The sequence below is a fragment of the Schistocerca cancellata genome, chromosome 3 (assembly GCF_023864275.1).
Source record: "Schistocerca cancellata isolate TAMUIC-IGC-003103 chromosome 3, iqSchCanc2.1, whole genome shotgun sequence".
In the NCBI taxonomy this organism is placed as follows: Eukaryota; Metazoa; Arthropoda; class Insecta; order Orthoptera; family Acrididae; genus Schistocerca; species Schistocerca cancellata.
Genome location: NC_064628.1, coordinates 534,366,551 through 534,438,639, shown reverse-complemented (window position 1 = coordinate 534,438,639; position 72,089 = coordinate 534,366,551).

Below are 72,089 nucleotides of genomic sequence, written 5' to 3'. Positions count from 1 at the left end.
ACCTGCACCTCTAGTGCCTTGGTAATACTCGACACAGTGTTCTGGTATATTCGTGTTATCCACATTCTCAGTTAACCATTTAATCACAAAAGTACTAACTGACATATTACACTTTGTATGATGTGCTCCGACACACGTTTTCTGGTGGTTTTTCTGTCGTAGATTATACCATCCTTCCTCTTCCACTGCCTAAGGGCTACATGACATATACAGGTAGGCGCCTTTGGTTGTTCTGATTGCAGTGAACGTCTTTCTAATATACTGCGTATGTATCGCAGTACTTTTCTTTAGGCTTATTTCGTAGCATATGGTCTGGTATATCACCTAGCCAAACGCGTGCTTACCAGCAGACTTATCAATTTCGTGATAACGTTGGTTTTGCCTTTTCCGTCTACTTCGATACTTACTGCCTAGTAGGAATCCCTTACTGGTTATTACATTAGATTCATAGTTTGATTCACTAGAAATGTTTTATTAAATAAGTTGCTTCTTACGATTTTGTGATCTATAAATTGCACTGATATGTTTTTTATATTTTACTTTTATTAGTTTTTAGTAGTATGTAGAACACGATGATACAGGTAGTTATAGGGTTGACCTCCAGTAAGTGGTATATGTTTTACTAGTATATGACAGCATGTACTTAAATGTTTTACGTTTAGTCTGTGCTCGTCAGTATATGCCTGTATTCTATTACTCCAGTTATTTCACGGGCATTACATTATCATTACACCGTGATGATTGACCTCCGTTTAGTAGATCCCCTTTTTACGATTATATGACCAGTATACCTACCTCACTAGTTTTAGTTAATACGGTGCGGAACTGTTCTCTTATTTTATTCCTTAACTTATTTAAACTTTATGTAATTTCCTGTACTGGCTGATACTGTTATGTTATTACATATTATCATTGTACACAAGACTTGTACCTAGCCCAGTTTTTGGTTATTTATTTCTACTAGTACCATTTTTGTCTGTACACAGGGCTTGAAGATGGCGTTGTAAGTCGCCAAAACTGGTAACCAAATAAAATAAGTCTGGAAACTAGGATCAAATGGCTCTGAGCACTATGGGACAACATCTGATGTCATCAGTCCCCTAGAACTTAGAACTACTTAAACCTAACTAACCTAAGGACATCACATACATCCATTCCCGAGGCAGGATCAGAACCTGCCACCGTAGCGGTCGCGCGGTTCCAGACTGAAGCGCCTAGAACCGCTCGGTCACAAGGGTCGTCAGAAACTAGGCTTCTGAAAGATGTTTCATTTGACATCCTAGATCGAACAGCCGAGTCCCGCAACCACCGCTGAAAAGATGGACATACAGAAACACATCAAGCGAGATACGTACACTATATACCCAAATCTAATCAGTCTCCGTGATATTTCTGTAACGCGTGATTGGCTTTTAGTGTCTCACGGGCTTCAAATCTTGACACATTGCTTTATTCCGCCAAAAATTATCCAAAACAAAAACGTTGCATTGTAGGTCACGAGGTGGTTGCCAAGCATATGCCAGTTTCGTGGTTAGTAATACCGTCTTGAATGTGTCCGTTAGTGACACTGAGGTATGCTTTTACGTTACTAACTTGGCTCTTAGATTTCGATCCCAGTCACTGCTAAGAACTCAAAAACTCCTTCTCCTACTAGAAGAAAAAAGACAAAAGAAGAAATACGTTTTGCGACAGGCTCTTGGGCATTGTTGATTTTTCCCTCTTAAAAATGAGAAGAAGTTCCTGTCTTGAGGCATTACTACATCATACCAACCAAGCATAATGTGGTTTCTGGAAGTTAGCGTGAGTAGAGCTACGTTGAATGGCCCGCAAAGGTAAATTCTGCACTTGATTCTTAGCTGTATAATCAGGTGAAGACTTCTTTACCTCATATCTTCTAAAGCTGTCTCCATGTCCCCTTTGAATTTCATGTCTGTAAAGGCCACGGTTCCTAACATGTGATATGAAGACAGTGAATTTTGAAATGTCTGTCAGGGCTACTACAATGCTGCAATATAGTCTCGATACCTGAGAAGGCATATCATTTACTAATTCAGCCCAAACTGAGGAAAATGCATTTTTACAATCAATCATAAATGAGTGCCAGTCTGAACTCATTACAAACAGTGCCGATACTCTTACTTGTGATTACGTGCTCGCGCTCTGGATGGCAGAATTAGACCCGATACAAACGTTTACAGAGGGAAAGTTAGATTTTAACTCACTTTTAAATAACCACTCGGAATGCACGCATGTTTTCTATATAAAAGCTACCCTTCGACTCCCTTAGAGAATGCCTTACTATTTCGCGCCTGCCCGTACAGGGTACACTTTTATGACTGATCGGCTGCTTCCATATGTCATTCGTAACATGAAATTAATTCTTTTGTTAATCTTTGCAGGTCAGTTTTAATAAATGAAGTAATAGTTGGACAGATATCAGTGTGCGTAAAGTCTTTGCGCCAAACCAGATACGGGATTACCTGCTGTCTACCGTTGCTCAAGGACAGCTCTACTTACCCGCGTCGCTTTCCCACATTTCCAGTCCATACTACATGACGATCAGTCACTTGTGGAACCAGTAGCTTGTCTTTCCTAGCGGCTCAAACATCTACACTAGAGTATGCAGCTCGTTACGATAAAAGAAATCCTGATGTGCGTGGTCGCACAACCGTCTCAACACGATACAGGATGAACAGAGTGCAGAAATTATCAAATCAACGTCATACAATTAGGAGAAATGGACGTAAAGTCTTCTTTCTCTGATGTTGGCTTCTTCCCTTATGAGATACCCCAAATGCTGTGGCCTAAAGTGATTTCTGCAGTGATAGTTCTACTAGCAATAGCATTAGTAATAGCACTACCAGTAATTTTATTCAACCGTGGATCACTTTTACAAGAATGTTTGACAAGTCACGGTATTACAATTTAAGAATAGCAAAAGTAATGCAATTGATATATACAAGCATTTACATATTTACAGATGTAATTTAACAAGGACTGGAGAGGTAGTCGGCTATGGCTTTATGGTAGTTAATTATTTCAGTGAAGTAATTTAGGGAAACCAAGAAAAATCCAAACCAGGAGAGCTGCATGAAGACTGGAAATTCCATTCTCCAGAATAAAAGGCTAGCCTGCTTAAAGCAGTGCTTCCTCATTCTTTCTTGCAAATAATTTTGTATGTCGAGCCTTCTGATTGGAGGTTTGAGGGACTTCGGTCGTTCACTTATGTAATAAAATGGAACACCTACAGCCGTCATCACAATGTTATTTATTATACGGCTACCAGTTTCGGTTCTTCAGTGCACCGTCTTCAGACCTTACCTAACGCTGAGGAGGCTAACTCCAATAGCGTATACATGTGAAGTAGCCCATGGTTGGAGACACAACACTGTTGTTACAAGTAGTCTGCGAAACCCAGTTCATAGATGTTGGCCACTGATGGAATCGTGTATACGATTGGAGTTAACCTCCTCAGCGTCAGTTAAGTCCTGAAGATGGTGTACTGAAGTACCGAAGCTGGTAGCCACATAATAAATAATCTACTAAGCACGGCCGTAGGTATTCCATTTTATTACACTTTTGCAAGCAAGTTATTTAGTAATGTGAAGGTTAGTCCTGCTTTGTTCATGTCTCACTCCCAGTCCTGAACGCATTACACGCACTATGCGCATATTACTCCAAAACTTAACAGTACACACGCCGCCAGGTGACGATTTTTGGCCTCCATGGTGTATACAGTAACTTCCCATTTGCTATCCTGAAGAACTGAATCAGCATCCCTCTATAATAAGTGGGATTTTGAGCTCAGAAAGAGAATAAATGAAGTTTTAGTACTGTGCAATGCGTAGCTTTGGGAGTAAGGTTTTACAGAAAAGAAACGATGGATAGAAGACAATAAATATAGAGCGAATTTGTTTTGTGAAATGATCGATGTTTTTTATCATTATTATTATCAGCTGTATTGTTACATACTTGTGTAACATTTTTACCAAACCCCTGCTCTTTGTTACCTGTATAGCCTTCGCTGTATGGAATGTATCGTTTTTATCGCTCTTTTAAATAGATTCGTTTGGAAGTCTTTCTAATTTTCTATATTTTACAGTTTTACTTTTGGTTGAAAGCGCTGTTTTCAGTTTTATATTGGTCTTTTCCGGAAAGATTTAAGTTCAGTCTAGATCTTGTTCCATAGTCATGGGCAGAGTGGTTTCCAAGGCAATTTTCAGTATTTTTGATGTGCATAATTGATTGGTAAATGTCCTCACATGTAGTTAAATTTCCCAGGGTTTTGAGCAAATCTTTACAGTGGGCTCGATTACCATATCTCCGAGAGGTTATAAGAACATAAAGAGAGTGGGAGTAGAGATGAAGCTAATTTTGTGACAGTCACAATATGTGACGTTACATGTTTGCGTGTTTCCAGGAAGCAGCAAAATATAAAAAAAAGATAAACAGTTTTCTGTCAGCAGCAGATATTTATCTGCTAAGAAACAAAACCATAGTTTTACACTCGGCGTGCTTCTACCACTTTATTGTGTCTGTTGTCATAACAGGCACTGGTAAGGTCAAATGAAAGGAGGGAAAAGACCCGTTAACGCTATGTCAGTTACCTCATATCAAATCTAAGCAGTTGCATCAACGTTAGTAGAGTAGAACTGCCAGAAAAAGAAGTGAAAACAATTGTGGATGTTGTGAGTAGCGAAACAAATTTCGGCAATTGAAACTAATGGCAGTATAACATTTTCTTGGCTGTTAATATCGTTAATGTTGCTGCCATCGCTCTTTCCCGCTGTGAGCTGGAGACTCTCAAATGTGTAGGTGAACGGAGTATTTGTAGATGATGAGCAGGGCCGCTTGTTAAGTGCACTGAAGATTTCATGTTTCTGTATTTTGTAATAACAAGAGAGAGAAGGCACCAATCACTGTTGGATTGCACGTTACTTCCATCAGAGATACATAGAGATATGGTTATTTTCTCACTATCTTTCAGGACGTTACGCTAATTGTTGTTAAAGGACTCATCCACGCATATCCTGGGGTGGCACAGTTAAGTCATAAAAATAGCATTTTCTTGTTCCTGCTTCTCCATAGTCCAACGGCCTTGCTGCAGTGGTAACACCGGTTCCCGTCAGTTCAACCAAGTTAAGCGGTGCCGGACTTGGCTGGCAATGGGATGGGTCACCATCCGGGTATGCCGAGTGCTGTTGGCCAGCGGGGTACCTCAGCCCTTACGAGGCTAATTGAGGGAGCTACTTGATGAAGAGGTAGCGACACCGTTCATGAAAACTGACCACGGCCAGAAGAGCGGTGTGCTGGCCGCATGCCCTCCGTATCCAGATCCGATGACGCCTAAGGGTTGAGGATGACACGGCGCACGGGCGGTACCGTTGTGCCTTCAAGGCGTGTTCGATTGGTGTTTGGTTTGTTCTCCTTACATGAGCATCAATACAAGAGATCCGTTGTATGAATTTCGTTTGTCCCAAAGAAGAGATCAGCGTCTTAACCACCGCTTGGCAACTTGAAATGACCAACAGCTTCATTCAAGTAACTCTCAAAGGATCTAATGATTAGTTACTGACATGTTCCGTATACCATATTCGTAAAAACAGTCGATATGCTACGGGAATACAGGATCAATTTCGATATTTCGCAACATGCAAAGACTGTTGCCCAACTAACGCTTGGTAACGCCAAATTGATGAAAAGGGTACGATGTACTGCCATGCACTGTATAGTGACTTGCGAAGCATGTATCTAGATGTTGCGAAGGACGAGGGAAGAAGCAGACTAATAAATGAGTGGAACAAAGCAAAGGAATACAAGTTGAAATTGTAGCTATTCTTAAGTAAGAAGAGGGCTGTCAGAAATATAGGGACTGGTCGAAGACAGAAAAATTCATTTTTGGGCTCATCGCAGTTAGAAACGGAGTATATAGCCACCTAAAGGAACACGGGTAGACAGTACAAGGAAGTGGCTTAGACATACCTGGGTGGTTAAAGATACAGTGAAGGCTGAAGAATTCTTGATCTGCCAATCCATGGAATGGTCATAACGACTGAACATTTTATTTCCTCAATACTCACGAAATTTCATTACGAATAATGAATTTGATCAGATTGTATATGGAAAAAGAGGTATTGTAAACTTTTATAGGTCCTTAAGAAGACATGAAAATGATTCACTTTTCTGCAATATACACATTTTTTAGCAGTTTTCCTCGTGATAAACTTATCCATCACTAAGCACGAATGCATGAAAACAAACAAAATGAAAAACGTTCTAGAATTTTCCATTATTCTTGTTTAAAAATAATTCAAGTCTAGTAGCTTTAGAACATAACAAATACGATTCTTCCAATTAAATATACCAACAACATCCACCATTCTATATACCAATCAAGATAAATTACTTTTGCTGAAGATGCCATGTCGTCACGGGACCGTCATGTTAATTATTGGATTTGGCGATGCCAGTGATGGAGGGTGTCGTCAGTGAATAGCCTTCCTATCGCCAACGCCCCTTCCCCTCCCCCCCCCCTTTACCACGCCGGGACGGGATTTTATGTACACCATGTGTTTGCGTCTAGCGATATCCCATGTGAAAGTGTGATGACAACGTTTTCAGAAAGTTTGTGAACCACTTAACTGACGCAGGACGTGGGTAGCAACCCGGAATTCACCTGGTCGAATGAGGAAAACGGCCTGAAAACCAATTCAGGCTGGCCGGCGCACCGTGAATCCGCCTGGTGGAGTCGATCCTGGGCCGTACAACCTCCTCTGACTCGCGGGAGCGGCTGTCCAGCTATTAGCAGGTATGATTTCATTATTCACTTTCAAGCAAGCGAATATCTGCCTGACAGCATTTTCTAACTTTCGTCATATACACTCCTGGAAATTGAAATAAGAACACAGTGAATTCATTGTCCCAGGAAGGGGAAACTTTATTGACACATTCCTGGGGTCAGATACATCACATGATCACACTGACAGAACCACAAGCACATAGACAAAGGCAACAGAGCATGCACAATGTCGGCACTAGTACAGTGTATATCCACCTTTCGCAGCAATGCAGGCTGCTTTTCTCCCATGGAGACGATCGTAGAGATGCTGGATGTAGTCCTGTGGAACGGCTTGCCATGCCATTTCCACCTGGCGCCTCAGTTGGACCAGCGTTCGTGCTGGACGTGCAGACCGCGTGAGACGACGCTTCATCCAGTCCCAAACATGCTCAGTGGGGGACAGATCCGGAGATCTTGCTGGCCAGGGTAGTTGACTTACACCTTCTAGAGCACGTTGGGTGGCACGGGATACATGCGGACGTGCACTGTCCTGTTGGAACAGCCAGTTCCCTTTCCGGTCTAGGAATGGTAGAACGATGGGTTCGATGACGGTTTGGATGTACCGTGCACTATTCAGTGTCCCCTCGACGATCACCAGTGGTGTACGGCCAGTGTAGAAGATCGCTCTCCACACCATGATGCCGGGTGTTGGCCCTGTGTGCCTCGGTCGTATGCAGTCCTGATTGTGGCGCTCACCTGCACGGCGCCAAACACGCATACGACCATCATTGGCACCAAGGTAGAAGCGACTCTCATCGCTGAAGACGACACGTCTCCATTCGTCCCTCCATTCACGCCTGTCGCGACACCACTGGAGGCGGGATGCACGATGTTGGGGCGTGAGCGGAAGACGGCCTAACGGTGTGCGGGACCGTAGCCCAGCTTCATGGAGACGGTTGCGAATGGTCCTCGCCGATACCCCAGGAGCAACAGTGTCCCTAATTTGCTGGGAAGTGGCGGTGCGGTCCCCTACGGCACCGCGTAGGATCCTACGGTCTTGGCGTGCATCCGTGCGTCGCTGCGGTCCGGTCCCAGGTCGACGGGCACGTGCACCTTCCGCCGACCACTGGCGACAACATCGATGTACTGTGGAGACCTAACGCCCCACGTGTTGAGCAATTCGGCGATACGTCCACACGGCCTCCCGCATGCCCACTATACGCCCTCGCTCAAAGTCCGTCAACTGCACATACGGTTCACGTCCACGCTGTCGCGGCATGCTACCAGTGTTAGACTGCGATGGAGCTCCGTATGCCACGGCAAACTGGCTGACACTGACGGCGGCGGTGCACAAATGCTGCGCAGCTAGCGCCATTCGACGGCCAACACCGCGGTTCCTGGTGTGTCCGCTGTGCCGTGCGTGTGATCATTGCTTGTACAGCCCTCTCGCAGTGTCCGGAGCAAGTATGGTGGGTCTGACACACCGGTGTCAATGTGTTCTTTTTTCCATTTCCAGGAGTGTAGCACAAACGTGAATGACTGTGGAACGACTACAGAGAAGTGAGACAAAGAACTGACGGTATGCTCCTGTTCAGTGTGTAAGGTGCCTGCTTTCCTAATTTTACGTTTTTTGGAACTCTACAGATAGCCGAAGTCCGTTTGTTGCATTCAGCAATGCTACAGTGAGCAGGAGGTCAATTTCCACAGATGGAGACCCAGCAACAGGATCGTATGGCCCTACGGTGAACCACAAGAGTGGAGAGCGGAAGGCGAGCCTCGAGAATTAATTTTACTCAGTAGTAAAGCTATAGATGAGCCACTAGTGTTCTGGCGTGAAGAGCCGATTTTATTTTATTAAATATTAATGATTAGATATTTTTTCTCATAACTGGTACCAGGAGGAGCCTCCAGGTCATCATGGCTTCACCACAAGACTAGCACAATAAACGAACGAATTCGTTAACTTATCAAAGATGTACAAAGGGCTACGAAGTGTTAAGATGTAAGAGATTTTGGCTTCATGCTAAGCTCCCCAGTCGGCGATATTAAGTACTCTGAGCCTGTTCATATACGAGAGTCAGTGATAGAATATTTTCAGACACTGTTCACAAATGAATATTCGACTTTATCCTGCTCTCAGAACTTATTAACTTTCTGAAAGGAATCTTTAGTAGTACTAAACGGTTACTGTTTTACAGTATTTGCGAATAAACACTTCGTAATTGCATACTGGACCTTATTTCACAGAAACTAGCTACCATATCACTGATTAGAATCATTGGTTGTCTGCTTGCCTCCAGGTCATTAGGGCTTCACCACAATAATGAAATGTCGTGTGGCGAGGGCCACCTGGCGGGTAGACCTGATCGCCTAGTGCAAATCTTTTGAGGTGACGCGACTTCGGTGACTTGCACATCGATGAAGATGAAATGATGGTGATGAAGACTACACAAACACCCAGTAACTGAGCGAAGAAATTATCCAACCCAGCCGGGAATGGAACTCCCGCCTCCCCTTCCCCCCCCCCCCCCCCCATGCTCCATGGCATGACAAGCCGGCGCGCTGTCCACTCAACTACGGTGGCGGACACCACAATAATAGCGCTACGTCGTAGACTAATAAATTCGATAAACAAATGAATATCGTTAACTTAGCGAAGATGTACGAAGGACTGCGAATTGTTACAATGTAAGTAAGAGATTTCGGATGCGCGCCAAGTTCGCCTCCAGTGGGTGATAGGACGTACTATGGTCCTGATCATATGTGAGTGTTAGAAACAGAATGTATTCATATATTGTTCATCTATAACATTCGGCTTTACCGTGCTGTTGGAACTTATTAACTTATGGGAGCATTCGCTCTATAATAGTTCACTATAACAGTTTTACAACGTTTGCAAATAAACGCATCGTAATGACATCCTGAGACTTATTTCATAGAAACTAGCTGATTATACTCACAGGTTGCCTCTTTGCTTCTTCTGAAGAATCGAGTCCGCTACCAGATCTGCTTTTGGGAATATCATCTATGAGAGCCTCAGAGGTAATACAAAAAAAGATCATCTTAATTAGGGCAGGCTTGGTCAATACACTATACATGGCCTATACCACTTCCTACGCAATCGCAGTTGTACTGAGGGACTTATCTAGACATTGAAATACATAAGGAAAGTTTGATTTCGAACTGCCGAAATAGCAATACAGCAGTAGCTCAGTTTGCCGGCCAAAGTGGCCGAGCAGTTCTAGGCGCTACAGACTGAAACCGCGCGACCGCTACGGTCGCAGGTTCGAATCCTGCCTCGGGCATGGATGTCATTATTCACAGTGTTGAGAATGGCTGTGATGTGACATGTGAGTCGGGTACGGGCAAGTGTGGGGGTGCCCCAGGAATCAGTGTTGGGCCACTCCTGTTCCTTATTTATATAAATGATTGCCCTCTAGTATACTGGGTAACTCTAAATATTTCTGTTTGATGATGACACTAGCTTGGTAGTAAAGGATGTTGTGTGCAACATTGGCTCGGTTTCAAATGCTGCAGTCCATGGCAAAAGTTCGTGACTTGAAAATAAACTAACGCTAAATCACACTAAGACTAAGTTTTTCCAATTTCTCACACACAATTCAAAAAAACCTGACGTTTTAATTTCACAGTAGGGGCATATGATTAGTGAAACTGAACAGTTGAAATTTCTAGGTGTTCAGATAAATAGTAAACTGCCGTGGAAAGTTCACGTTCAGGATGTTGTTCAAAGACTTAATGCTGCCATTTTTACTATTCGGACGCTATCTGAAGTAAGTGTTCGTCCGACACGAAAATTAGTATATTTTTCTTATTTTCATTCGCTTATGTCGTATGTTACTATCATATCTTGTGGTAACTCTTCCCATTCTAAAAGGATAATTTTGGCTCAGAAACGGGCAGTTCTGGCAATAAGTTGTGTAAGTTCAATAACCTCTTGCCGACCATTGTTCACGAGTCTGGGTATTTTGATATTGGCCTCTCAATATATATATTCCTTAGTGTCATTTCTTGTTAGCAGTATTAGCTTATTCCCAAGAATAAGCAGCTTTCACTCAGTTAATACTCCGCAGAAATCAAACCTGCATTTGGATCGCACTTCCTTAACTCTTGTATAGAAAGGTGTGCAGTATAGTGCTGCATCCATTTTCAATAATCTACCATTAGAATTCAAAAATTTTAGCAGTAATCCACGCGCTTTCAAATCGAAATTGAAGAGTTTCCTAATGGGTCACTCCTTCTATTCTGTCGAGGAGTTCCTTGAAAAATTAAGCTGATTCTTGTTGTATTGTTGACTGTGTTTACTTAAATTTATGGTCTGACATTTTTTCGGGTTCAAGAGGATTTTATTTTTGTCTGTTACTAGTTTCATGTTGTAATTTCATGTACTGACACGTTCCATGAGATTAGAGATCTGCTTCTCAATTTGGTGCTACGGAACTTGACGTGTAAATAAGTAAATATAAACTTTGCAGAGAAGCACTAAATAAATCCTGGTCCACTCGAACAAGCTTTATCAAACATACAATTAACAATGGAGCTAGGACAGAATGGTAACTTACAGTTTTAGACATTCTGATAAAAAGAAAAGTAGCGGTACCCTGCAATATGAAATATCGAAACCAGATCCACACAGCTCTGTACCTTCATACATCGTGCTGTCGTCATCCAGAACACCGGTATATTGTTGCAACAATTTTAGTTCACAGAACGCGTGCCATCTGTGACAAAGAAAATTTTTCAGTTGAGCTGCAATAACTTTAAGATGGGTTTCGCCAAAATGGGTGCAGTGAAAGTGATACGGAATCAGCAAAGGAAAGGGAGGAACGGGTAAGAGCAACTCGACATTATCCCCTATTTTGGACATGCTCTAGGCAAAACTGCGAGGGCCGAATTGTGGTTCCCCCCCCCCCCCCCCCGTGACCGTGAGTCATCGACCCCGGCAACCCGCTCCAGCAGGTAGTGGTTGGGAGGACAAGGCCACATATACACTGAGGTGGCAAAAGTCACCGGATAGCGATACATACATACGCAGATAGCAGAAGCATCGTGTATACAAGGTATAGAAGGACAATGCATAGAAGGGCAATGCACTGGCGCAGATGTTGTTTGTAGTCAGAAGATTAATGTAAAAGTGTTGTCGACGTGAATATGACAGCACGGCGGGAATTAACAGACTCTGAACACGGAATGGTAGTTGGAGCTAGAGGCTTGGAACATTCCTTTTCGGAAATCGTTAGGGAATTCGATATTTCACGATCCACAGTATCTATAGTCAGCACGGAATACAAAATTTCAGGCATTACCTCTCACCAGGACAACGCAAAGACCTACGACCTTCACGTAACGACTGAGAGCACTCACGTTTGTGTATAGTTATCACAGCTAACAGACAACCAACACTGGTTTAAGTAATTGCAGAAATCAACTTAGAACCTACGACGAATGAATTCTTTAGAACAGTGAGGCGAAATTTGACGTTAATGGGCTATTGGAGCAGAAGACCAACGCGAGTGCCTTTGCTAATAGCCCGACATAATAGCATGGGCTCTCCACATTGGTTAGACCCTAAACTACTGGGAAACCGTGGCCTTGTCAAATCAGAACCGTTTTCAGTTGCTAAGAGCTGATGGCAGGGATAGAGTGTGGTGCAGACCACACGCAGCCATAGACCCAGGTTGTCAACAAGGCAGAGTGTGAGCTGGTGGTGGCTCTGTAATGGTGCAGGCTGTATATACATGGAATGGATTGGGTCCTCTGGTCCAACTGAACTGATCATTGGCCGGAAATGATTATGTTTACCTACTTGGAGACCATTTACATCCACTCATAGATGCAAATTTTCTAATTGAAAATGCACCATATCACTGGGCCGCAATTGTTCGTGACTGGCTTGAAGAACATTGTGGACAATTCGAGCGAATGAGTTGGCCATCCAGATCGCCCCACGTGGATCTCATCCGCCACTTATGGGACATAATCGAGAGCTCTATTCGTTCACAAAATTCTGCCTCTGCAACACTTTCGCGATTATGGACTTGTATAGGAGCAACATGGCTAAATATTTCTACCAGGGACCTCCAATTACTTTTTGTGTCTATGTCATGTCTAGGCGCTTCAGTCTGGAACCACGCGACCGCTACGATTGCAGGTTCGAATCCTGCCTCGGGCATGGATGTGTGTGATGTCTTTAGGTTAGTTAAGTTTAAGTAGTTCTAAGTTCTAGGGGACTGATGACCTCAGATGTTGAGTCCTATAATGCCCAGAGCCATTTGAACCATTAGAACCATGTCGAGCTGCTGCACTACACCGGGCGAAAGGAGATTCGACACGATATTAGAGGTATCCAATGACTTTCTTAACGACATTTATATACAATACTCCCATGTAATCTCAATACTTTGCCAGAAGGTGATGAGAGTGACAACCATCGCTACAGGCCGGAAATTCATCGCAGGCATCCGTCTGGAAGACCGAGAAGATTTCGTCACCATTCCAATCCGTGTTTCACAAGTGCTCTGCTACTCTCGACGTGTTCCGGAAATGTGAAACTAGGGACGTAAATCCTAATTTGGCAGCGACGACAGGCTCGATAATTGCTGCGCCAGTGTTGGCCAAAGACGAAGCATGAGTGTGGCGGCTGACGCGCGCCGGTGAGACAGAAGAAGCTCTCTGGAGGTCCACGTAATTGGTCGAGGGGGGGGTGGGGGGGGGGGCGGGAGGCGGTGGCACGGGTTGCGTGTGGCTGCGGCTGCTGCGGAGGCTATTAGAGGAATTAGGAGGACCGGCACCACATCAGCCGGGACCTGTTCCCTGCTCTTCTTCTCTGGTCCCAACGGCCTGCCTGTCTGCTGCAATTAACTGCCGCCACCATGGCACAGCACACGACGTGCTTCGCAAAAATGTGCGCCGCGCGACGTACGCGGCAAAAAGCGTTCATCACATTAGTTCACGGGGGCATTACTTGCGTCGCTGTGCTGCGATTCGCAGAACGTTACGCGCGCACTGTTGCCTCGGGGCTCACAGGGCAGGTAATGCGTGAATAAGGACCCGAGATTATGTGGCTCGAGAGCGCTGAAGCCGTCGTGTCGTCAACATAAAAACTGCGAAGGCGAAGAGGCGGAAATGTGGAAATCGTGACATGCATCTTCAAAAGAACTTTCAGTGCTGATGTGCGCCAGTTGCCACTCAAGTGAAGTGGCAACGTCTAAGCGCTCAAGTTGCGTGGTTGAAATTTAGCTGCAAATTTTGGAACGATTGGGCGAAATATCCATGTGGGCTTCAGAATATTGTTCTTAATACCCTTCTTAATATTACAGGTTTCCTCCATAAACACGCAGAAACGATAGAAATGAAGTACGACAGTTCATTAGATGACAACACAAAACAGACAATAATTAGATAATATAATGAAATAATAAGGAACTAGTTGCATAAAACAGACGACTACAGTTGCTGAAGACGGATGAAGCGATAATCAGATAATTCTTATTAGTACAGTCGCCCAAAATTACCAAGTGATTATAGGCCAAACAATATATTATTCGTACTATATAAGCCTTTCGAGCGTATAGCTCATAAACAGCTGAAACAGCTGATGGAGTACGTTAACACATCCATCGCAAATATTAACCAGTCATCCGTTAATATCACAGAAGTGCATGTGTATTACTCAGTGTATCAGGTAGCTTGGCGTTTAGCGACCATTTTAACATGCCTGATTCCAGCAAGGCTTTTGAAAGTGTTGATTTCCATGTACTGTATTACTTATCAAAACTAAACAGCTGACTTTCTCAAACGATCGAGTACTGCAGTCCTGCCATTACTTGAAAAACATATTTCAGCGAGTCGTCTATAGGTCAGGAAAGTTGTGTTAAAACAACTCTAGAGTTCCCCAGGATTCCTTTACTCACTGTACATCAACACTGCTTAATCTGTACTATGTTGTTGTAACTACCAATTTTACACTGACAACATCCAAATGTATCTAAGCTTCACCACAAGAAACATTGCTGCTACAATATCAGGTAATAATTTCGACACATTTTTATGTATCATGAGAGGCACAAAGCTCGTTTCTTACATTAAACTCACAGGTCATCCTCATATCACACTGATAGCTTGACATCATATAACACAATAGGGGAATACTAATTCTAGCCATCACAACCTACAGAGCTAGCTAGCTCTTTGGCAGGATTAAATATTTAACCATGATCACGTGTGCTGAAAGTAGTATATATATATGCCGATTCTGGACGAAAGAGCATATTTTTTTTAAAAAATTCCCTGATATAAACCCAGATTTTAGTTTTGCTATATTCAAAAATTTATCTTTACCCACAAAGGATTTTTCATTATATTAAAGAAATGACTTTCCTTAGTTAAAATGTATGTTCAAGAAATTAAATGAATTCAGCTTGCATCTAGCTATAAATTAAAAAAATACTAAATTACTAAAATTTATTCAATATTAAGAACAAAAAACATCTGAACTTTATTTAGTTTATACCTTAACATATAAAATTTAATCCAACAACTTTCTTTAATTTATCTTCATCTTCTGAATATATTTTTGTATAATGATGTGGATGAGTGGTTTTGTATTTATCATGTAATAGTAATAAAATTTTCTGATCATATTCAGTTACCAAAATTTCAACTTCTGAAATACTGTAAGATTTATTTTTTCAATCCTGTCAACTTAGTGAACAATTCTGTATAGCCATTACTATTACTATTAGGTTCATTTACTACATTTTAAATGGTGCCATCTATGTTCATTTTGTTTTTATTTTACCTATACAGAAAAAATTAGATTTTCAAAAATTTAAATGTTTATTAACAGTTTTAATCTTTTCAAATCTAAATTTACCAGTTATTATTTCCTCTTTCTTTTTGAAAACACTTCAAAAGAAAATTTAAACATGAAGTCAACACTTTTATTACTTTTAATAATTTTTTATTCATTTATATAACCAAAAATTTTGAGTACATATTGTATGTTGTGAATCATAAGTTAAATTAATTTACCATACATGATTATACATCTAATTGTATCATCTGTTATATTTTCATTAAAAAATTGTTGGTTTTTGATTTCTTGAAATATTAGTTCTTCTAGGCATATTTATTACATAGATCATAGTTTGAATAAAATTTAAAGGACTTATATTTGCATCATTATTAAATTGTGTTAGCCTTAAAATTTCTAAAAGTATCATAAGCTTTTAAAAAATTATTTAAGCATCAAGAGTCTATAATTCCTCAGGAGAATTTGGTTTCTTTCATAGATATTTTCTAATTTAACATGATCGAATAAAGAGGAGTCTCTCTAGTGATTAATTTTTTGACTAGTTTGGAAAACAACTAAAAGAAAACTTATCAAATTCAGCAGAACTATAATAATAAGTAGTATCTAGTTCAAAATTTCCTTCTCCATTAAATCCAACAATTTCAACTGTGTGTGGTGCAAAGAAAGAAAGTGGAAATCTTGTATTTATCAGCCTTCCCTATTGTACTTCACTTGAATATTCTGGTTCATATTTAACAACAGGAACCCAAAGGTCCATACTTTTACAACATATTTAACTTCATTTAGAACCAAACTATTTTCATCATTACCAACCTGTCTAAGATGAGAACATTCTTGATATTTTGATTAACTCCAGGGAGAAAATGACTCTAAAAACTCCTTCCCAGATTACTTACATAAAATCCTAAAAAAAACCTCCAAATAATTCTAAAGAATAAAGTTCTTCTATTTTTTGTTTTCAATTTTATTATTGCTAAGAGTATGTCCTTACATAGTTAATTCATTTGATCGAGATGAAGTTAATTGAATAAGAGCTGGTGAAGAAATAAATGGAAGTTCTATTCTAGACAAAATATTGTTCCCTTTTCTAAGTGTACAAACATCAGAAAACTTTTACGCATATTTATCAATTCCTTTAATATTTGATTTACCATGACATTCTGAAAATCAGTTTCGTCTGTGTAAATAACATCAAATGTCATATAAAGTTGTGAATAATTAGGATGAATCCAACCATCATCAATATTATTTCCTTCTTTTGACTATTTAAATTATTTTTTGTTTTCTCATTTCCACAAAATGAGTAAAATTAATAACTCTCGACATTTTTCTAGTTTATTAATGAAAAATGTATTAATTCATTTTTAAAATTACTGCTACACAAGCACCATTAAACTCAATCAAACTATTATTTTCATCAGTAATTTCTGAATTGTGAGCAGTATCAACAATTGGAATACTTATAAGATAATTTGCTTCATATGTAATTGGTCCTTCAAATTCAGTACATGGTTTAAATGAAGGAATACAATGGTTTTCTTTATGAAAAAGATCAGAATGTTTAACAACCAATCCATCAGCTAGATTAAAATTTATATTTATTACTTGAAATGTAAAAATTTTAGGAACATTATTATCAATTATTTTTCTTTAGGTTCAATAATTTCATCATTAAAACCTAAAATTTGCCCAGTACAATCGTATTTATCTGTAAATAATTTAACATCATCTTTAATAGTAACTCTGTTTAGAATTTTATATTTTTAATGTGTATATTAGATTAAAGTCATTTTCCTAGTTTTCCAAAAAGAAATATTAATAATTCATTTCAAAAAGGTGGTGAAGGTTTGATTTAAAAATGTACAGTAAAACCAACAGAATACAATAGATGAACCATGTTCATGACTTAATCAATAGATTAACAATAATTCATAATGAAGAATTAGCTAGATTTTTAACAACCTCCATCACATGTTTTGGAAATCAGAAATGTCTTATCGGTTACAATTATTGTGTCCCTGGAACGAAATTAGGAGAAAGAATATCTAGGGGAGATCAAGAAATAAATCCATTAGATAAAACTTGTAAAAGGCATGGTATTGCTTACAGAGGTAATAAAGAATTAGAAAAAAAGAATGTATGCTTCAGATTCTTCAGTTGGTGAAAAAAACTGCTACTGCAGTTAGAGGAATAATGCATGGAAAACTAAGAATTAGGAAGGGGTTTAAATGTTGATGAAAATGGTTGTTGTCTATAAGAAATTCTTTACTAATTTTTCATTTATGTAAATGAATAACTTTAGTATTGATTATACTTTGGTACCTAGTGACAAAAATAAATGAAAATCAATTAAAATTAAACTCAATAATGAATAATAAAGTAGAATGTAATAATTTTTTACTGAAATTAAAAAAAGAGAGATAATATGACTAAAACTGGTGAAAATTTACTTATTACATTAAGTATCCCAGTTGAGAAAAAATTACTGAATATATACTAAAAAGAAATAAGATTTTGGATTAACAAAACATAAAGATGGGTATTTACCAATTTTACTTGCTGCATTAGGTACATTTGGTTCATTACACAGTGGTGCATCACAAAATCAGTCCATGATGAACAAAATAAGTGATAACAAATTAGAAGAACAAAAAAGACAGAATTAAAGGATAAGGTAGAAAAAAGTAAAAAAAAATTCCACAAAATTAACAAATATTTTAATAATTATATATCTAATTTTAACGCAAGAATTAGTTAAACAATTAAAAATTAAGTATTTTCTTGGTGTTTTTATGACTGATGAATTACCAAATCATCCTACAGATGTGAATGAGGAATAGTAAATCTATGTACATCTGACCATGTTGGTACTCATTGGATATCTTATTATTAGAACAATGATTGCTGTTGTTGTTGTGGCCTTCAGTCCTGGGACTGGTTTGATGCAGCTCTCCGTGCTACTCTATCCTGTGCAAGCTTCTTCATCTCCCAGTACCTACTGCAACCTACATCCTTCTGAATCTGCTTAGTGTATTCATGGTCTCCCCCTACGATTTTTACCCTCCACACTGCCCTCCAATACTAAATTGGTGATCCCTTGATGCCTCAGAACATGTCCTACCAACCGATCCCTTCTTCTGGTCAAGTTGTGCCACAAACGTCTCTTCTCCCCAATCCTATTCAATACTTCCTCATTAGTTACGTGATCTACCCATCTAATCTTCAGCATTCTTCTGTAGCACCACATTTCGAAAGCTTCTATTTTCTTCTTGTCCAAACTATTTACCATCCATGTTTCACTTCCATACATGGCTACACTCGATACAAATACTTTCAGAAATGACTTGCTGACACTTAAATCTATACTCAATGTTAACAAATTTCTCTTCTTCAGAAACGCTTTCCTTGCCATTGCCAGTCTACATTTTATATCCTCTCTACTTCGACCATCATCTGTTATTTTGCTCCCCAAATAGCAAAACTCCTTTACTACTTTAAGTGTCTCATTTCCTAATCTAATACCCTCAACATCACCCAACTTAATTCGACTACATTCCATTATCCTCGTTTTGCTTTTTTTGATGTTCATCTTATATCCTCCCTTCAAGACACCATCCATTCCGTTCAACTGCTCTTCCAAGTCCTTTGCTGTCTCTGACAGAATTACACTGTCATCGGCGAACCTCAACGTTTTTATTTCTTCTCCATGGATTTTAATACCTACTCCGAATTTTTCTTTTGTTTCCTTTACTGCTTGCTCAATACACAGATTGAATAACATCGGGGAGAGGCTACAACCCTGTCTTACTCCCTTCCCAACCACAGCTTCCCTTTCATGTCCCTCGACTCTTATAACTGCCATCCGCTTTCTGTACAAATTGTAAATAGCCTTTCGCTTCCTGTATTTTACCCCTGCCACCTTTAGAATTTGAAAGAGAGTATTCCAGTCAACATTGTCAAAAGCTTTCTCTAAGTCTACAAATGCTAGAAACGTAGGTTTGCCTTTCCTTAATCTTTCTTCTAAGATAAGTCGCAGGGTCAGTATTGTCTCACGTGTTCCAGTATTTCTACGGAATCCAAACTGATCTTCCCCGAGATCGGCTTCTACTAGTTTTTCCATTTGTCTGTTAAGAATTCGTGTTAGTATTTTGCAGCTGTGGCTTATTAAACTGATTGTTCGGTAATTTTCACATCTGTCAACACCTGCTTTCTTTGGGATTGGAATTATTATATTCTTCTTGAAGTCTGAGGGTATTTCGCCTGTTTCATACATCTTGCTCACCAGATGGTAGAGTTTTGTCAGGACTGGCTCTCCCAAGGCCTTTTCTACCTTGTGTATATGATACTACCACCATCTGTTTATATGCATACTGCTGTCGCATGACTTATTTTATCTCAATACATGTACTGCCTGAGGGAAGTATTGCGTGTTGAAGTGGTAAGAGATACAGATACAGAATCATGCACTTTTATTTTACAACGAAAAAATCACCTGAGGTAAGTGCAACCAACAGACTATTCGTTAGATTTACCATATCTTAGATCATCTAAACAAACGATGGAATGTCATACAACAAACTGGAAAAAAAACAAGAAGCAAGGAGTATCAGCTTATTTATGATACTTGCCATTCCATAGCACTCCACGACTCTGCAGTGTGGGCGTTAAGGACTAAATCACACTATTAAAAGTAATATATAGCTAACACGTTTTCTTTTCAGAGATTACTGCTGAAGAGAATGCAAGAGTTAAACATAATATCTCGTAGCACCCTTTTCTCAGAGAACATTTTGCAACAAAATCTATATGGTAGAACCCCAGAAATGCAAGCATTTCTCAAGCTGCAATTCATAAATGATGAAAGGATGTACAGGATGATAAAATTACACAGAATGAAATATACAGGGCTATTACAAATGATTGAAGCGATTTCATAAATTCACTGTAGCTCCATTCATTAACATATGGTCATGACACACTACAGATACGTAGAAAAACTCATAAAGTTTTGTTCGGCTGAAGCCCCACTTCAGGTTTCTGCCGCCAAAGCACTCGAGAGCGCAGTGATACAAAATGGCGACAGGAGCCGAGAAAGCGTATGTCGCGCTTGAAATGCACTCACATCAGTCAGTCATAACAGTGCAACGACACTTCAGGACGAAGTTCAACAAACATCAACCAACTGCTAACTCCATTCGGCGATGGTATGCGCAGTTTAAAGCTTCTGGATGCCTCTGTAAGGGGAAATCAATGGGTCGGCCTTCAATGAGCGAAGGAACAGTTGAACCTCCACGCTCTCCCGACTTAACCCCATACGATTTCTTTCTGTGGGGTTATGTGAAAGATTCAGTGTTTAAACCTCCTCTACCAAGAAACGTGTCAGAACTGCGAGCTCGCATCAACGATGCTTTCGAACTCATTGATGGGGACATGGTGCGCCGAGTGTGGGAAGAACTTGATTATCGGCTTGATGTCTGCCGAATCACTAAAGGGGCACGTATCGAACATTTGTGAATGCCTAAAAAAACTTTTTAAGTTTTTGTATGTGTGTGCAAAGCATTGTGAAAATATCTCAAATAATAAAGTTATGGCAGAGCTGTGAAATCGCTTCAATCATTTGTAATAACCCTGTACTTGTTTCAACATCAACACCATCTAATCATCTTAATGCGTGTAGTGGAGTGACATTCCTGCCAGGTATAAGAGGGTAGGCTTATTAATTCAACTAGATGGCACAATTTCAGTGTAAACTAAGTAGAAAAAGCTATGATCTGGCAACAATCAGTCAGGGAACGCACGACTGGCGCATTGAGGACAAAGGATTAAGAGGGTCCGAAACATTGATTAACAGGCCAGAAAGTGTAAGACACCACACCACACTATAAAAATGTGTAAAATTTTCAAATGCCACAAGCTAGTCGGAAATGGGCACATTGGGTTTGGGACCCAAAGCAAATCATTGACGCTGGCCTGAGAGGCCAAGTGGTTCTAGGTGCTACAGTCTGGAACCGCACGACCACTAAGATTGCAGGTTCGAATCCTGCCTCGGGCATGGATGTGTGTGATGTCCTTAGGTTAGTTAGCTTTAAGTAGTTCTAAGTTCAATGGGACTGATGACCTCTTTAGTTAAGTCCCATAGTGCTCAGAGCCATTTGAACCTTTTGAACCAAATCATTTACAGGTGCCACCAAGACAAGCCAAATGGCGTAAAATGGCCCCAGCCCTCCCCTATACTACAATGATCCAGGCACATGAATTGCATGAGAGCCAGCATCCTATAATACCGATGTCTGTACGACCACCCCAAAAGGCACAGAATTAGTCTGTGCATTGGGAAGATAAACAGTACCTTGCAGAGGGAACATTCATAGCGTAATGAACTCGTTCATTTAAAAGCAATTAACATACACATTCTGGATCACAACTCCTTATTGACCAAAAACCAGTTTCAATCTGCACTGCAAGACCATCTTCAGGTCTGGCAGCGCAAATTGTAGTTTGTCGACGTTGTGCAAAAACTAACATCGCTTATAAGCTACATCTTGACCTGAAATATTTTATAATTGAACTCGAATACCTCACCTCTTCGATTTTTCATGATTGCAACTCTTCTGTAATAACCTATTTCAATGGTAAATAAAACAGTTATTTATAATTTTGGAAGAGTTTATTTGATTAAATGAAATTAACACAAAATACAATGTAACAAAAGTGTTTAAATAACGAACCACCTAGATTAGAAAGTTCAACAACTGTTACTATTTCTTTCAATTATAACTGGGAAGAATTATTAAAGTAAATAATTCACTTTCGTTTTCAGTATTTATTAAATTTTAGCTAAAATAATGGCGGTATTAAGTAATGTACATTGTATAGGATCAGACGTTTAACTTTCAGTGAACACAGACTTTCATTATCGGAACACACCTACCATTCCTGAATATATGTAGGTGTCGTCAAAATCGGAGCGGTCGACACTGGTGAATTCTCCAGTGTCATCCCAATATTCAGATGTTCGACAGTGTAAGCGATTTCACATTACCACAAGGAGTCCAACATGATTGTCTTCATTATTATTTCATTTGAGTCTACTTGTACCGTATGTCGGACTTTCCTCACCATTGCTTTTATGACACTTGTATTTTTGGAACATCTGGCGGTCTCTGAACGTAAATTATGAATAACGATTGGCCATATTAAGTTTGATACCCGTTTGTTGTTGCGCTATTAGTGCTCCTCATTAAACCCTGGAGCATGCGTTAAACCATTTAAATAACTTGGGACATTAGACCCTGTAAATAATCTTCATGATAGTGGCTCATGCCTTTTGCTATTAATTTGTGTACCATGTTTTTGAATTTTAGTACTAAATAATCCAAACTTAGAGAGTACCACTGTTCTGAGAAAGGTTTGTTTGGACAGAATTACAACTGAGGATGCACCTACATGGTATGAAATCATTTGTACCTGTCAATAAAACAGCTTACACGGACAACTGGACACTCAACCAATTCTACCTGCATTTCAGCAAATCAGTATGTTTTAATTTCTTTGAGTGATCCTTTCAGTATGTATCACTTGTTTTATTAAAATATATAAATTTAATTTTTAAGTCAAAAGGCATAATTTTGAATGTATTACTTAAAATATAAATATAATTCAAAACATTAGAAAGAAAACTGCCACCATTATATTAAATAATAAGTGAATTATTGAGTGTAGGAAAAAACAAAAAGAAGATATGCAACAATTAATTCAACATGTATTAAATTGTATGTAATCCTTAAACTTTTATTTTCATCGATGTTTTAAAGATTTTATTAGTTTCATTTATATTTTCATCTTTCAAAAATTTAAAACTATGTTAGCTCTTATTATGAGTCTGAAACCTATGAAATAAACTAAATTTAACTTAAAATTATTGCAATGATGATGAATTATTGTATATTTTATTTTATCCATAATAATTCTCATTATTGTTAATTATCGGAGCCAGCCGGAATGGCCATGTGGTTCTAGGCGCTACAGTCTGGAATCGAGCTACCGCTATGGCGGAGGTTCGAATCCTGCCTCTGCCATGGATGTGTGTGAAGTCCTTAGGTTAGTTAGGTTTAATTAGTTCTAAGTTCTAGGCGACTGATGACCTCAGAAGTTAAGTCGCATAGTGTTCAGTGCCATGTGAACCATTTTTTGAACTTATTGGAAACTAGGCAGATCTGATTATTTTGTCTATTGTATTGCTTATTTACTTACTTAATCAGTTGTATTTAACATAAGGAGAACCAAAAAACTTAAGAAAGTCATTACTGCAAAATGTCCATCAAGGACACATGTTTCACAAGTGTCATCGATGATATGAGCCTACAGCATGCGGTTGGTAACGTGCAAGGCACGTCCTTGATACATGGACACTCCACTGCCACCCAATATATTAAGGAGCTGTGTCCCAGCCACTCATGTGCTCAGTAGCATAGAAATCAAGAATCGTTGAGAAAGGAGCCTGGCGTAGAAGCATTTCTTTCTGAGGCGTTTTCTGACACAATTCGGAAGTGATGATTTGTGGCTGGAAGATCTGTGCGTCACGTTTAGGTGTTATAAGCGATCAACAAAAATCTGCTGCAAGGTCAACACTGAAAATTGAGGTGGCCTTGTGTCCTACAGTAATGACATCGGTGCTGAAATCGTCTAATTGAGGAAAGCTTCGAAAAAAAAAAATTAAAGGAACCAGCAATGAACTTAAGTAGCTTGGTATTTTCTGTTTTTGAGTACAAGCTGTAAGTTTTCTGTGTTCTAATTCCCTGTCCATGTCACTGTCTATGTGATGAAATTTTTTGCTCACTGGTAACTGTGTATAACTATTAGATGTAAGGTGTCAGGCAAATCTAACACCTTCCATGGAAACCCTGACATGGTAAGCAAATCCAGTAGTATGTCACACAGCTCCGAATAAATCGTGACATTAAATTAACCAAAGTAATACAAGTAACGAATGAGCAAATGGAATACCACAGACTAACACAAGAATGCCTAAATGAATGTCATACCTTCCCACTGTGAGACAGGCGCAGTTCCGAGGGGAGAAACGAGAACAGAAGCCGAGAGCAGAACCGTGTTAAGCTGGAAGGCCCTACGATAAGGGATGGACACCCACGTCGCCAGCTAACCGCTAGGACCACCCCTCCCCCCAGCCCATGTTGAAAGCTAGAGCCCTCCAGAAGAACAGTATAGATCTTACGATAACACTAATAGGACCACACCAGCTGCAGGTTTTAGCGTGAGACTTTTTCGCGTCTCTGTTACGATGCAAACTTTAAAAACATTGCCCCACCACGAAAAGTATAACGTTTCTCATTGAATGGACAGAATTTTTGTAGGTGGAGCTTAAGGTTAACATTGAGACCCTGATTGGTCAGATAAAAACAGAGCCAGATAGTTTTTTTAAACCAACTTCGGTAAATTGTAGTAAGGAGAAGTTAGGAGAGAGTTGCTTCCTAGACGGCGAGGCGAGCGGAGCTGTGCTGCCCGCCGACCCCTGGCGAACACCGACAAGTTAATGAACGCACGCGATGCCGCATAACAGCGCATAAAGCTTCACTCAGAACTGCAGAAGTCTCATCTGTTACACCCCCTTTTTGCGTAATACTAGTGTCGATCGTCAATTAAAGCTCATGGTCTTCACATTTGCCACTTGAAGTAAAAATCTGAAACGCGATGATTTTTCTGTTATATAGTTATTGAGAAGCCACATCAGCCACTGTAATTTACGACAAGTTAGATAAGTAATTAAAGATAATTGAGGGTCACTGTAGACCATTATGATGGTTTTCTCTTATGTGAAACTTAATTTAAACCTAGATTATAGATGTGATATGGCATAGGCCATCCTTCGATCCATTGCAGAACTTGGAAACCCATTCAGGGAATATTCTTTTACGTTTTTGTTGAACGCAGTTGGTTTTTACCATTCTGTACTAAAACATTTCCTTTTACCAATAGTGCAATTTATAAACAATGTTTTGTGAGTAGAATAAAATTTCCAATGATAAACTTAACTGCTTTTTCGGCGTTATTTTACCAGCTAACTAAAAATAGGAAAGCCTTGAACCCCTTCCACTAAATTTAGTTAGTATTAAGATTCTTTTACAGGGAGTGCAGTGGAGTTGACGCTGAAATCATTAAGTATTTGGTTATATCATCGCTAGTCTCACTGAACTCTTCTGAACTCTACATGTCATGTGTGGTCTGGCGTCTCCTTACCAGCAACAGGTCCCAGGTTCAAACTAGTCAACTCCCTAAAAAACACGCTCAGAGCGTCGTTGCGCGAAAGTGGTAGGGAGACACGATATAGAACAAACAGACACCACACAGAATGTTAGAAAATGGCGACCCTGCCAGGGTGGTAAAATACCATGACTGAAGGTCGACCACATGCCTTACTAGGTCAGAAAAATATCCTGTTAAAAATTTTTCGTAATAAAAATTTTTTTTTTGAAAGGCATACATGGTCGGAAACAGTACTGCAGCGATAGATAGTAAAATAGTATTCAATAAAAAGTGAGACATTCTAGCAGAGACAATAGCATAATTAAGTTATGAATTTTAAAAATTGTTAGAATTAAGTTTTCTCTCCAATGCAAGCGCACAGGTGGCGGATACATCGTTGACAAGTTGGTTCTGACCCAACAAGTAAGTGAAGGATTGTCAGTCTTGGGTATAATAAGTGTCAAGTCGTGTTAACGAAAACTTTATGAAACGCTTGAGATCGTATGAGCGCATGTTGACTCGAAGTAGGGCGCGTGAATTGCTTTTAAAACAGAAAATAAGAACCGAGCGGGGTGGCGCAGTGGTTAGACACTGTACTCGCATTCGGGAGGACGACGGTTCAATCCCGCGTCCGGCCATCCTGATTTAGGTTTTCCGTGATTTGCCTAAATCACTCCAGGCAAATGCCGGGATGGTTCCTCTGAAAGGGCACGGCCGACTTCCTTCCCAATCCTTCCCTAATCCGATGAGACCGATGACCATGCTGTCTGGTCTCCTTCCCCAAACCAACCAACCAACCAACCAGAAAATAAGGGATTCGGAAAGATTAGCAATGGCAGATCGAGACCTTGACCGAATTGAGGTAGAGACCCAGCATGAAAATGGACAGAGAATAGAGGACAGTACAACAGACGATACAGTATCGCGAGAAATAGGACAGATAACGCACCATAACTTGGATAATGTACGTCAAGGCATAGAAAACGTAAGTCAGCATACGACATGGAACAGAAAAGTAGAGAGACAGTCGATCAGGATTCTAACTTGCGTCTTGAATACGTAGAACCCATAGTACAAGTAATCAGAGCTCCCTCATCACAGAGTACTAGGAATGCGAGCAGAAACGTGTCACCGCACAGTTCAATGCAATCGGTTGCGAACCAACACTTGGGCGAAAACACAGAGCGTAGGACGTCGGAAGAAAACGCAATAGGACCCACCAATCTGGCAGAATTATTACAACAAATTACGGAAACCACGACAAGGCAAAATAAAGACATAGCGAACCAAATTTAAATTCAGAATGCAGAAACCACGAGACAAATGCGTGCGATTAAAGGACAAAACAAAAAAAAAATCAGTTACACCTAAGTCATATTGAAGACGAGGCAAAAGAATCTCGAGAAGTGATAGGAAACTTAATAACAGGTCACAATCAATTGAGAACACACGTTGACAAGGTACAAGCGGACGTACAAACATTGCGTAATGACATTCAGGACGAGATCAAAACATTACGTAACAACACCCAGGGAGAAGTCAAGAAACTAGAGAAACAGATAAACGAAATTACTAGACAAGCAGCAGGTACAGCGCGTGAAGTTGTTGAAAACAGTGTGTTACACAAACGTATCAAAAAAGCAGCGCTGAAAAGATATGATAACCGCATAGTCAAAATGGAAGCGCAAACGAAGCGACAATTTCAGAAATTGCGAACAGAGTTGTTACAAACCACTGAAGAGCGTAGTGAACAGGATCGAACAAGCACAGAGTCTGCAACCACATCCGTATCTGTAGCAGCACCGGAAAAACAAGCAATTAACGAAGATATTACGCATTTGCGATTCCAATCACAGGCGGAAAGTAACATACGTGAAATCAGACAGTCTGCACAGCAACAAACACGTTTCGAAATTCTTAATGAACAAACGTCATCACAAACACATGCGGAACCACAAATGTATGTTTCAAGACAGTTTGGATCGTGCAATGAAGCAGCAAGGTTAGCCAGACAAGATACCGAACCAATACCTGACAATGGAAAGCCAGGTCGCGAAGAGTACAGTGCAATGCATTCAGCTACACGTTCACAACCCATGGAAGAAAATTATTCCGTACCACTCCAACGATACTACGCAAGGGTAGGCGAAAGTTACAGTGGACAATATCCAGTGGATCTATCACAACCGGAAAGAACAACGGGAGAAATGATCAGAAACAAAAGTGGCGAAGAATCGCAAATTTCATATGGAACTATGACTATGTACGACAACGATCATTTCCTCACAGTCAGAAAATTTCAGCACTTTCGAGAAGGAAACTCATTACATCCACGAACTTTTATTGATCGATTCCGAGCAGGATTACCAGAACACTGGACGCTAGCACACAAATTAGACTTTATATGTGCACACATGACAGGAACAGTCGCAGAAACCATGCAGAATGTTGCAGCGACATGCCGATCGTACGAAGATTTCAGAGAGAAGTTTCTCTCACGATATTGGTCCAGCGAAGCACAGAACAGAGTGAAGTACGAATTATTACAGAACCCATATTTTGAAAATTCAGGAGAGAAGAGTCCCGTGAAATTTTTCGAATTAATGGCAAAGAAAAATCAGTGCTTAGATGTACCATACAGTGACGGAGAGTTGATTAAATTATGCGCGATGAAGCTACCATTGAAATACCAGCAATCATTAGTAGGTCGCGGAGGCAATGACGTCGAAGCATTTAAAGGTATTCTAAGGGAACTAGAGTCCATATTCTCGGAAGATGACGCAAGAAAAAGACGAAGCGCACGTGAAAACGAAAGCAAAAAGCAGTGGAATCCACAAGACACAGTACGAAGAAACAATAATTACGAACCATGTGATAACTTCGACCAAGAAACGACAATAGATTTCTACAAAGAACTGGTTATGGATTTAGAAGAGAATATGGCAATAACTATAATTCACCCACGAACGGCAACAACTATTACAGAGGGAATAACGACAACCGGAACGGGTACTGGAGAACCAATAGACCGACAAATTATCAACAAAGAAACCACTATCAACAAGCTGAACAAGAAAAGAGAATAAAGATACAAGAGGTGGAGATAAGACCACCAAACCCTGACAAACGTTCGAATTGACTGCTAAGCGCCCATGCCAAAGAGAATGACGCACCGACCCAGGACAATTGCAGCACCTTGAACAGAGAAGTAAAAATCTTATCAAGAGAAGAGAAGAAGGAAGAAACAAATCCGCAGGGACCAGATGAAAACGAAGACAAGAAAATAACAATATCGTGTCGGGACGAAATTAATTGGGAGAATACTGACGAGGAATATGAATTACCAGAGGCATGCACAACGAATGTAGGAGGAAAGGACGAAGTAATGAGTATTGCAGAGCTATTTGAGATGGAAACCAGGGAAAGCGAATTCAATGAGGATAATGAGCATTCGACAGAAGTTGAAAATAAGTTACGAGTGGGCACACAACCCAACGTATATAATGAAAGAAGTTATGAAGCGATAATTAGAGCATTTAGATGCGATTATGTGGAAGTAGCGACGAAGAAGGAGAAGATAGACGAGGATGAGGAAAAAGTAGAGGATGTTGAAGAAAGCGTAAATGAAGGAAGAAATAGAGAAGAGGAAATAAAAGAGAGAGAATTAGCAGTCGAAGCTTATCCTACAGAAAGTTCGAATTCACAAGGGAAATTCCTAAAAAGACTCATGTATGATTCAGTGGAGGATTCGTTGATGCAAGAAGAAGAAGAATAGAACCAACCCTTTCAAATTCAACCAATTGTGAAGGCCATGGTAAAGCATATCCCAATCAATATTGTAATTGATAGTGGAAGTGAAGTGACTGCGATCTCAGAAAATTTATTCATGCAGTGTAATGCCAATGAGTAATTGCCAGTTCTGAAAACACGAAAGATTAAAGTAAGAGGTCCTATTAGAAATACTTGCCCACATCCATCTCGCTCAAGTCCACCACCTTCGTGCAAAAACATTCGCCAACCTAATGCTTAAACATTCATAGGATTGTGTGAGTGTGTGAAATCAAATTATGTGATGTAGGAATTGTGCAAAAGAACCGTGTGAAAAACTAAATAAGTTAAGCACACCAGACAATTAATAAACTACAAAATAACAGTCATTGACTATGGACTTAAGTAAAAAATAGACTATCGATAAAAATAAGTCAGTAGTTCTGAAATGGACAGTATATAAAGAACAAAAGTAAGGCATAATAAACACTAAAACTATATGCCACATATTTTCTCCTCATAAAAATAAAAGAATAACTATATTTTACTTATTTTCTCCTTATAAAACAAAGAATAAAAAATTAACTTGTTGGATGTTTTCCCTTTTGTTTAACATTTGTACCATTTGTGAAGATAATATCTCAATACTCGTGTATGTATATTTCTTTGTCAAAGCAATTCTTGGAAATAATTCTTATTTGTTAGTGTAACATAGTTGAAATGAGTGTCTAGAAACAAAAACATTTTACTTGCACATGATATTTAGAAAATATGTTAGGAATAGATTTTACTTAATTACTACATTTATAAAAACAATATTTCTAAGAAAATCGATGTGAAAGATTCCTCACTTTCGATACCAAACTACTTAAAAAACAAACTTCACAATTAAATAAAGAAAGAAAATAATTAAAAAATAATAATTATAATAGAATAAAAATATTCTTCCATTGTCAATATAAACATATTTTTGATAATAAAGTGGAAGAACATAAAATATAAATTACTAATACAAAGTAGCATAGAACAGAATAACGTGGCTGAACAGTCGGCAACAAAATTTAGATAACGGAATAATTTTTGACTGGCTGTGACAACGATTCAATCATTGCCTAACTTCAGTACAAAAATTAAGTTCGAAGGATGGTGATATGTAGGGTGTCAGGAAAATCCAACACCTCCCATGAAAACCCTGACATGATAAGCAAGCCGGCCGCGGTGGTCTCGCGGTTCTAGGCGCGCAGTCCGAAACCGCGCGACTGCTACGGTCGCAGGTTCGAAACCCGCCTCGGGCATGGATGTGTGTGATGTCCTTAGGTTAGTTAGGTTTAAGTAGTTCTAAGATCTAGGGGACTGATGACCACAGCTGTTAAGTCCCATAGTGCTCAGAGCCATTAGAACCATGATAAGCAAATCCAGTAGTATGTCACATAGCTCCGAATAAATCGTGACATTAAATTAACCAAAGTAATACAAGTAACGAGTGAGCAAATGGAATACCACAGACTAACACAAGAATGCCTAAATGCATGTCATACCTTCCCACCGTGAGACAGACGCAGTTCCGAGGGGAGAAACGAGAACAGAAGCCGAGAGCAGAACCGTGTTAAGCTGGAAGGCCCTACGATAAGGGACGGACACCCACGTCACCAGCTAACCGCTAGGACCACCCCCCCAGCCCATGTTCAAAGCTAGAGCCCTCCAGAAGAACAGTATAGATCTTACGATAACACAAAAAGGGCTACCCCAGCCGCAAGTTTTAGAGTGAGACTTTTTCGCGTCTCTGTTACGTCAGGACCACCCCCAGCCCATGTTAAAAGATAGAGCCCTCCAGAAGAACAGTATAGATCTTACGATAACACTAATAGGACCACACCAGCTGCAAGTTTTAGCGTGAGACTTTTTCGCTTCTCTGTTACGTTGCAAACTTTAAAAACATTGCCTCACCACGAAAAGTATAACGTTTCTCATTGAATGGACAGAATTTTTGTAGGTGGAGCTTAAGGTTAACATTGAGATCCTGATTGGTCAGATAAAAACACAGCCGGATAGTTTATTTAAACCAACTACGGTAAATTGTAGTAAGGAGAAGTTAGGAGAGAGTTGCTTCCTAGACGGCGAGGTGAGCGGAGCTGTGCTGCCCGCCGACCCCTGACGAACACCGACAAGGTAATGAACGCACGCGATGCCGCATAACAGCGCATAAAGCTTCACTCAGAACTGCAGAAGTCTCATCTGTTACACCCCCTTTTTGCGTAATACTAGTGTCGATCGTCAATTAAAGCTCATGGTCTTCACATTTGCCACTTGAAGTAAAAATCTGAAACGCGATGATTTTTCTGTTATATAGTTATTGAGAAGCCACATCAGCCACTGTAATTTACGACAAGTTAGATAAGTAATTAAAGATAATTGAGGGTCACTGTAGACCATTATGATGGTTTTCTCTTTTGTGAAACTTAATTTAAACCTAGATTATAGATGTGATATGGCATAGGTCATCCTTCGATCCATTTCAGAACTTGGAAACCCATTCAGGGAATATTCTTTCACGTTTTTGTTGAACGCAGTTGGTTTTTACCATCCTGTACTAAAACATTTCCTTTTACCAATAGTGCAATTTATAAACATTGTTTTGTGAGTACAATAAAATTTCCAATGATAAACTTAACTGCTTTTTCGGCGTTATTTTACCAGCTAACTAAAAATAGGAAAGCCTTGAACCCCTTCCACTAAATTTAGTTAGTATTAAGATTCTTTTACAGGGAGTGCAGTGGAGCTGACGCTGAAATCATTAAGTATTTGGTTATATCATCGCTAGTCTCACTGAACTCTTCTGAACTCTACATGTCATGTGTGGTCTGGCGTCTCCTTACCAGCAACAGGTCCAGGTTCAAACTAGTCAATTCCCTAAAAAACTCGCTCAGAGCGTCGTTGCGCGAAAGTGGTAGGGAGACACGATATAGAACAAACAGATACCACGCAGAATGTTAGATAGTTGTAACTGTATGAAACTTCTGTATACAGAAGCCCCATCTGTATAGATTCATAAATTATGTGCACTCTGTACAAAGTAGATCTGCCTTTCTGGAAGTGGTTGTTATATAATTGCATAAACTTTGTAAGTATACTTGTCTTTGGAACCGCGCGACCGCTACGGTCGCAGGTTCGAATCCTGCCTTGCGCATGGATGTGTGTGATGTGCTTAGGTTAGTTTGGTTTAAGTAGTTCTACGCTCTAGGCGACTGATGACCTCAGAAGTTAAGTCCCATAGTGCTCAGAGCCATTTTATCCTTGTCTTAGGCCTTCTAATATAAAACATTTACACACTCTTTTAATCGCACTACACCGGCATGTAAACCGGTGTCGCCCAACCCAGTGAGGCGGGATATTTAGTGCCTTGTTTGACAGAAATAACATTAGCAATGTCTGTATGGCCTTTGCTGGGGACAAGGCTCAATGCCAGATTGGGAACCCACTGCTTGAATGCCTCCCCTCAGAATTCTCAAGCCTAGCAGACTATCGGAGTGTAAGCGTTGAAGAGTTGAAGCTAGCCACGTGCTTAGAGAAGACCTGATACAGCTGTGGAAACTTAGACGTGACCTACAGAGGTCCATCGTTTTAGTTATCAACTTCCTTCAGTAGCTCCTGCTGAGCTACAAAGAAAGACAGTTTTAGGTAGGAAACTGAGTACGTTGGGACCCACAGAAAGAGCGTTTGCGTTTGTACTTTTTGTTCATCCGCATCAGTTTGCGCTGCTAGTGTTGTCTCTTGGTTTAGCCTACGTTAAAACAAATATAAATGTCGTGTGACTAGGGCCTCCCGTCGGGTAGGCCGTTCGCCGGATGCAAGTCTTTCGATCTGACGCCACTTCGGCAACTTGCGCGTCGATGGGGATGAAAGGATGATGATTAGGACAACACAACACCCAGTCCCTGAGCGGAGAAAATCTTCGACCCAGCCGTGAACCGAACCCGGGCCCTTAGGATTAACATTCTGTCGCGCTGACCACTCAGCTACTGGGGGCGGAAACCCCACGTTAACACTTGCGGTTGTTGTTACAAATTACAACAGATAGGATTTTTTGTTCCTTGTATGATAAGTAAGGGGACGAGTGAAGATTTTTGTAGTCGATTAAACAGATGCACATGATGGAACAGTGCCACCTTTGCACATTAATTGGCTCATCAGGGTATTCGTTCTACCCCACATAAGCAACCGTCACACCAGAATACGAGGGGTGCTCATAAAGCTTTAATTACCATTTCAAAAAATTTAAGTCACGAAATAAATTTTTAGTTTGTTTGCAGGTGTATGTCTGTGATTTCTGTACACACTGAAATCCCAACGCCACAGTTTCGCTTCACGCCACCAAACCGAAAGGGTGGATACCCATTATAACTTAATCAACCGGTTGCCCTATTTTGTTCTGGCATCTCTTCTGACATGGTACAGTACGCCTTCACTTAGTTTTCAGTGTATTTCGCGAGTGCACGTGTGTACCTGTGTTTGGTGCAGGGAAGTTTTTACCACGCGACCCAATTTCCTCGTTAGGACGATTCCACTCGTTAAGACGATTCGTTTCATATGTCACAAGCCATACTTTGGAAGCAGTTAGGTAATTTGATTAGCACAAAGTGTAATAAGAAAATACGTGGTTTGCATGTACACGGTACTAACAATTCCTACTGCCTTAGCATGCGGATAAATACGTATTGTAGTAAAGTGGAAATGAAGTGAAAGAAGTTTTCCAGTTGACAACGCAGACACGTGACAGGACAACACACTAAGCGAGCCATGACACAGTGACCCTCGCAGCAGCAAGACCAATTAGTAGACAGTGGACGCAGTCCTTGGATTTGCGCGAGAGGGAATCACAAAATGGCCGGTCGGTGTGGCGGAGCGGTTCTAGGCGCTTTAGTGTGGAACCGCGCGACCGCTACGGTCGCAGATTCGAATCATGCCTCGGGCGTGGATGTGTGTGATGTCCTTAGGTTAGTTAGGTTTAAGTAGTTCTAAGTTCTATGGGACTGATAACCTCAGATGTTAACTCCCATAGTGCTCAGAGCCATTTGAACCATTTTGAGCCAATCACAAAATGCAGCGTCATGGGCCTTCTATAAATAGTAAATATAAATGTAAATGTCGTGTGACGAGGGCCTTCCGTCGGGTAGACCGTTCGCCGAGTGCAAGTCTTTCGATTTGAGGCCACTTCGGCGACTTGCGCGTCGATGAAATGATGGTAGGACAACAAAACACCCAGTCCCTGAGCAGAGAAAATCTTCGACCCAACCGGGAATCGAAGCCGGGCCCTTAGGATTGACATTTTGCGTGCTGACCACTCAGCTACCGAGGGCGTGCTCCGTAAATAATGAAATTACGTAACACTACCGTGGGCAGTGCATATGCTTCACGTACTGAGCACCTGGCATCAAGGAGGTTTTAACGCAAGAAGGGAATCTCGAACGCTTGTTGGTCAGGAGGAAGAGAGCACACGCACATATGCAGGAGTTAGTTTCGGATATTACTTATTGGTAGACTAATCGACAGTAGACAGTAACAAGCAGGCATACTGGCCAATACCAGTCGTGGAAAGAAGCGAAGCTGCGGTACACAGGTGGAAGTCAACGACAATACAGTCTATTACGTAGGGATAATTGAGGCCACACTCTGTCAGGAGGTGTGGGGCGTTGCACAGAGCACTGGATGGTCTATGGTGACGCTGAGACAGATATTTTTCCTAAGATTACCAGTTCCTCATCTTGAATACAAATGTATACGGTAAGTCATGTAGTACATTTTTCTGTACAGGGAAGAGACTGTTGTTTGTCCTAAGGTATAGTTCCTCCCCCCCCCCCCCCCACCTTCTTCAGGTGCCACCCCTCCCCCCCCCCCCACTGACATATATTAGGTGCATCGACGGCAGCTGTTTTTCTGATTTTTAACAGTCAGCTCGGCTGGGATCACCACACTTGGCAAGGCCTGAGTTCACCAGCTTAAGATAAAATTCTTTTCACAACATTCCTTACACGCTAAGTGGTGGGATAGATCACACCGAACCAGCACCGGCTCATTAGACCTGCTTCGTAATGAAGACCTTCTTGTAGTCTTACTAATCTCAGTGACACGCGATGAGCGATGAACTGAGGTATTGATGTGATTCAATGGTTTCACATAGGATAAAGGTAGTCCTGGGTTGTACAGCTGTCCTCATTAGTTACCTTTCATTGAATTAGCTTAGTGGCTCCTTTATTCGCTGCTGTAATTCGCTATTGTCGACAGCAACATTTGTTATAAAAAAAATATCAACAATGGTTGACACCGAGGGATTTCTTCGAAACAAGGCTCACCCTTGAGACTATGACACGCGAAAATCAGAGTAGTTACACGACCACTGAGGAAATTTGTCCAACGTGTAAGACGAATGACGGCAATCAAATATTCTCTTATCACGTGACATCTTGCTCGTAATGCAATTACCAACTGAGCTATGCAGGCTTGACAAATCACGATCCACCCTCATACCTTAGTTTCTGCCAGCACCTCCTGTGCTTTCCAAACTTCATACGAGATCTCCTGCCTGCCACGCTGGAAGACGTGTAACGTGTAGTTGAGTGCTGTAATACATAGGGAGGTCTCGCGGGTGCTTTCACTCAAGCGTGGACCGATTTTTTGCTGCTGTTGCTGATGATGATGATTACATAATCTGCTTTATATTTCATATTTACGGTTTAACGCGAGTAAAATACTGAGTTTAGAGTCTCCTTGAGTTTTGGGGATCAATTTTGTGAATCATACATGAAACTTTGACAATTTCGAGACTGTTTATTTCATGTGTTGCATATTACTACCCAATTAGTTCGTACACTACTGGCCATAAAAATTGCTACAACAAGAAGAAATACAGATGATAAACGGGTATTCATTGGACAAATATATTATACTAGAACTGACATGTGATTACATTTTCACGCAATTTGGGTGCATAGATCCTGAGAAATCAGTACCCAGTACAACCACATCTGGCCGTAATAACGGCCTTGATACGCCTAGGCATTGAGTCAAACGGAGCTTGGATGGCACATACAGGTACAGCTGCCCATGCAGCTTCAACATGATACCACAGTTCATCAAGAGTAGTGACTGGCGTATTGTGACGAGCCAGTTGCTCGGCCACCATTGACCAGACGTTTGCAATTGGTGAGAGATCTAGAGAATGTGCTGGCCAGGGCAGTAGTCGAACATTTTCTGTATCCTTAAAGGTCCGTACAGGACCTACAACATGCCGTAGTGCATTATCCTGCTGAAATGTAGGGTTTCGCAGGGATTGAATGAAGGGTAGCGCCACGGGTCGTAATACATCTGAAATGTAACGTCCATGTACTTCTGGCAAGTGAGAGACTGTTCGTTTACTCTTAGCACAGTGTATCTTTGACATGTTGTATTGTATGTTCCGTAACTATGAAACAAACTGTTGTTAGACTGCTAATCGCTGCTCTACTGTGGTTCACGACATATGATTTTGGTGCCGAAATGCGGGAGACATTTTCCACGATTGTCGTTGTGAAACACGAATTCTGGACGCACGTCACGCGGCAATATTACGAGAGGCTTACTGCAGCGATTTGTTACACCACACAACAAGCTCTTCGACGACAATCGCCTGCATGCACAGTTAAGTTCAATTGAATTATCACGCGACATGTTTTGTAGTGCCATTTGTAAAGGCAACTGATTACATTATTGCCGCTCTATACTGCTATTGTAGCTTTTCGATTAGCGCTTTAACGAATAACAGATGCTACGCTACGCCTGTAGGTTGTTTATGACTAGTGCTGTCATCTAGCGACCATCAATTGAACTACTTTGACTAGCGATCCAAAGATAACGCCTTGCTAGGACCAGCTGATCGTTAGCCGACACTGCTTTAATCGGACGGAATGGACATGCGATTCCACAAACCAGAAGCTCAATTACACTCTCTAAAGAGAAAACGTATGAGAGAAAGAGCAAACATTACGCGATTCGTAGCGCAAGCTGCAAGGTTGTCAGACACATCGGAAATCGCGGATTATAAATATTACAATGACAGATTGGGAAGCGTTCTGAACCACCTCGTTAAATTAGATGAGGATATTCACGATTTGTTGGACGATGACGAATACGAAGAAGATGTCCTTAAATGCGAAGATTATATAGACACCGCGAAACTCACATTTTCTCGATTGTCTCACGAAATAGAGAAACAGCTTGCGAAATCGGTAGCAGACGTAAATATTCCCGACAATCCGCGTGTACAATCTGTAACAATGAGTGTTCCCACAGCTTCAGTAAAACTTCCGCCGATCAAGCTTGAGCCCTTTTCAGGCGATCTCGAGACATGGGCACGATCCTGGGAGCAGTTTGAGCAGTCGGTTGACAACGATCCGACGGTAACTACAATTAATAAACACATATTTCTTCGCGGCTATCTCTCGGGAGAACCCAAGCATTTAGTGGACGGTATAGCGGTGACGGTCGAGATGTACGCAGAAACAAAGAGGATTCTCCGAGCGCCTTATGGCAACAAGGATCGAATAATTCAAGCTCACTTAGATTATCTCGAAGCCGTAAAACCAATTCATCTGTCCACCCCAGAGGAACTTAATTCAACATTCATTGAAGGGCTCCGGGCTCTTGGGGAAGACGTGAACGGATACGACCGAGTCCTCGCGCCGAAAATTTTACGCGCTTTTCCGGATGACATACGCCGTCGCTGGATAATTCACGCCAAGCGTACAGGAATATCCGAAGGGGACATTTTGCAACTGATGGAGTTTCTGAACGAGGAAGTCGACGGGGCGCTTACCATACAGAAGATACGCGGTGAATTTTCCAGCACTTCTAGTAACCTCCCCACAGCGTCCACATTTCACGTACACGCGACATCTAAAAGATCGACTCCGAAGGATACCAGCGTAAGGGAACCATTCTGGGTCTTTTTAGAATCTTGCGGTCATTGGGCGCAAGACTGTAAGAAGATCGTACACGTTAATGATCGAATAGATGAATTGAAACTAGCAAACAGATGCTTTCTTTGTCTTCAACGTGTGCACAAAGCGTCAAATAGCAAAAAGAAAGAAAGGGCTCGGTGTGTTAACTGTAAAAGGCTGCATCATAAGTCCATTTGTGAGGAACGAAAGGATATTAGGAGTCCTGCGGGTCAGGTATACGTTACTTCCGTGGGAAAGCCATCTGTCGCTCCCCACGGATACACGTACCTTCAGACAGCAAAAGTATGTGTCTCATGACCTACAGGATTGAGCTGGACAACGCGATGTCTACTGGACGCAGGTAGTCAGTCCAGCTTCATAGCAAAATCGCTGATTGATGATCTGAAACTACAAACAGTAGACCGACAAGAACTAACCGTTTGTTCCTTTGAATCAAACCCTACACGCCCACGCCACCGCAGGCTTGTTCAGTTTAATATGAAGGGGCTTTGGCAGAATTCTTCAGTGCCACTTATTGCCTTCGAAAGTACGTTATTTCTCACCAGTCTTCGGTTCCACAACATATAAAGAGTTTACCAGATGTCCGTAAGATTACGTTAGCGGATCCGAAAACCGATTCAACAGATGATCTCCCCGTGAAGCACAATTCGCCCATATGCATCTCAGAAACCTTAGTGTTAGTTCCATCTCTATTTGGCTGGGTACTTATTGATAACAAGTGACAGGCCAGTGTGCATGCAACCGTGGTAAATTTTGCTCAGACTGACCGATCTCCTCTGCACTCGGACAGTGAATTCAGACGCTTTTGGCATTTGGAAACTATAGGGATTGTTGCCGATCAGGATCTACCTGTGAACAACAAGGATACGAGACTTCTTCAAGAATTTAGAGCATCTTTCTCTATAAAGAATCATCCAACAGTGGTTGCACTTCCCAAAAGACAACATTCAGTGCTTTCGAGTAACAGACCGATCGCGGAAAAACGATTCAAGCACCTTAGGGAAAGATTTCAACGTCAAGAGACCTTTAAGCAAATGTACATTCCTGGAAATGGAAAAAAGAACACATTGACACCGGTGTGTCAGACCCACCATACTTGCTCCGGACACTGCGAGAGGGCTGTACAAGCAATGATCACACGCACGGCACAGCGGACACACCAGGAACCGCGGTGTTGGCCGTCGAATGGCGCCAGCTGCGCAGCATTTGTGCACCGCCTCCGTCAGTGTCAGCCAGTTTGCCGTGGCATACGGAGCTCCATCGCAGTCTTTAACACTGGTAGCATGCCGCGACAGCGTGGACGTGAACCGTATGTGCAGTTGACGGACTTTGAGCGAGGGCGTATAGTGGGCATGCGGGAGGCCGGGTGGACGTACCGCCGAATTGCTCAACACGTGGGGCGTGAGGTCTCCACATTACATCGATGTTGTCGCCAGTGGTCGGCGGAAGGTGCACGTGCCCGTCGACCTGGGACCGGACCGCAGCGACGCACGGATGCACGCCAAGACCGTACGATCCTACGCAGTGCCGTAGGGGACCGCACCGCCACTTCCCAGCAAATTAGGGACACTGTTGCTCCTGGGGTATCGGCGAGGAGCATTCGCAACCGTCTCCATAAAGCTGGGCTACGGTCCCGCACACCGTTAGGCCGTCTTCCGCTCACGCCCCAACATCGTGCAGCCCGCCTCCAGTGGTGTCGCGACAGGCGTGAATGGAGGGACGAATGGAGACGTGTCGTCTTCAGCGATGAGAGTCGCTTCTGCCTTGGTGCCAATGATGGTCGTATGCGTGTTTGGCGCCGTGCAGGTGAGCGCCACAATCAGGACTGCATACGACCGAGGCACACAGGGCCAACACCCGGCATCATGGTGTGGGGAGCGATCTCCTACACTGGCCGTACACCACTGGTGATCGTCGAGGGGACACTGAATAGTGCACGGTACATCCAAACCGTCATCGAACCCATCGTTCTACCATTCCTAGACCGGCAAGGGAACTTGCTGTTCCAACAGGACAATGCACGTCCGCATGTATCCCGTGCCACCCAACGTGCTCTAGAAGGTGTAAGTCAACTACCCTGGCCAGCAAGATCTCCGGATCTGTCCCCCATTGAGCATGTTTGGGACTGGATGAAGCGTCGTCTCACGCGGTCTGCACGTCCAGCACGAACGCTGGTCCAACTGTGGCGCCAGGTGGAAATGGCATGGCAAGCCGTTCCACAGGACTACATCCAGCATCTCTACGATCGTCTCCATGGGAGAATAGCAGCCTGCATTGCTGCGAAAGGTGGATATACACTGTACTAGTGCCGACATTGTGCATGCTCTGTTGCCTGTGTCTATGTGCCTGTGGTTCTGTCAGTGTGATCATGTGATGCATCTGACCCCAGGAATGTGTCAATAAAGTTTCCCCTTCCTGGGACAATGAATTCACGGTGTTCTTATTTCAATTTCCAGGAGTGTATTTCGATCTTATGCTAGACTACATTACGAAGGGGCAAGTAGAGGTCGTTCCCACCCCACTCTCAGGAAAGGAGCTATTTTATCTCCCTCATCATGCAGTGAGGAAGGAGAAATACGGAGCCACTGGAGAATAGTCTTTGACCCTTCATCTTACGAAAACAATGCTCCTTCTCTGAATGAATTATTAGAAGTAGGACCGAATCTATTAGCAGAGATTCTGGAAATTTTACTGCGTTTCAGACAATATTCTACAGCTATCGTCGCGGACATCACACAAGCTTTCCTTCAATTAATCTTGAACAAAAAGGACAAAGACTTGGCCGGCCGGAGTAACCGTGCGGTTCTAGGCGCTACAGCCTGGAACCGCGCGAACGCTACGGTCGCAGGTTCGAATCCTGCCTCGGGCATGGATGTGTGTGATGTCCTTAGGTTAGTTAGGTTTAAGTAGTTCTAAGTTCTAGGGGACTGATACCTCAGAAGTTGAGTCCCATAGTGCTCAGAGCCATTTAAACCATTTGAACAAAGACTTGACCAGATTCTTCTGGTTCTAAATTAGCCAGGATCAAACAGGAAATCTTCAAACGACGGACGAACTAACAGAATAACATTTTAACAGATTTCCATTCGGCCTGACCTGCAGCCCATTTTTACTTTCTGCAACACTAAGAGAACTTCCCACCGTAGCGCCACTTATAAACAAGACTGTATACATGGACGACTTTGTGATCTCAGTAGAAGGTGATAATTTGGTGATAACTATATACTATGAACTTGTAACCCTAATGAAATTGATTAGTCTCCCCTTATCAAAATTGGCTACCAACTGTGAACAACTCCACACTATCTGGAGGGCAGAAGGGCGAGAACTCCACACCCAGACTCAAGTTTTAGGCGTAGACTGGAGCACCGCAGGTGACTACTTCTGTATCGATCCTAGCGAAATCATCAGAAGGTCGTCAGAAGAGCCAGCCACCAAACGACTCCTTTTACAACGTACGGCTAAATTCTATGACCCACTCGGACTGTTTTCCCCTGTTTCTCTTGTTGGGAAATTGCTATTCCAGGACACATGGTGCCGAGGAATTGGCTGGGATGAACTTATGCCCTGGGACTTAGAGGCACTATGGCGCACTTGGATATCTAGCTCCCCTTCATTGTCACATATACGTGTCCCTAGATGGATAGCTACAACTCATGGAAGAGACTCTCAGCTGCACGTATTCTGTGACGCCTCGGAAAAGGCATATGGAGCAGCTTTGTACATTCGTACTGTCTTAGGTGATGATGTCGTAACCCATTTAGTCTGTAGCAAGAACAGACTTGCTCCTATTAAGAAGGTGACATTGCCTCGACTCGAACTTTTAGCGGCACTAGTTGGGACCAGACTATTGTGTTACTTTTGCCGCGCAACATACTTTAAAATTGCCCATGCGATATTGTGGACGGACTCTGCAGTGACACTAAGTTGGATTCACTGTGATCCTAACAGATGGAAGACCTACGTTTGTAATCGGGTAACTGAGATACAAACACACACGACTCCCACTCAATGGAAAAACTGCCCAGGACCAGACAATCCTGCTGACCACCTCTCACGTGGACTCCTCGGCTACCAAATGAATTCTCTGGATATTTGGTGGCACGGGCCGCCTTGGCTTACACGCCCTCCTGAATGCTGGGCAAACGATACTCCAACGATGGTACGACTTCCTCCTGAAGAAAAGAGGAAGAAAACCCAGAGCCAAGTCTTGTCGATATCTACGCTAACCAGCCTTCTGGACTTATTTAAATTCAGCTCATACTGGAAACTCATTCGTATCACAGCATGGACTCTCCGCTTCCTACACAACACTCGTCAGAAGAATAAATCTTCAGCAGAACTTACAGCCACCGAATTATCGGCTTCCAAAATGTACTGGATTCGAGTGGGCTAGAGAGATTCCTTCCCAACGAATTAACTGCACTTCAGAATAACTTACCACTGCCAAAAGAGTCAAAAATCGCACGATACAATCCTTTCGTAGAAGATGGACTGATACGTGTAGGAGGTCGACTGCAGTGCACTAGCCTAAATAGGGAACAAAAACATCCTGTACTCCTTGACGGTTCCCACAAATTCACACAACTGGTTATTCGAGAGACACACATCCGCCTCCATCACTTTGGTGTTCGTTCTGTACTATCCGAACTGCGAACCGAATTTTGGATCCTTAGAGCTCGTCAGGCCATCAAAAAAATCCTACACTCAAGCTTCGCGTGCAAGATCTTGAAGAATCCACAAGGGCAACAGATCGAAGCACCGCTGCCACCCGAACGAGTTTAGCCTGCCAAACCATTTGCTGTAACCGGAATAGACTTTGCTCGCCCACTATTCACCAAAGTGGGGAAGGAAACGCAAAAGTCATATATCACTCTTTTCACATGTGCTACCACACGAGCTGTACACCTCGAACTCTGTACAGACTTGTCAACGGACTCGTTTCTTATGGCACTTCAGCGATTCGCCGGAAGACGCGGGCTACCCTACACAATATATACAGATAACGCGAAAACATTACATGCCACGAATATGGAACTAGCCCAACTTTGGAAGGCACTAACCACCACAAAAACTTATCAGTTCCTCGCCCATCACAGTATTACTTGGAAATTCATTGTCTCCCGGGCGTCTTGGTGGGGAGGATGGTGGGAAAGAACGGTGGGCACTATAAAGCGTTGCCTACAGAAGGTATTATGACTCGAAAAGCTCACTGAGAAACAACTGAAGCCGCGGTGAAGTCCAGGCCCATCGCACCAGGAGGTGATTCTGATGCACTCACACCTTCCCATTTTCTGACGGGAGAAAAACTTACGACTATTCCGACGGGACCAGAGCCTTCAGCGAACACGAATTTAACAAAGGAATTCCGACTAAGACAGCAACTCTGTGACAGTTTTTGGAACCGTTGGATTAAAGAATACCTATTGGAGCTCTGGAACTACCATGAAGTTAAACGCCCATCGGGACGAGTCATCCCCTTTCGCTTTGGCGACATCGTACTGATGTCCGCGACATAAGTAGAAGAAGGCCAGGATAGAAAAGGTACTACCAGGAAGAGACGGCAAGGTAAGGACGATAATACTCCGGACACCAGAAGATCACATCATTAGTCGTCCTGTGCAGCTGGTCGTACCTTCTCGCAAGTGAGAGACTGTTTGTTTACTCTTAGGGCAGTGTATCTTTAACATGTTGTGTTGTATGTTCTGTGACTATGAAATAAAGTGTTGTTAGACTGCTAATCGCTGCTCTACTGTGATTCACGACAAAAGAGCCGTCAATGCGAACAAGAGGCGACCGAGAAGTATAACCAGTGGCACCCCATACCATCACGCCGGGTGATACGCCAGTATGGCGATGACGAATACACGCTTCCAATGTGCGTTCACCGCGATTTCGCCAAACACGGATGCGACCATCATGATGCTGTAAACAGAACCTGGATTCATCCGAAAAAATGACGTTTCGCCATTCGTGCGACCAGGTTCGTCGTTGAGTACACTATCGCAGGCGCTCCTGTCTGTGATGCAGCGTCAAGGGTGACCGCAGCCATGGTCTCCGAGCTGATAGTCCATGCTGCTACAAACGTCGTCGAACTGCTCGTGCAGATGGTTGTTGTCTTGCAAACGTCTCTGTTGACTCAGGGATCGAGGCATGGCTGCACGATCCGTTACAGCCATGCGGATAAGATGCCTGTCATCTCAACTGCTAGTGATACGAGGCCATTGGAATCCAGCACGGCGTTCCGTATTTCCGTCCTGAACCCACCGATTTAATATTCTGCTAATAGTCATGGATCTCGACCAACGCGAGCAGCAGTGTCGCGATACGATAAACCGCAATCGCGATAGGCCACAATCCGACCTTTATCAACGTCGGAAACGTGATTGTACGCATTTCCCCTCCTTACACGAGGCATCACAACAACGTTTCACCAGGCAACGCCGGTCAACTGCTGTTTGTGTATGAGTAATCGGTTGGAAACTTTCCTCATGTCAGCACGTTGCAGGTGTTGCCACCGGCGCCAATCTTGTGTGAATGCTCTGAAAAGCTAATCATTTGCATATCACAGCATCTTCTTCCTGTCGGTTAAATTTCACGTCTGTAGCATGTTATCTTCGTGGTGTAGCAATTTTAATGGCCAGTAGTGTTGTTTGTTGCACAAACACTCTTCTGTGTCTTGTGGACTTACAAGAGGGGACAACTACACGTTCAACTATGAGATTTTCTTGAGAAATTTTTATGTAATTAACCCACGTTTTCAAAATTTCGTTGCTGTTCAATAAAGAAACCATATTTCTTCGTTTCACCTTTAACGTTAAATATTAAAATCCGCACTCAATCTATATAGAGTGAAAAGAGACATTAACGTCTCCAGACGATTAATGCCGATGGAAACGAGCAAACGAATACTCCATTACAATTAGTTATTCTCCAACAGTGAATGAAGTAAGTATCTTGAGCCTGCGGGAACCGTGACGTCAGGCGCTGTCTCCGTTTTCGGCTAGTAGCAGCTGCTGACTAAGGTGGAATGATGTAAATAAGTTATAAAATTGCTGTGGGGACGGCGACAGAGAGTATTACTTTTTTCAGTAGTGTGCCTAACGAAACCCGAAAAATTCCAAGTACCAGTTAAGGTAATTCAGCGACCATTTTCCTTTTCTTTCTTTTCATAAAGTGTTGCGTCCACGCATTAACGATTAACGTTGCTGAAGAAACAGGCTTGGTCACAGACCAAAAATGGGCTACGTGGATAATCGACGCACATTCGATGAACGGCAACCAACCGCGAATTTCCAGTTAAAAATTTCACGCTGCTATTAGTGCCAGAAAAAAGTTCGGCTACCTGTTTCTAACGGTAGGAGGCAATAAATAAAAACGTCTAAATGTAAATATACGTTTACGAGAAAACATCGAGAAGCAAATACTTATTTGCAGAATAATAGTAATCCTAATACTCCAATAAGAAGACAAACTCACAAAATAAAACGAAATCTAAGAAAGGAATATTTTTCGAAGCTACGAGTTACGCAAACTAACCGAAAAAAATATAAAAGAAGACGACATATTTATTGGGGCTGCTGATGTTTCATATCGAACTATTAGAATGAGTTAATGACAGAGCATCATTCATTACTGTATTTCAGTATATATGTCAGGACACGAAGAAAATTTCTCATATGGCTGTAGAGAAGGATAAGAAATTATCATCTCGGAATATACCATATTTTACGGATTATAAGATGCTAGGGACTATAATACGCATCTTAATTTTTAAGTACATTTAAAAAAATAACAGTAGTACCATTTTTATTATTAGACTGCAAAGCCAGATTTTAAAAAATTCTTAGTTTCTAAAACCTAACTGGGGTTTAAAATCCTTGAAAATCGTTATTTGAACTTTCTTCTTCTTCTTCTTCTTCTTCTTCCTTCTTCTTCTTCTCACTGCCATCGAGAGCGTTACTTCTGCCGCAGTTCTCGAAAGATTTAACAATAATGTCTTCTCTCACTCTAGAGCGCGACTGTTTTATCCCGTGACTCTCTTGGTTGTCGTTTCAAAGTTCCTTCGACGTGAATTCATGTTGGGTTTCATCCAACATCCATTTGCTACATTCCTTCCTCATATACACTTCAAATGGTTTATTTATCTATACATTAACAGGTTATAATAGTGAAGGAAGTCATCGTGGAATAACAGCAAGCTCTGTATTTCGCTATCTAACACATGAAAAGAACTCATCTTCAATAAATCACATTTCCTTCTCTCCCACACTCTGTTAATCCTTAATTTCATACCAACCTTGTCTGTCCAACCCTTGTCGTGTACGTGAACAAGAGCACTTTGCGGAATTTCAGAAGGTTCTGGCATTGCTTTGCGCTTCAAAATGATCATTGGATTAAGGTTAGTACCTTCAACACAACGTGAAAGGACGATAGTGCCGTGCATTTTTTCATGTCTACTGGTTTTTATAGTTAAAGTTTTAGTATCTTTCGTGGCAATAGTTCTGTTACTCGGCGCATCAAATGTTAGAGGAGTTTCGTCTACATTCGCTATTTGGCTTAATTTCAGTCTGGTTTTCTTTCAATGTTTAACAGTAAAGCGATGGCAAGATAATATTTTTTCTTCACACTCTTGTGGTATTTTTGCGATATTTTGGTTCGCTTGCTAAGAACAAGACGCTTCATAAAACTTTAGTGCCAGCCAACTCTACCCTTAAATTCTGTGAAGTTCCACTATGGCCTTTGCTTACGACAGCGTATTTGAATCATTTTTGTATTAATTCCAATGAAATTTTGAGGTGACGTTGAATCCATTTCAATACACCATCTTCTAGTTCTCACCATTTTGCATTCAGTCGTCTATTTGCACAATTAGTCTTCTTCATTTTTTTCAGTTATTCTTTGCTAGCGCGTCAGTCGCGAATGGCTTTTTCTGTTGGTGGAGAGCCGAAATGGTGCTCAGCTGATCTGTTCCCATGGTTTTCTGCACATGCTATTACTCTCAATTTGTAGCCCGCATCATACGAATACCTTTTATATTATTCCATTACGATAATGGCTATTAAAGAGATATTGTACTGTTATCGATAACACAAATCACTTTCAGTTCAAGTTCACAAACAACATAGGCGGCAATGACGCATCGTAGGCTGTAAAATGTTCTGGGTTCGAGATGATGGTGCGGGAGGGACACAGCGTTATCAGCCTTGTGTACCCCCGCAGCTGATGTTCATCGCATCGGTGCACTGCTGCTGCCAGTTGAGTATAATGTCGCCGGATATAGATACGTTTCCCGCAGCACCGAATACATGTTATAAATAATTTTAGCCTACAAAATTTATCGAAGTTATGTACTTTAATCTTATATAAAATATCTATATTTCTCTGATTTTGAGTATGTATTTATGTAAATAAAAATGATCCTCAATAATGTATTAACAAGTATATGGAATTAGGTATGTATGTTTTGTGCTGTATACAAGATGATGATCGCCTCAGCCGCCACAGAGCTACCTAGTAGGCATACACGGTGGTCGTTGTGTTTACACCGCTTGATTGTCAGTCGACAGCTGGTGGTGAACATGAGCGCTTGTAATCGGCGCGATACAATTATGTTCATGTCTGTACACAGTAATTTTACATTCGAAATGCCGATTTCGAGTGATCTTCACGGTAGTGAAAAGTCGTCAGATCGTAGACATACATGTGAACAATATCATAATGGAAATTTCCTTGGCTCAATACCTGTTTCGCCCAGTGTCAGAAAGAACTTGATGCAGTGAGAAGCGAAATCAAATTAAAACGTCATGTATATGTCGCTTCTTAAGTGAGTGTAAACCATGGTCAACTCTAACGCACTATGAAGTGTTTTACAGGGTTATAAGATAAACTGATTGTTTGTAATACAATTTCAAGAAAAAAATCACTTTTAAAAAAGGCGTTTCAGTTAGAACTTCAGACGTTATTAGTAAAAAGATCTAACATTACAAAGAAAAAGCAAAATCAGATTTTAAGTCATAACGAAAAATACTTCAAATATCACGTTACAATCGTAAAACGTTGTTTCGAAATAGTTTTAAAATGCAGCACAGCAGTCGTTTTCTGAAAGAGTATGAAATTTTCCGTACATGGGCAACCTTCTAAGAGGTTCACGGAGCTAGACATACATGTACACACGACATTTTGTGGACTCGTATTGTGCAGTGTTGAGTGTTGTCCGGGAATTACGTACTTTCATCTCGTGTTGATGTGCTCAGAACATCTGATAATGTGTTCACGACCTCAGACTGTTTTTCGTAGTAGGTTTAGCGAAATCTGAATCACTAAATGCTGTGTTACACTTTTAATTATCTGGCAGTGACCCAGTGCTTCAGTTTATTTTACCAAGTTGCGCTACGTGAGCGGTGAATTGTTTAGAACTGAAAATCGATCCGTTGCCACACTATCAGGTCATTCGAGCGTATACAGTACACATTTTTATTTGGTAAATTTTAAATGTCCATGACAATTATTTTCCAGCTTCCCTATCCGTTTGCAGTGTGGTTTAGTTTTGAAATTGAGATCGGACATTGGAGACAGGTGGCCTCTATTCCCAAATAAGTCACACAGTTGACAGTCTCGGACATATTTTCTTTACGCAGATAACCGGAATCGACTATCTATCATCAGACTTATGAATCCGGTAAGTAGTTTATTTATCGTGACGTCATTCATAGCAGATTCATCACATGTATGGGAGACGTAGTTATGAAAGAACCACAGAATAAGATCAGCACACATAGCCGGCTCCGTTGTGCAGTGTTGAAATGGAGAACACTAAAGAAAGGAGGAGTCTGGCTTAGTGTGGACGGTGAAGTATCGGTTCCGGTTAGAGTACTGCGCAGGAATCGTGAATACAAAACAATTCTTCACGCTCGGAGGAATGTTTCTGTCTACAGTACTACCACCCGCGGAAAAAATTAGGGTTCATGATCAAAGGAAAATAGTAAGAAGCGAAGGCAATAACACTTGTACAAACGTCTTCGCATTTGCAAGATGAGCAGTAATTCTGGCTGAACCCTATTCCACTTCACCAAACACTGGTAGCAGCTACCCCAGCTTCCAAAACCACACCTGCCACCGCGTACTGATACGTTCCCAAAAGCGAATCTGACATCAAACAGCTGTCACTTTACGTTAATCGCCTGTCTCAGAAATTTCTGTTTGGGTGAGGAAGCCTACCTTAACTTTCGCAGAACGTCTCTTCTTGTCTGTGAGTTCCCGTATTCGTGAAGTTTAGTCTGGCTCCGCTATCTGAATGTTATTTATTTTTCATTCATTTTTCCCTTTCCATTTCTTCACAGCCGGAAAATAAACTCAGAATTAAATTTTAGCTGTGTAATAAACAGTGCTGCAGTTAACCTTCCTAACGTTAAAACTGTGTGGTGCATTAGGTCGCGGAGCTACTTCTTCGCCGTCACTAGAGCACAACCAACAGATATGGCACGGCTTTCCTCCGCTAAATTCTTTCATGTAGATTAATAGTCAAGGAAAGTTTGCAGAAGAGCACCAAGGTCTATTCTTTTAGTCGACAAGCCATCATATTGTGTGTGGCGGGAGGTTCACAATATTTTGGAATCAACAACTACGCTTGTTACTTTCTAGCGGTATGGTAGACGGTGGGAGAAATTGACAGTATCTCCCTGTTTAAGCCTGAGTACATTTTTTTGCCTTAATGGTCATTGCATGGGATGTTTGTGAGTAGGAGAAACACGTTTCTTGGCTAATACCTGAATGTTTACTCTGGGATGATGCATCATATTTTTCTTGCAGTGCCTCCAACTGGAAATCATGTGAATCTGTCGTGCTTTCTAAGCAACCCCAAGCGAAGTACGTAGGTCTTCTTTAAATTTTTGCTACTTTACGGAAGGGTGTTAGACCACTGACAACATCCGAATGACAATTTTTTAAACATCGTAACACTACCACGAACGTATTTACAGGTTACTCCTGTCTACATCCGATTATCCGTTTGGCAGACAATAGAAAATTTAAATGAAAACAAATAATTATGGTTAAAAAAATACATTGTTTATTATTGGAATTGCTCCTTTCCAAAAATCACTTCAAATTACACTTTGCTTTCGAAAAGTTTCGCATGTCAAAACGTATAACGCACTTCTTCACACTGAGAGTTCATGTGTATCGAACCATGGTGTGAATAAATGAATTGGTCATAATCTCGAAATGGCTGCAATTTTATCTTGGTTACATAGAAATGCATCTCAACAACAGAACTAACTAATTTGGTCTGATTCAAATGATACGTTCCGTATGCATGCAACACAAGAAACGATGATTTATAATAAGAAGGCAACGAATATTTTTAATGCAGGATGCCCTATTATACCTTCATAACAGGATACAGCTCAACCAACCCTTACGTATTCCTGAGTTTTAAGGAAAATTCACTTGAAATTTTAGAGAAACGTTTTCTGTGTTAACTCAAAGAAAATAGGATCCTAGTGGCTAATAAAAGAACTGTGGTTTGAGACTACAAGAGCACTTACGTAAAATGTAAACTTTGCAAATGTTATTACGTAAGACCATAGCTTCAAATAAAGAATTACAAAAGATTTACAAAATAAGAGTAAAGAAAATACAAAAAATTATATATCCAACTTCTTCACCGAACAGAAAATACAGGAAATGATATTAATATTTGTATAGAAATATTTCAAAACTTTTTAGGAGACATCCATAAACAAACGTGATGTTATACTGTTTTATTTTAAATATTGATTTCACTGGTGGATATTGTGCTTTAACAGCCGTTTCGTTCATCACACTTTACTGAAGTCTCACATGTAAGGGAAATTTCATGTGAGACGTAATCAGAACACAATCATTCACCTTGTAATTAATTGGCCAAACTAATCTATCATATCCTAGCTTTCTAGCTAATGCCTTTCGTTCGCGTTTTTGACGCCATATTCTGGGATATCTTCTGGCGTTGTTCAATGTTAATAAATTCTACAAAAATGTTGTCATTTCTTTTCTTTTCTTTTCTTTTCTTCTTTTCTTTTCTTTTCGTTTTGCCAGATAACTGGCTACACAATGGTGCTTCGTAGGTTGAAATTAAGATATAACAAACTTACAGCTGCTAGATGAACTCATTCCAAATGTCGGCAAGAAATTATAGTACAATCTTTTGTGAGAAGTCATTTAGTGTGAATTATCTTCACACCTCCTTTTAACTTCTTAAGTATAACTTTAATGTTTGCCTTTCCTAGGGGGCGCAATCCAAAAAATTTAGAGAGCAGTTCAACAACAAGAAGCTTTTATGAAAACTTCCATTTACATTTTGAAAGTAAGTCAAACAAATATAATGTGACAGTTTCAAAGCTGATTGAGAAATTGTAATGTGTATTAATCCTTCATGTTGTATCTTTGACACCTTCAGTGCCTTGTAGGATCGCAACATTTTTAAACTTCCTTTACTCTTCATAAAATGTCAAATATGAGCTGTTGTTGCAAACTTTGGATAAACTTCTCAGACCAAAAAGTGTAAGACTACTGGTGACAATTAATTGTTCCATCTGCTGTCTAAGGGTGCATAGCTTCCTGTATTCTGCATTTACTGTATACCTTTGCTATAAAATAACATTATGAACAAAGCAATAACGTCTGCACATGTTCAAAATGAACACCATCAGGTTTTGTAAGCAGTAACATGATTATATTCATCTTGACACAGCCTGATGGGACCATAGTTATTGGTTACATGGTCTTGGGCAGAAGTAGACTTATTATTTTCTTCTGTAGAATTGCATGAGCAGTTAGTTAATTCAAAGCCAGTGTGAATAGGGTGGTTTTTTACATCCACTCATAATATTGATTTTGTGGTTAAATTAGCACACAGGCAATTTTGTAGAGTTAATAAAATGAAAAAAAAAACAATGTACACTTTTTATTTTTGTGCATAGACACATTATAAAATTGTGCATGTACTCAAATATATGAACATACTTAAACATGGCCATAGTTTTGCATCTACATCTCACATAGTGGAACAATACTCATCAATAATCCATATTGACACACAACATGTATTACAATGCTAGGTAATGGCTCCTTCTGTAGGGTGTATATTCTGATGTGCAAGCCACTCCAAATTCTTCATATGTCCTCACAGAAATTTACATATTTTCATATGTTTCCCAGCTGATGCATTCATCAAAATCACGCACACATTCACACATACAGCACTCACACATAGGCATGTACACATCTGCAGGCACACCTATGTGTACCTACACATACACCCACATGTGTACCTACAGATGCACCCACAACTGCACCCACAAGCACATCCACACACATACACAAACATCTGCCCACACACTCACACACACATATTTACATCAACAATATATTGTTATCATGGAGTGACGAATACTTGCATTCTGTCTGAAATTCTTTTCTTTCTGTTGTGCTATGTCAGGTGGAAATGCTGCTACTTTACATTTCAGGTTTGCAATTGCTCATTGTTATTATTATTACTGCAGAGTATGTAACCTACTGAAACTTAAAAAGTTCACTGCAAGACAGCTGCATGATGTACTAGAATCATGGAAGATCAGGAGCTTGAGTCAGCTTATGACTATGTGTCTCAATGTCTCAACAGCACTGTAGTGCTCAGCTAGACACATCGTGGACACACAAGACTTGTTATCATGCACTTTACACTGACACCTCCAACACACATTGCCACCCTTCTATGTGTCACGCTTCTTTCCAGCTTAGTAGGTAACATGGGAGAAAAATATGGCGTGTACTGTGTGCATCTTTTCAATACTGGTGGCTGTGTGGGAGTGGTTCTTCTTTCGAGCTCACGTGGTTGAGTGAAAAAAAATTCACATATCTTCTGAGTGTGATCTTTCTTTCCAGCTCAGGTGTACTTCACTCATGACACAGTCATAGATCATCAAAAAAATAAAAGAATTCCTCAGCCAGCAGAACTTCATCTATGGAATCTTCTTCTTCCCTTAACTCCGTGGTGTGCCCCAGGCAGTGGCTGCTTCAAACAAGCATTAGAAAAAAATGTCTTGTAGTCTCAAGGGCTGGCAAGGAGGTGTGAAGATAATTCATACTAAATGACTTCTCACAAAAGATTGTACCATAATTTCTTGTAAACATTTGAAATGAGTTCATCTAGCAGCTGATAGTTTGTGATATCTTAATTTCAACCTATCATCCAACTTCAAATATACCTGAATACATTATAATTGTGGCTGAGTGATGTGGTGTGACACCAACGCACCCAGCTGGCAACTCTGCTTGCCCCAATGGTGGGCACAATCAACAGCCATCTCTCACGGCACAGACTGCTTGAGTGGTTACTGCTCATGTACTCACCCAATGCTTTAGTGCTGATGCAGAAACTGTTTATAAATACATAATGCAAGTAGAAACAAAACATAGATTTCATCAATTTAACTTAGGGCAAGTAACCTATTTCCAGATTTTTGAATTTCAAAGTACTGAATTTTTTTGTTGTACAAGCAAGCTATCTCCAACACGACAATTTCATAGTTTTATCTTAGGATAAGAGAATTATATCCACCATATAGAATTTTGAAGTACACCATTTCTAAGTATCACTACTGGGCTATCATCAACATAACAGTAAATACATAATTTCACCTATACAATTTTAACTGTCCTATTTGGCTGGCATGTTACATTTTTTCCCCACCAGAAATATGTCAATGCTCCTTGGGAGAGGCAGAGTGGAGGTGGTAAGTGAGGGAAGAAGGAGAGGATGGCCTTGATGGAAGAAGTAGGAGGTGGTGGCCTTGAGGAATAGGGAAGGGAGTGACCTTGATGGGGAGCACAGACCTCGAGATGGAAGGCTTAGACCCTCATGTAGATGGACACCAAAGTGTGCCAGAACTGGCAGTACCCTACTACTACTCATATGTATTTCATACATGTCATTGTTTTTGCATGTAAAAGTTTTTAAATGGACTGTTAACAATAGTCCTATTATTAGCTAAGTGAGCCAGTTGTGAGGAGTTCAGAGGATTATGAAAAATTATCTTCGTAGGAATCATGGCCAATAAAGCATTACACTGACCAACATTGGCTTTGATAACAGAGTTCCTTTGCCAAAAAAGGAAACATTTACACTTCAAGAATGTTCCATTTATTACGTACGTGTAATGCAAGAGATACCGTCCGATATTCCCCATAATGCCAAGCACATATTCTGTATTATCTTGAATAAATACAAAGTGGTAACCTCAAGTTCATATACTGTGAATTCTGTGTGCAGTGATTAAAAGTACACTGAAATATCACTAGGTATCTCCCAATGCATCCATTGGAATTAGTATGCCACATGGGTGCAAGCTGAGTTCTGTGGTTAGTTGACTGGCGAGCGTATTTCCATTTTCATATTTCCGTGAGTTCACAGTGTTGTGATGATCGACCTGAAAGAGGAGAGTGTATCTATAAAGTTTTGTGTTTATCTTGGGGAAAACCGTGCCACAAACATGTCAAACGTTTAAACAAACTTTTGGAGACAACGCCTTCAGTCAGTCACAGAGTAACGATTGAGTGTTTCACCTGGAGGGATTTTAAACAACTGTTTCAAGAGGATCCGAACTTTCTTCCAAAGAATGTCTCTAATAAAGAAAGTTGAGTTTATGGTTATGCAAGATTCTCTCTTTATCACTGTCAAGAAAATCTTGACATATCAAAAATAAAATTGTCCCTGTTAATGTATATAATTACTCGTAAAGAATGCGTCCCTCCTTTTTAGATGGCCATTAAACAGTTCTGTCAAAATGTTCTGATCTGTTTGAGGGACGATAAAACGGGAAACATTAACGGAAGTCGTACATGAAGACTTGGTCTGCACAATGACAATACAGGACCCCGCATTTCTAGATTATTTAATATCCTTTGATTAAACGTTCCTCACATGCTGTACTGACCAGGCTTAACTCTCCGTGATTTACTGCTCTTACCAGGGTAAAAACTGGATTGGAGAGGAGAAGATGTGACACAGTGGACGAGATTCACATAGGGCACTGAGGACCATAAGAAATTAAGACTTATTCAGCGTGCATATAAAAATTGACAGAAACATTGGAATTGTGTATTCACTACCAAGGGAACTACTTTGAAGATTACACTGCATAATAAAAGCTAGGGAAGAATTAGTAATTTTAATTACTACATTGGGTACATCAGGAATGTTTGATACAGCACTGAATGCAGTATACCTTCGAGTTTTATCCTCACCTAACACTGTCAGTTCCTGACATTCGCATTAGATGGCATGTGTGAATGGGTTATTCCAACAGTCATTATGGAGACGTATAACGGTGCAGAGTGTGTGCAGCGTTGCTTATGGTTTCATGAATCCGAATCCGCTTCTACAGTTCAGAGAAAATTGTAGACTAATCATCAGAAGCCACCATCTAAGAGACAAACTGTTATTAATTGGTGCAATCGTTTCAGTGAAACTGGCTGTGTATCACGTATGACGGTGGTTCAGGACCGGCCAGCATGATGATTGCTGGAATAACTCATTCACACGTGTCACACAGCAGGAACATCGGGAATGCCGCGCGGGGTAGCCAAGAGGCCTGAGGTGGCTTTTCACGGTTCCCATGGCTCCCCCGTCGGTGGTTCGTGTCCTCCCTCGAGCATGGGTGTGTGTGTTGTCCTTAGCGTAAGTTAGTTTATGTTAGATTAAGTAGTGTGTAAGCTTAGGGGCCGATGACCTCAGCAGTTTCGTCCCATAAGATCTTACCACAGATTTCCAAAAAACATCGGGAACCAACAGCGTTAGCTGAGCATACGAGGGGGTACCCAAAAAACGGAACTTTTTTTAAAAGCTACTTATTTTCAAATTGCTTACAAAACAACCTTATCCCCTTCAAAATACTCTCCATTACAACTAATACATTTCTCCCATCGGTGATTCCATTGTTATAAACATCTTTCGTAGTCATCTTTAGACATGGCTGACAGCTCCTCCCTCGTTTTTTCCTTGACTTTTTCAATGCTGTCAAGTTGATGTCCTTTAATGTCTCTTTTCATGCGAGGAAATAAGAAAAAGTCGTAAGGACCTAGGTCAGGCGAGTAAGGTGCGTGGGGCAGCGTAACTAAGCCTATTTCAGCCAAAAACTGTCCAACAGAAAAATGTTCAAACGTGTGTGAAATCTTATGGGACTTAACTGCTAAGATCATCAGTCCCTAAGCTTATACACTACTTAACCGAAATTATCCTCAGGAGAAACACACACACCCATGCCCGAGGGAGGACTCGAACCTCCACCGGAACCAGCCGCACAGTCCATGACTGCAGCGTCACAGACCGCTCGGCTAATCCCCCGCGGCTGTCCAACAGAGATGGCTTTACGTGCAGGTGCGTTGTCATGGTGGAAGAACCAGAGTCCTGTCTGCAACATCGGGTCTTTTTTGACCAACAACGAGCTCCAAGATAACCCAATAATCTCTGACGGTTGATCAGTTGTCGTCGATTCGGGCAGTTGGTGGTCTTCCAGAACGAGGTTTGTCATCAATCGACATGTCGCCATTTATAAATCAGGCCAACCACTCCTACACTAAAGTTTTCCCATAGCGTCATCTTGGTAAGATGTTTTCAACATTAAAACAGCTTCAGCAGCATTTTACCGAGTAGAAAACGAAAGTTCACAGTTGCACTTGTTCTCTTAAACCTGTCATTACAAAAAACGAAACAAGAACAAAACAGCGGTAGCAAAAACAATCACTGCATATGAACAGAACAAGCCAGGTCGCAACACAGGGGTCACCGAACTGCCAAGTGACTTGCGCTGTAGACGCCAAGTGGCGGTAAAGCTTACTGCACAAGCAGTGTTATTCCGTTTTTTGTTGCGGTACTCCCTCGTAAAAACTGAAGATTCACTGCCGCCTGGAAGGCGGCGTGTAGGTCTGCTGAAGGGTACGCCGAATGTAGGAAGCGAGCAGGAGCACGAAACGGTACTGCGTATAGGCTAAAATTATTTTACTGGTGTATGAACATATAAAACTGATATTATTGCTTTGCGTACAGATGAGCACATAGGTGCGAGGCCGTTCCTCAATCGAATGTAAAATCGCTGAAAAGAGGAAAGGGCGCTGGACCTGATGGGATACCAGTTTACACAGAGTACGCGAACGAACTTGCCCCCCTTCTTGCAGCGGTGTACCGTAGGTCTCTAGAAGAGCGTAGCGTTCCAAAGGATTGGAAAAGGGCACAGGTCATCCCCGTTTTCAAGAAGGGACGTCGAACAGATGTGCAGAACTATATACCTATATCTCTAACGTCGATCAGTTGTAGAATTTTGGAACACGTATTATGTTCGATTATAATGACTTTTCTGGAGACTAGAAATCTACTCTGTAGGAATCAGCATGGGTTTCGAAAAAGACGATCGTGTGAAACCCACCTCTCGCTATTCGTCCACGAGACTCAGGGGGCCATATACAGGGGTTCACGGGTAGATGCCGTGTTTCTTGACTTCTCCAAGGCGTTTGATACCGTTCCCCACAGTCGTTTAATGAACAATGTAAGAGCATATGGACTATCAGACCAATTGTCTGATTGGATTGAAGAGTTCCTAGATAACAGAACGCAGCATGTCATTCTCAATGGAGAGAAGTCTTCCGAAATAAGTGTCATTTCAGGTGTGCCGCAAGGGAGTGTCGTAAGACCGTTGCTATTCACAGCCGGCCGCTGTGGCCGAATGGTTCTAGGCGCTTCAGTCAGGAACCACGGTGCTGCTACGGTCGCAGGTTCGAATCCTGCCTCGGGCTTGGATGTGTGTGATGTCCTTAGGTTAGTTAGGTTTAAGTAGTTCTAAGTCTAGGGGACTGATGACCTCAGATGTTAAGTTCCATAGTGCTTAGAGCCATTTCAACCATTTGCTATTCACAATATACATAAAAGACCTTGTGGATATCATCGGAAGTTCACTGAGGCTTTTTGCGGATGATGCTGTGATATATCGAGAGGTTGTAACAATGGAAAGTTGTACTGAAATGCAGGAGGATCTGCAACGAATTGACGCATGGTGCAGGGAATGTCAATTGAATCTCAATGTAAACAAGTGTAATGTGCTGCGAATACATAGAAAGAAATATCCATTATCATTTAGCTACAATATAGCAGGTCAGCAACTGGTAGCAGTAAATTCCAAAATTTATCTGGGAGTAGGCATTAGGAGTGATTTAAAATGGAATGACTACAAAAAATTAATCGTCGGTAAAGCAGATGCCAGACTGAGATTCATTGGAAGAATTCTAAGGAAATGCAATCCGAAAACAAAGGACGTAGGTTACAGTGCACTTGTTCGCCCACTGATTGAGTATTTCTCACCAGTGTGGGATCCGTACCAGATAGGGTTGATAGAAGAGAGAGAGAAGATCCATCGGAGAGCAGCGCGCTTCGTTACTGGGTCATTTAGTAATCGCGAAAGCGTTACGGAGATGATAAACTCCAACGGAAGACTCTGCAGGAGAGACGCTCAGTAGCTCAGTACGGTCTTTTGTTGAAGTTTTGAGAACATACCTTCACCGAAGAATCAAGCAGTATATTGCTCCCTCCTACGTATATCTCGCGAAGAGACCTTGAGAATAAAATGAGAGAGATCAGAGCCCACACAGAGGCATACCGACAATCTTTCTTTCCACGAACAGTACGAGACTGGAATAGAATGGAGGACCGGTAGAGTTACTCAAAGTACCCTCCGCCACACACCGTCAGGTGGCTTGCGGAGTAAGGATGTAGATGTAGATGTAGATGTAAATGTAGAAGTTACAAAGGCAAAATCTGTAGTGGCTCGCCCACTACGAAATAGAAACAATGTTGCTTGGTCGTCTACTAGGAGTCAAATGGGCAGAACCTGGAGCGGCGCTCGTAGAGCTGCACAGCGCCGGCTAGAGGGCGCTGTCGTCTGTGTCGGTGTCGCAGTGCCGACCTACGAACTTGCACCTACGCCGTGGCATCGTAGCTATCGATACCACGCCGTGGCATCGTAGCTATCGATACCACAAAAGCTCTTTTAGGATAGCTAAATTATAAACCTGTCTATAAGAAACTTTCTGAAAACCACAACGTAAATCCGAGAAATAATCTTTTTATCACTTACTGCGAATGTTTGACAGTGAACATGCCATGAATCTGTTTCGCATCTCCAAATGCAGAGAATGAATTTCTTATACCGGTTTCATTTCTCTAAAGCTCCCAAGAATGAAGTCACATCGCGTTTAAGAGACAACGAAATCCGTAACAAACCACCCAACAAAGCTCCAGCATACAGTATTATAACATGATAAAAAGCCTTCAGTAACATTGTGAGTGACCGATAGTTTCATCTTTTTCCAAACGGCGAAATGGGAATTTTAAATAAGGGAAATCTATTTTGAGATACCAAACTCTGAAAAGAAGTGGCTATATGCGAACAAAATAAATAGAAGAAAACGAAAGTGTAATAGCGAAGCACGTTGCCACATCTGCTACACTGCTGTTCTCTGGCAGGATCCGCAGTACTCATCGTGGTGACAGAGGAGCCGCCTGTGCGGCGCGGCGAGTGCCGCCTGGAAGTCACTGGAAGCCGCGAGAAGAAAAACAAATAGCGCAGGTGTCTGGCGTTAAGTGTCGGCCGGCCGGCCGGCAGTGCGCATGCGCGACAAGTGGAGCGCGCGACCGCGCGTGTGCCGGCCGCACCTGCCGGCCACGGCACGCGACACGCGCCGCCAGCGCCCCGCGCCGCCGGCGGACAATGCGGCGGAGCACTGAACTAACGGTTCGCTGCAGTGAGAGTCGCCGCCGCCGCTTCTGGGCGAGGCACGGCGCAGCTGCTGCTCGCGCCACTGTACGTGGCCCAGTCTAGTCGGCTGCCAAGTGCCTTTCCAACTCTCGCAGTTGTCTTAATCGTATTTGGAGGACTTCTAGGCGCTACAGTCTGGAACCGCAACGATCGCAGGTTCGAATCCTGCCTCGGGCATGGATATGTGTGATGTCCTTAGGTTAGTTAGGTTTAAGTAGTTCTAATTTCTAGGGGACATGACTTTTAAGTCCCATAGTGCTCAGAGCCATTTGAACCATTTGTGTGCAGACAAGCGCACAGATTTCCATAGCGTCTGTCTTCTCTACTGCCATATCAATGTACACCGTCTCTCGCATCTCTCCTCGACGTTTACGCTATTGTCTGAACAATATGGTGGAAATATCCGTTTTCATCAGAGCAAAATCCAATCCGTCCGACTCCATCATTCAAACACATACTCGAAGTCCTTCTGAGCAGCAGCGACCCAACTTGAGAATAACCTCCCGACTCGGGAGAACTGAATAACATCTTCAACTTTAGAAGACAATTAATCATATATTTACTAAAGCAACAATAGTGACTACCATTGTCCGTGTACGCACTCGTTAGCCCAGTACATCGCTCCTTCAACCAGAACTTGGTGATGCAGTCTCCTTAAATTCACTTTCCCCAGAATACGCTATATCAGAAAACAGCTATTTAATACATCTATAATTCTTTTTGTAACTGCTATTATTATTATTATTACCAGTGAAAGCAAAACCATTAGCAGAAGTACTACCAGTATCAACTGCATTAGGCCATAATCAGTATTGTTTACTCACATTGTCTCTATAGACACTCATATTATTTTAATACGACTTGCCATACTAAAATTGTTATTTCTTAAGTAACTGTTACACAATAGATACTGTAGGTGTGAAACCCTGGTCCGATGTGAAAGAGGTCCTGTTAGCTCTACTCAGATCAGGTGAAATAAATAAATAAAAGAAAAGCTGTGAGATCTGAGCACGTGTAAAACAATAGGAAAATATTAAATGTGATTTGCGGGCATAAGAATTTGTTAAGAGCCATGTCACCAAACTTCCAACTTACTACATGCAACTAGGTCCCGAAGGAACATGACGGCTTAACGTCCCGTCAATTACAGTGCCGTTACAGACGGAGTTCAAGCTCTGATTATACGAGGAGAGGGAAGTAAATTGAGCAGGTTGTCATCAAGGGAATCATCGCAGTGTTTGCCTTAGCCGATTAAAGAAAATGACGGAAAACTTAAATCCAGGTAATCAGATAGGAATTTGATGCCGTCTTCTTCTGAATGAGCCTGGCACTATCACATGCGTTGCCCCGTCTTGCTGATTAGGATTTTCATTGTTCTGTTCTACAGTGCTTTCCACAAGACGCTGAGTGACACTGAGTTGACAGCCTCAAGGCAATGATTCAAATCTACAAGTACTGCAAAGTACATTCAACCCCTTAAGCACTTTATCGTCTGGCCCTGTTCAAAACTGAACTTTGGTCCCTGTGCACATAACAATAAATTAAATTGGCATACCTCTAGAGCAGCAACGGAGTAACGCAATATAGGTACAGGCTCGGTGGTGTACAATGCTGGCTGTAATACTTTGAAATGCACATGAAGCTGTTGTGGCTGACAAATGAAAACATTTAAGAAAATCCAACTTCTTTAAAAAATTGATGACCTGGACAGGGAGGCAGTACTGATTATGGTGGATTACTAACACTGAGTTTTTTTAGCAAGATTATATTGCAAGTTAAGTTTGGCTTTTAAAAAACATTGACAACTGAAGTTACATTACTCACAGTTGATTCACGAATAATGAGATTTAAATAGCAAGTATTATCTAACAGCATACAAATGCAAATCATCAAATTACATATAGTTATGATAACAAATCTTATAAGCATTACAAAAATGTTACATGTAACTAGCCTTTTTATCAAAACAGTTTACGTACATTCTGGGGTCACTCAACAATCACAAATTATCAGCTAACTCATCTATATTAACGCGCTGGCGAAAACAGAAATCATAATCCTTTAACATGTTTACCTTACTTGCATGCAAACTTCCAAGTTCAACAACATTGACATACCTAAATAAATCTAACGCTTAGTGTCTTCACACAGCACACCACAGAAAAACTGCCTACTCTATCGTCTTTCACTTACAGACAGCTACCTACAACTGAGCGCCAAGCTATAATAATCTCAGACCAGAAGCAGAGTCTTAGTCTGTGGTCTTATACAGATGTGCCCCAGTATACTCCTTTCAACCTATATCTTTCAGTAAGAGCTCTGACTTCCCTTATTTTATCGTAGTGATCGTTTCTCCCTATGTAGGTCGTCCTCAAAAAATATTTTCGCATTCGGAGGAGAAAGTTGGTGACTGGAATTTCGTGAGAAGATTGCGTCGCAACGAAAAACGCCTTTGTTTTAATGATGTCCATCCCAAATCCTATATCATTTCAGTGACACTCTCTCTCCTATTTCACTAGAATACAAAAAGTGCTGCCCTTCATTGAACTTTTTCCATGTACTCCGTCAGTCCTGTCTGGCAAGGATCCCACACCGCGCAGCGGACAAGAGTAGTGTAGGCAGTTTCCTCAGTAGATCTGTTACATTTCCTAAGTGCCCAGCCAATAAAACTCAGTCTTTGATTACCCTTCCCTACAACATTTTCTATGTGTTGCTTCCAATTGCGTAGTTGTAATTCCTAGGTATTTATTTGAATTTACCGCTTTCAGATTTGACTGATTTAGCGTTTAACCGAAGTTTAACGGATTCCTTTTAGCACTCATGTGGATGACCTCACGCTTTTCGTTATTTAGGTTCAATTGCCAATTTTCGCACCTTACATATATCTTTTCTAAATCGTTTTGCAGTTTGCTTTGAACTTCTCATGATTTTACTTGTCGATAAACGACAGCGTCTTCCGCAAACAACCTAACACGGCAGCTCAGATTGTCTCACAAATCGTTTATATAGATAATGAACAGCATAGGGCCTATAACACTACGCCAGAAATAACTTCTGTTTTACTTGATGACTTTCCGTCAAGTACTACGAACTGTGACCATCCTGACAGGAAATCACCATTCCAGTCACATAACTGAGACGATATAGGCACGCAATTTCACTATAAGCCGCTAGTGTGACACAGTGTCAAAAGCCTTCCGGAAATCCAGAAACACGGATTTAATTTGGAATCCCCTGTCGATAGCGCTCAACACTTCGTACGAGTAAAGAGCTAGTTTTGTTTCACAAGAAGGATGTTTACTAAATCCGTGTTACCCGTGTGTCAACAGACCGTTTTCTTCGAGGTAATTCATAATCTTTGAACACAGTATATGTTCCAAAATCCTGCTGCATATCGGCGTTAATCATATGAGCCTGTAATTTAGTGTATTACTCCTACTTCATTTCTTGATTATTGGTGTGACCTGTGCGATTTTTCAATCTTTGGGTGCGGATCTTTCGTCGAGCGAACGGTTGTATATTATTGTTAAGTATGGATCTATTACATCAGCATACTCAGAAAGAAACCTAATTGGTATACAGTCTGGACCAGAAGACTTGCTTTTATTAAGTAATTTAAGTTGCTTCACTACTCTTAGGATATTTACTTCCACTTTACTCATGCTGGCAGCTGTTGCTGATTCGAATTCTGGAATATTTAGTTCGTGTTCTTTTGTGAAGATATTTCGGAAGACTGTGTTTAGTAACTCCTTTTTTGCAGCAGTGTCTTCGATAGTATCTCCATTACTATCGCGCAGAGAAGGCACTGATTGCGTCTTGGCGCTAGCGTACTCATCATACGACCAGAATCTCTTTGGATTTTCTGCCAGGTTCCGAAATAAAGTTTCGTTGTGGAAAATATTATAAATTCTGGAACATGCTATGTTCTGTTACTGTATTCAGATTTACCTGTTACATTCTTCATGAAACGTCATCCGAGGAATCATTCGTAACCTCTTATACGAGGGCTATTCGGAAAGTAAGGAATGATATGTCGCGAAATGGAAACCACAGTGAGAATCAAAATTGTTTTATTTGCAACGGTCAGCTACACCTTCTAGCTACTCCTCTACACAGTCGCCGCTCAGACGTAGATATCTGTCGTAGCTTTGTACCAACTTTTCAATTCCCTCTTTATCAGTGCTTTTCTACTCTGGACTGCAGCTCGTTGTTTGTGTCAAAATATTGTCTTCATACCCAGCGGTTCATTTGGTCAGAGACGAACCTCAGGGGTAGCCAATTACGGACAGTATTGTGGGTGATCAAACACTTCCCATCGAAAACACTGCACGAGCATCTTCATTGCCCCTGGAGAGTGCGGCCGAGAATTGTCGTGTAGAACGAACCGCATGACAGTTATTTGGATTGCACAGCTTCAGGCGAAATCTTTCGCCAGGCCCTCATACTTGGCGGGAGACGCTAATCTCTAGCCATCTTTACGTTCTCACTGTGAGCTCAGAACTGGAAAGAGCGACATGATGCGATCGACAGCCGTATTAGACACAGTGCCGAACGTATCTGTGCAAAGATTCATCAGATTTTCACTGTATTTTCCATTTAGCGACCAACTGTTCCTTACTTTCTGAATAACCCTCGTATGTATATTTAACCATCATGCTATCCATAGATTATACTTTCGCTTATTGAAATTTATGCAAAAACTCACATGGATTGCTCAGAGATGCAATCACAGCTAAACATAAGTCGCTCGTTAGCTTAGATCAATAGTAGCTAAACTACAGCCCCAATCAAGTATTCGTGGGACCCATGGTTCTCGGCCTTGTTACATAATATTATGCATGTAGCAATTAATATCCGGATTCAGAAACCTCAACTAACATTGAAAAGTTCTTGGGGCAAGTAACAAACAAAAATACTTGTGGAGTGAGTATAATTTTCATACATGTATAATTCTAATTGTCATTGGTGGATTCGGCGATGACCTACGTAAAGCAGTTCGTTTATCTGCCTCTCCCTCTCCCCCATTATCACCAATTTTAGCACATAACTGAATTATAGAAAAAAGACTTCCCTTGGAACACTTTTATTTTTAAAATGGTGAAAGATGAATGATATTTAGTTAGTGTGTGCATGTGCGTGCGTGCGTGTGTGTGTGTCTGTGTGTGTGTGCGTGTGCGTGTGCGTGTGCGTGTGCGTGTGCGTGTGCGTGTGCGTGTGCGTGTTTGTGTGTGTGTGTTTGTTAGAACGAATGACGAAGAAATTCACGGTGCATCGCAAGTGCTACCCACAACTCCTTCACAAATAAGAAAGCCAACTATCCACAGTGAGAGTGGACACTTGTTGCAAAACATACTTCCCCTGCATTACTCCTCTCCATTGCGCCACTTTCTTGACATTCACGCTTTAACCCCATTTAAAGTCAACCGAGTTTAAATGTGTGCACTATACTTACCGTGCGTAAATCACTTGATAGCGGCACTCCTTACATATTTATTGGTAGAAGTAGGGAGTCATCGGGTTGTGTCTAACCACAGCCCCTAATAGTAATAGGAACAATAACCATAATAACGTGTAAAACTCACGCCCGGTACTCACAGCTTTACTTCTGCCAGTACCTCGTCTCCTACCTTCCAAACTTTACAGAAGCTCTCCTGCGAACCTTCAGAACTAGCACTCCTGAAAGAAAGGATATTGCGGAGTGCTTGTTCTGCAAGGTTCGCAGGAGAACTTCTGTAAAGTTTGGAAGGTAGGAGACGAGGTACTGGCAGAAGTAAAGCTGTGAGCACCGGGCGTGAGTCGTGCTTCGGTAGCTCAGATGGTAGACCACTTGCCCGCGACAGGCAAAGGTCCCAAGTTCGAGTGTCGGTCGGGCACACAGTTTTAATCTGCCAGGAAGTTTCATATCAGCGCACACTCCGCTGCAGAGTGAAAATCTCATTCTGGAATAACGTGTAACTTCCGGGCTGAAGGCCGTGGTCGATCTGTAAAACGTCTTTTTCCTGACGTTTCGTTGTCAACTGCGGACAACATCTTCCGAGGTGAGCCAACGACTGGCTGCCACTCATTCAGCAACAACAACTGCCAGCTGGAGAAGTTTTTCTTCCATTTACTCGTAATATTACGGACCGTATTGGAAAAGTTCGGGCGAAGTTTCAAGTTGAAACAATCTTTAGAGCACCAAGAAGACTAGCCAGTGCTTAAGATCGGCGAAAGACGCATGACACCCCTTAGCTACTACTGGGATGTATAAAATTCTGTGTAGCTGTGGGAAGGTTTATATTGGAACAACAAAAAGAAGTACACTAAGTGATCGAAAGCACTCTAACATCACCCGGAGTATACGTTTTTCATATTAGGTGCTGCTGCCACCGACTGCAAGGTACTCTACATCAGCGACCTCGGTAGTCATTAGAAATCCTGAGACAGCAGAATGGGGCGTTCTGCGGAACTCACGGACTTCAAACGTGGTCAGGTAATTGGGTGTCACTTACGTAACACGTCTGTACGCGAGATTTCCACACTCCTAAACATCACTAGGTCCACTTTTTCCGTTGTGATAATAAAGTGGAAAAGTGAAGGGACACATACAGCATAAAAGCGTACAGACTGACCTCGTCTGTTGACTGAAAAGTGACCGTCCACCGTTGAAGAGGGTCGTAATGTGTAATAGACATCTATCCAGACCCTCACACAGGAATTCCAGACTTCATCAGAATCCACTGCAAGTACTATGGCAGTTAGGTGAGAGGTGAAGAAACTTGGATTTCATGGTAGAGCGGCTGCTCATAAGCCACACATCACGCCGGCAAATACCACGCCTCGCTTGGTGTAGGGAGCGTAGACATTGGACGACGGAACAGTGGGAAAATGTCGTGTGGAGTGACGAATCACGGTACTCAATATGGCAATCCGTTGGAAGGGTGCGGGTATGGCGAACGCCCAGAGAATATCATCTGCCAGCATATGTAGCACCAACAGTAAAATTCGGAAGCGGTGAGTTATGGTGTGGTCGTGTTTTTCATGGAGGGGGCTTGCACCCCTTGTTGTTTGGCGTGGTATTATCACAGCACAGGCTTACATGATGTTTTAAGCACCTTCTTGGTTCCCACTGTTGAAGAGCAATTCGAGGATGGTGACTGCATCTTTCAGCATGCTCGATCGCCTGCTTATAATGCACGGCCTCTGGCGGAATGGTTACACGACAATAACATCTCTGTAATGGACTGGCTTGCACAGAGTCCTGACGTGAATCCTATAGAACACCTTTGGGAGGTTTTGGAACGCCGACCATGTGGCTGGAGACACAGACCGACATCGATACCACTCCTCAGTGCAGCAGTCCGTGAAGAATGGAGTGTCATTCCCCAAGAAACCTTCCAGCACTTCATTAAATGTATGCCTCGAGAGTGGAAGCTGTCATCAAGGCTACGGGTGGACCATCACCTTATTGAATTCCAGAATTACAGATGGAGGGTGCCACGAACTTGTAAGTTATTTTCAGCCAGGTGTCCGGATGCTTTTGATCACATAGTTTATCAATACCCCCCTTAAGCGAACACAAAAGGAACTGTCGACTGGGGCATACCGACAAATTAGCTGTAGCGGAACAGGGTTCTAAGGACGATGATCATGAAATAAAATTTAGTGAGACGAGCGTGCTATCCAGGACATCATATTATTATGCACGCATGTATAGAGAAACTATAGAGATGCAGAAACACCACAATAATTTTAACAGGAAACAGATGGGCTTAAAGTTAAATATGATATGGCGGTCGACTTCGCAATTTGGACCTTCAATCGAGAATAATGACGATAGTCAAAGATAGACTTACAGTCGGCCCCACGTGACGTTTGGTGGTGCCCTCTATGCGCTCTATATAAACGGAACCTTCACGGCCAGGCAGCCAGTCGTTGACTCACCTCGGAAGATGTTCCATACTGCTTGATTAAGTGGCTGAGATGTTGACAGTGGTTACAGCACACAAAGATTGATGATGAGGTCCCATACTTCGAGGAGTAAACGACACGACACCCAGTCATCTCGAGGCAGGAAAAATCCATAACCCCGCCGGGAATCGAAACCGGGACCCCGTGCGCGGGAGGCGAGAATGCTACCGCAAGACCACGAGCTGCGGACACACAGAAAGAAAAATTATCATTAAAAATATTCGGATATTACAAACAGGAAATTTCACTTAGCTGAGAAAAGCTTCCAAAATAGTCGTTTGCAGCCAGGAGCTCACTGCAAAGATCTATTAGTAAAACACTAATACTTAAAAGGGAAACAAGCAGTCATACTAAGCGGGAAGTGGTAACAGAGTGGCGGGCAATGTGCAGTTATTCTAGACTGCAGAGCCTGTTGGGGAAAGATTTCAAGGTAGGCGAAATGAATCAGACATCAAAGGGTATTGACTGCTATGTCTTAATTCTTTTATTAGGAAATGATAATATTCACTTTAGCTGTGGTGCAGTCCTCCTGCAACTGCAGAAATTGCTCCAGAAAAGTAAGGTTTCTCCAAATGTAAAAAAATATTTGAAGGTTCAATAGAGTCATGTAGGCCAACCTAGGACCAAATACACTATTCAAATTTTAGAAGTATTGCAATAGATGAAATCTGGTGAATACTGTACTTTTTTATCTTTATTGTAATTTCACTCCCCAAAAAGGGGCGGGCTGGCAGTGGCACAATTTTCCACTATTCAGCCAAGAGAAGTACAGAGAAAACATAGGCAATTGAGAATATAACACATAACATAGAATGGTATAAAGTGACAAATTAACAAGAACAAAAACAGATGAGTAGAAACGGTAGATTTAAAAACTACAGAGACGAGAGCCATACACACATGTGGAGAATGAACACTGTGAGTCGACACCACAGTGGGAACACCAATGAGTGACGCTGGCAACACTGCTGGTGCTGGTGGAATGTAGCACTGCACACGGCACTGGAGTAACACTGACACCACAATGAAAACGTTAAAAAGTGCTGCACAAAAGGGGACCTACCACTGGGTGAAAGGAGGAGGGGGGGAAGAAAAAGGGGGGAGACGGTAGGGGGAACCAGGAGGGGGTAGGATGGGGGCAGTGGAGGGGAGAAGGAAAGGAGCTGGAAGCCCAGAAGGGAGGGGGTGAAAAGGAAAAAGAAGGTGTTCAGCAGGGGAAAAGGATGAAGAAGGAATGGGGGAGAGGGAGGGAGAGAGGGAGCCCTGAGAAAGGGGAGAAGAAGGAGGGATTAGATCTGATAGGAGGGGTAGATGGAAGGCATGAGGATATCATCCGGGAGAGGGAGTTGGCGGAAGCCACCTTGGGTGAGGGTATGGAGACCAGGTGGGACACTTTGGTACAGGTGCAGCAGCAGGCTAGGGTGGGAGAGGATGGGGAAAACCAAAGGATGGGGGGGATCCAGTTTGCAGGAGACATGCAGGATCCGCATTTATTCTAGGAACAGGAGGAGATGGGGGAAGGAAATCAGATCATAAAGAATCTGCATGGGGGTGGGAGACAGATGTGATAAGCGAGGCAGAGTGCATGGTGCTCAAGGATTTGGAGGGATTTGTAGTAGGTGGGGGGGGGTGGAGATCCAAGTGGGGTGGGCATAACAGAGGATCAGGCAGATGAGATATGTATGTAGGATAATGGAAGGGTCTAATCACCATGTTCAACAAGAGAGGAGTTTGAGGAGACAGAGACCGTTACGTGCCTTGGCTTGGACTGTGAGGAGATGGGGGTCCAGGAAAGGCGGCGGTCGAGAGTGATGCCCAGTTACTTGAGGGTGGGAGTGAGGGCAATAGGGCGGCCATAGTAAGGTAGAAATCTAGGAGGCGGAAGGAGAGGATGGAACAGCGTGCGATGATTGCCTGGGTCTTGGAGGGATTGATCTTAAAGAGCCACTGGTTGCGCCATGCAGTGAACAGGTCAAGGTGAGACTGGAGGAGGCGCTGGGAACGTTGGAGGGAGGGGGCAAGAGCAAGGAAGGCGGTGTAAGCGGCATATTGCAGGAGATAGACAGGTGGTGGGGGCTGCGGCATGTCCGATGTGTACAAGAGGTAGAGAAGAGGGTAAAGGACAGAGCCTTGGGGCATGCCAGTAGAGGAGTAGAAGGTGTAAGAGTTGTGGATGGTAACATAGGAGAGGCGGTAAGAGAGGAAGGAGGATATCAGGCGAACATATTTGATGGGGAAGGCGTAAGTATGGAGTTTGAAGAGGAGGCCGGGATTCCGTACATGGTCGTAGGAGGAGATCATTGGCAGAGAAGGAAGGTCAGAAGCCACATTGGGTCAAGGGATGGATACAGTGCTGGTGGAGGTGGTGGTGAATGTGGTGGATAAGGATGGACTCCAGGACCTTGCTGAAGACTGACGTGAGACTGACAGGGTGATAGGAGGTGTCAGAAGGGGGTTTGGCAGGTGTGGGAAACATAAGGATATGGGAAGTCTTCCACAGGTTGGGGTATAAGCCAGTGGGGAGGATAACATTACAGAGGGTGGCTAGGACAGTAAGGAAGGAGAGGGGGCCTTCTTTGAGGTGGTGGTATGTAATACAATCGTGACCAGGAGCTGTTTTGCATTTGGTGCGTAGTGTGGTGACGATGTCTTGTGTGATGATGGGGGTGTTGGGATCAGATGGTGGGGTGGCCCCCAGGCACTGGAAGCTAGGAGCAAGTGGGGGGAGAGCGGTGTCAGTGCGGTCCTGGATGTCAGGGAAAAGGGAGTAATCAACTCAGGGATCATCAGGGATGGAAAGGACGTCAGACAGGTGGGAGGCAAGATGATTGGCCTTACTGGTGTTGTCCAGGAAAGGGTGGTCATCACGTAGGAGAGGATAGTGAGGAGAAGGTTTCATGCCAGTAACCCAGTGGAAGGCTGACCAGTACTTGGAGGAGTTAATAGGTGGCGAAGCATTAAGACAGGTGCATGTCTGTCGCCAGGCCCTGCGTTTTTGGCCGCGAGTTAGTTTCTAATATGGCCATGGAGTTGCCGGTGGAGGAGGAGTGTGTCCCAGCCCCGGGTACGGAGGAAGGATCAGTAAACACGATGGAATTCGTGGAGGAATAGTACGGCCTGTGGTGGTAAGGTAGAACGGTGAGGGTAGATGGCTTTGGTGGGGACATGTGCCTCGACGGCCTCCAACAAAGTCCGGTGGAGAAAGGAAGTGGCATGGGTGATGTCATAAGGGTGCTGGTAGGTGAGAGGGTGGCATCCGACCTCAGTATCTATGATATCCCGGTAGGCATCCCAGTTGGCACAGGAGTAATCATGGATGAGTCTCTGGGGTGGGTCTGGATCGTGGGCAGAGTGAGGGCGAGGTCTGCCTGATAGGGTGTGCAGGACGGGATGGTGATCACTACCTACAGGGTCAAGGACATCAGCAGTAATGCGCCCAATGAGGTCTGGGGAGGCAAGGACTACATCGGGAGTGGTACTGGATTCTGGGCAGGTATGTTGAGGGAGAGGTAGAAGGTCACCTTGGAGCGTGGTAATAAACTGATGCCACCGCCGTAACTGTGCGCGTGTGCGGCTCTGGGTGTTGAGGACAGCGGCAATCACATAGGAGGAGAAGGTGCAGTCTATGTGGGCGAGGAAATCATATGGGATTAGTT